General features: G+C 59.4%; 2 protein-coding genes across 2 annotated transcripts in view; one reads left to right on the top strand and one right to left on the bottom strand.

The window, feature by feature from the left end:
- Positions 1-17,764: 17,764 nt before the first annotated feature.
- BRI3BP (BRI3 binding protein) lies at positions 17,765-36,197 on the bottom strand. The gene is made up of 3 exons (XM_079151211.1): positions 35,882-36,197; positions 24,883-24,985; positions 17,765-18,573 (listed from the first exon to the last, which is right to left on the bottom strand). Exons 1-3 carry the CDS (start codon positions 36,092-36,094, stop codon positions 18,143-18,145), a joined length of 747 nt encoding a protein of 248 aa, XP_079007337.1. The 5' UTR covers positions 36,095-36,197; the 3' UTR covers positions 17,765-18,142.
- Positions 36,198-40,770: 4,573 nt separating this feature from the next.
- DHX37 (DEAH-box helicase 37) overlaps positions 40,771-62,915 on the top strand; it is a 23,247-nt gene continuing 1,102 nt past the window's right edge. Inside the window, exons 1-24 of the mRNA XM_079151207.1 lie at positions 40,771-40,938; positions 42,832-43,001; positions 45,949-46,061; positions 46,950-47,292; positions 47,565-47,713; positions 48,474-48,566; positions 49,576-49,672; positions 50,686-50,799; positions 52,716-52,817; positions 53,131-53,245; positions 53,687-53,782; positions 54,001-54,080; positions 54,467-54,611; positions 55,424-55,500; positions 55,721-55,953; positions 57,379-57,490; positions 59,554-59,660; positions 59,742-59,930; positions 60,565-60,689; positions 60,767-60,883; positions 61,680-61,852; positions 62,412-62,526; positions 62,630-62,767; positions 62,913-62,915. The exon at positions 62,913-62,915 is cut by the window's right edge and continues 92 nt beyond it. Coding sequence (XP_079007333.1) covers positions 40,833-40,938; positions 42,832-43,001; positions 45,949-46,061; positions 46,950-47,292; positions 47,565-47,713; positions 48,474-48,566; positions 49,576-49,672; positions 50,686-50,799; positions 52,716-52,817; positions 53,131-53,245; positions 53,687-53,782; positions 54,001-54,080; positions 54,467-54,611; positions 55,424-55,500; positions 55,721-55,953; positions 57,379-57,490; positions 59,554-59,660; positions 59,742-59,930; positions 60,565-60,689; positions 60,767-60,883; positions 61,680-61,852; positions 62,412-62,526; positions 62,630-62,767; positions 62,913-62,915 — 3,112 coding nt within the window. The 5' untranslated portion in view covers positions 40,771-40,832. The remainder of the gene's footprint in view (positions 40,939-42,831; positions 43,002-45,948; positions 46,062-46,949; positions 47,293-47,564; positions 47,714-48,473; positions 48,567-49,575; positions 49,673-50,685; positions 50,800-52,715; positions 52,818-53,130; positions 53,246-53,686; positions 53,783-54,000; positions 54,081-54,466; positions 54,612-55,423; positions 55,501-55,720; positions 55,954-57,378; positions 57,491-59,553; positions 59,661-59,741; positions 59,931-60,564; positions 60,690-60,766; positions 60,884-61,679; positions 61,853-62,411; positions 62,527-62,629; positions 62,768-62,912) is intronic.

Here is a 62,915-nt window from a genome sequence, read left to right as displayed (position 1 = left end):
TGTTGCAAAGCTCAGCCCCCCACCCCCACCCCCACCTGCGCAGCAACAGCCAGAAAGCAGAGATGTGGCCTCTGACCCCAGAAGGCCGGAAGGGAGGAGGCACTGAGGGGCCCCTGGAATACTCTGCAGCAGGGCGTGCATCAGTGAATCCCGGAACGTGGAGCCAAAGGAAAGCAAGGCTAGCCCTGCGCACCGTGTGAGCTTCCTTTTATAAGAAGCTCCACATCAAGCGAACCCCAAAAGGTCCTTGTTGGGAGCACACACGTGCAGAAAAACAAATGAAAGCAAAGAGAAGCTTCACCACCTCCAAGGCACTGAATTCTTCTAAGGGACCCGAAGCAGGTAGATTGAGAGAGAGATTTACAAAGATCCTGGTGTAGCCCATCCCGCTAGGCAGTCAGGACGCCAGGCGCATTTCGTTCCTGGAACTGTACAAGACACACTGAATTCAGTCTTTACGTATTTTGCACATCTCACAATTTACAAAAATAAACAAAGGCAGACCCCAAACGTCTGCTGTTCTTTTTTTTTTGTTTTTGTTTTTAAACTGGGGATTGAACCCAGGGACACTTAGCCTTTGAGCCACATCTCAGTCCTTTTTTGTACTTTACTTACAGACAAGGTCTGGATGAGTTGCCTAGGGCCTCCCTAAATTGCTGAGGCTGGCTTTGAACTCGCGATCCTGGGATTACAGGCTTACGCCACCACGCCTGCCAAGTCTGCTGATCCTAATAAGTTTTACTTCGAGCCTGGTTTGCAAACTTAGAAACGAATGAAAGTCCGGCCACGGGAAACTGGTCATCAAGCGGAGCATAGCCCACGCTGTCCGGTGCTGCGCACACCAGCCACACACCATTGGCTTGGCCTGTGAACTTTGACTTCCGAAGAGGCTGCTGCAGGGGATAAAGCAGACTGCAGAACGGTGTGCGTGGTTGTAGAAAAATGCGCATTAGACACCATGTGGTTAAAATCTTCTTCTGTCCCGCCTGGCACAGTGGCGGATGCCTGAAGTCACTGACTTGGGAGGCTGAGGTGGGAGGACCACCTGAGAACAGGAGCTCAAGCCTGGGCAACATGGCGAATCCAAAGGAAGGAAGAATTAAAACGCTTACAAATTCTCCTTTGGTAAATATGGTATGTGTTTCCTACACTTTAATATATACATGGAGAAGAAAAACTAGGATATTGGAGTAGGGGTGTGGCGGCCCCCTGAAAGATGCGTCATGTCACCGGGAACCTGTGACTGCGACCTTACTTGGAAAAAAAGCCTCAGGGCTGTGATCAAGGTCAAGCCCTGGAGAGGAGGAGATCGCCCTGGGTTACCTTAGAAGAGACCTGCAGTCAGGTGTCATGCTGTGCGTCTGGAGGCCCGGCTACTTGGGAGGCTGAGGCGGGAAGATGACTCGCTCGCAACTAGAGTTTGAGGCCAGCCTCGGCGACGGAGTGAGACCCTGGCTCAAAGAAAGGAAGGAAGAAACAGAGGGAACACCTGAGAGGCAGGAAGCATCCTCCCCAAAGCCTTCAAAGGGGCGTGACCCCGCCAACACCTGGCTTCTGCACTTCCGGCCTCTGGGATGGGGCCAGAACTCGATCCTGTGGCTGGAGGCCCTCCACTGGTGTGCTCTGGCATGGGCCCTAGGGACCCAGCAGCACTGTGGGCAGTGGCTTCCTCTAGGGAGGGAAGATGGGCTGAGGGCTGGGGCAGTGTCAAGGGTCACTGCCATCCTGTCTGCTGCGTTCTCGATTTTTTTGTAAGAAGAAAGAATTCAGCGATTCCTATCAGCGTCAGAATGGACTGCCTTTGGGCCTTGGGCTTGCTCAGCGGTGGAGCACATGCCCAGCATGTGCTTCAGCGTCCTGGGCTCAATCCCCAGCACCACACACGCACGCACACACGCACGCACGCAAATACACATGTGTGTGCATATATATATATATATATATACATGTGGCATATTCATGAAACATATATTCATAAAGTATGTTTGCTTATAATAAAGAAAGAAAATCAAAAGACTATTCTTTTTCACTAAATCGAAATCAAGAAGATCCAGCCATGAAACACGATCTGTTGATACATTGGTAAATTTGGACAATTCTGCGAATTCAGTGAATGGGTTTTCGGCAAATGGGTTTCCAACAAGGTTTTGATGAGTGCGCCCATTTCTGCTGGGGTCACCTGACACAGACATTTGTCATGATTTCAAATGCCACCCTCTCTAAGAGCCCTGGGTACGGCTAACACGTGTGTAAGTAAACACGCTGCTGCGCTCCCCAGCCCCCTGTCTGCGTGTCACCAGCTTCCCTCGGAGGGCAAAAGGTTAAATCCTCCTCCTCATGAGTCTGCCACGGTGTTCCTTCTGTTTCCGCATCATGGCGACGTTCTGTGAGGGCAGGACCTTTCTCCCTGCGTTGGCACGAGGTAGGCACACAGCAGGGTGTGCTACATGAATGCACTGTTCCCTACTGGCACCTGCCAGTGTGGACTCAGGGCAAATACCCAGAGGCCAGGGTTTACCTTGCCGCTGTTTTCCACCTGAGACCTGCTGTCCACACCCCCACAACTAGGTAACCGACCACAAATAGGGATTTTGGTAGCGCTGGCCCTGGTCACCTTTGCTGATAGTGAGGTGGAGGGATTCCACGTGCAGAGGCCTCATTTCATCCCCAAGGAGGAAGGCAAGCCCGCAAGCCCTCTCACGTCTGCTATGGGGCTGCTGGTTGGTAAGAAGCAGTTAGTAACACGGCAAGAAAAGGTGACCCGATGAGGTGACTGTCCACCCTCTGGCTTGAGTTGGCTCTTCCTCCCCTTATGTAAATTTAAAGTTCTTCCTTCAGAAGTCAAGTTCCCAGACAAAAGGGATTAATGCAAATACAAAGTCTCTAGTGTTCAGCAGGCAGACACCAGGAGACAGCCCGCGACAGGGCGCAAGGAGAGCTCATTCACACAAGGGAGCACACTGTTGCCCGTTCCTTTGTGGCACAGTTCTACCTGGTGCGCAGGAAGCCTGCTCCTTGTTTGGACCCCACACACACCTCACTGCATAGCATGGGGCTACCATCCTAGGTAGCGCCCAGAAACCCCTTTCTACCCACTGTTCTCTTCAAAGGCAATTCAGTTCCTTCTGTGCCTCCAGGCGCCAAGCGCGAGGTGGGGCGCTCCCGGACGTTAAAGGGAAGACTGCAGGTGCAGAAGGAGCAGGTCTGGATGACCTGTAGTGAGCTTCTTGGCACATTTAAGTTTTATTTTTATTAGCACCTCTATTTCCCTATTCGTTTCCATGATTCGGTTTGGTGTTTTGCACCGGGGATTGAACCCAGGGGCGCTTAACCACTGAGCGACATCCCCAGCCCTTTTTACATTTTATTTAGAGACCTTCTCTAAATAAAATATAAAAAGTTGCGAGGGCCTCGCTAAATTGCTGAGCCTGGCCTGGAACTTGCGATCCTCCTGTCTCAGCCTCCGGAGCCGCTGGGATCCCAGGCATGTGCCCCACGGCGCCCGGCAGGTGGTGGTCATTTTTTTCAGATCAACTGATGGACAAATTTGACTTGTTTCCTAAAGGAAGTCTGGACTTGGCACAGGGGAAGCCCCTTCGGGGCGAAGCTGCTCGCGGTCCTCCGCCCAGGCAAGCCCACTCTCGGCCGGCCGCTGCCTGTGCCTTCTGACGCCCGACGGGAGCCGCAGGCCCGCGGGCGCGGCGGCGCGGAGGGATCCCCGGCACTCGCACGCGCCACGCTCAGCTCACACTCTGATTGGCCGGCGGAGGGCTGGTCCCACATCAGCCCAGGCCTTCAGACCGCGGAAGGCCGGCCTGAGCGCCAACCAATCGCACGGCGCTCCGGCGCATGGGCTGCGCCCCTCAGCCAATCCGGAAGGGGATTCTGGAAAGGGCGTGCCCAATGGGAGCTGGGCAGTGGGGCGGAGTCACGCTCGGCCCGCGGAGACCGAGCGCCGTCACCTTGACAACTGGAACAGCGTGGCAAGTCGGCCCCGCCCCGCCGCGGTCCCGCGAATACGGAAACACTCACCTGGAGCGCTCCAGAGTCGACCCGGCTCCGCGGTAGCACCGCGCCTGCGGCGCCTGGAACACGTTTCTTCCTCCGTTTACGTGTTCGCATATTCACCAGCTCCTGGGATGAGCCAGACTCGGTGCGCCGGATCCGAGGGAGCTTCACCGCACAGCGCGGGGAAGGGAACGGATGCTGGGTCAGTGATGAGAACCTCACGGTCATCCGCGGGCCACGGAATGGACCGTGGCCCGGGTGGAGGTGAGGCAGGGGCTGCTTCAGACAGGACGGTTACCATCTGGGCTTGATGAACTGCTCACTGCGATAGGTGCCAGGAGACATTTTCTCACCCTGCCCTCTAAGGACCTGGCCACGTGGTGAGCAGAGGCAGGAACTCCCAGGCTGGATCCCTACAAAGAGGTGCCTCCAAGGGAGATTGTGGCAGGGCAAGGGCAGAAGCCAGCGCCTCCACCTCCCCTATCCCATCCCGAGTGGTCCAAACAGTGGGCCTGAACACAAAATGGATAGGAGGAGCTCTCATCCTGGCTCGCGAGGGCAGGGCCAGGACGTGTCCATTGTGGTTAGCCGCCTGCCTAGGTTGTGCTGCCCTGGGATGAGGTCTGGGAAAGGAAGCAGGGACCGGTCAGATCCTGGCGCGCCACCAAGTCCTGCGGGCACTGCCAGGCAGCACTGTATCTAGCTGGAAGTTGAGATCTTCACCTGGGCACTGCTGCGTGTCCCAACCCCCAGGACAAAAGCAGAGAAAAATGACCACTTTCCCTTGGAGGAGTTCAGTCTGACATTTCTGTAGCCTAAGTCACAAGTTAACGTTTATGGTATGGGTGCTGGGGTTGTGGCTCAGTGGTAGAGCACTTGCCTACCTCTGGGTTCGATCCTCAGCACCACATGAAAAATAAACAAATAAAATGAAGATATTGTGTCCATCTACAACTAAAAATAATTTTTTTAAATAAAGTTATGGCATGAGTGCTTGCCTCACATGCACAAGGTCCTAGGTTCAATCCCCGAACCACACACACACAAATATATATATATGCACACACACATACAAATATATATATATATACACACACACACAAATATATATATATATATACACACACACACATAATATATATGTGTTACATATATATAATATATATATAATATATATTACATATATATTATGTATACATACATATATTATGGTAGGTATATGTATGTACAGGAAAAAGCTAGTTTATATAAAGTTCAGTACTATCCAAAGTTTCAGGCACCTACTGGGGGTCTTGGAACTTGTCTCCTGCAGGTAAGAGGTGACTATTGACTCCTTACCCCCTCATTGCATCAACAATGGAAATGAACCGGGCATAGTGGTGCACACTTGTAATCCCAGCAACTCAGGAGGCTAAGGCCAGAGAATCACAAGTTTGAGGCCCATCAGGGGAAATCAGTGAGACCCTGTCTCAAAATATATAACATTTAAAATAGGAGGGCTGCAGAAGTAGCTCAGTGGTAGAGAGCCCCTAGGTTCAATTCCCAGTACAGGGAAGGGTTGGGAGCAGTTGTAATGGATGGGTTAAGTGAGCCCTATCCGTTAGGCAAGGACATAAGCGCACATCTTCGTTCAATTGCCACGAAACTGATCTCAAATGTGGAAAGATGGAGGAGACCAAATTGACAGTCTCATTCCTGGAAGACTAGAGACAAAACTGAACATCCAATTTTTTTTTACAGTCCACACCAAGTCCAAAAATTCACATGATAGAACCATAACGAGAATGAAAGTAAATCAGTCTGCGTAGGAAATGCAGTCGTTGACCACACCACGTTCACCAACATCTTCGACGTCCACCATAAGGGAATGGTCAAATAAATATGGCAAACCCCTAAAATGGGATACTATCTGGCCATTCAGAGAACAGCCTAGCTGGTTGAATTGTATGTAAAACAGTAATAATAACACACCGAGGTTCAGGAAAGTGTGTATAAGATGCTCCAGGTTAAAGCACGACGTATTTGCTCACACAGTCATTGGTGTTTCCCCAACAGGAATCCCAAGCACTGGTGACAGGGGTTGCTTTGTGATTGTGGGACAAGGCAGGAGACTCAGCGTCCACCGAACAATAGTTCGTAGCTTTGACTGTGCAGTAGTCCCTGCTCGCCCAGAAGCGACAGGTTCGAGACCCTGGTGGGTGCCTGAGCCTCGGAGCATCCAGAGCCCTGTGCATAATCTTTGCTCATGTGCCCTGCACAAGGCTCAGAGCCTCTGGAAAATCCCACCTCTGCTCCTGAGGGAATGAGAGAGCAATGCACAGCACTTACTCTGAACAGCATTTCCCGTGACCAGGGAAACTGGCGCACACCGAGAATTCCACGCCTAAGCCCACAAGTGAATGAGGGGATGGATGGATGAAGGAACCCAAGGCGGGCGTGGTCCAGGGGTGCAGTGCTTGCCTGGCCCGGGCACGGCCCTGCTTCAGTCGCCAATACCGCAAAAATACACTAATCAATGAGTAGCTGGGGGGGGGGGGGGGGGGGGGGCGGGCAATTTTAGCCTTTTGAAACCTAAATTAATGAGAACACGATCTGTACCCTTGTTTTGTCGAACTCCTGACAGTGACGAGCTACAATGCTTTTACCCAACCTGCTACAAGATCCTGAGTCCTGGTCAAACGGCCTCTTTGCCTGGGGCAACTTAAGACCCCTGAAGGCCAAAAAGTGTCTGGAAAGGATCGACCCAAATGAGGTCCCTCAGCATCTAATATCTTGTCAACGTACTTAAGATCCTGTGTTCCATCGGGGTGGTGGGGCTCACCTGTAATCCCAGTGACTCGGGAAACTGAGGCAGGTGGATGGGAAGTTCAAGTCCTGCCTAGGCAACTCAGGGAGACCCTGTCTCAAAACAAAATAAAAAGGACTGGGGATGAAGTTCAGCCCCCACACACGCACCCCTATTTTCCAAGCCCAGCTGGAGATTGGTTTTAGTGACTGAGAATGACAAGTAAAGGCATTTGAAAGTATCGAACTGCTGTCAGAAGAGATGGCTCTATGTAGATGTCGTTTTAAATACATGTGAGTCTCAACAGAGGGAAGCTCTGGACCTGGCCCCGCCTCAGCACGCGGCTGAAACCTGGGTTTGAAGCAGAGCTGGGGCGCCAGCCCGGCTGTGCCATTTTGAGCAGGTCACTCAACTGCTCTAGTCCCAGACAAAACAGGGATTTGCTGTTTGGCTTAATGGAAAATAATTTTTTTTTTTTTGTAAACCGCTAACCACAAATACTAACTCTCAACACCCCTAGTGGCCACCCTGCAGCATAGCAACGGTGTGGCTATTCCAGTTTCTTCAGGGCCCCAGTTAATGTCTCCATTTGTGCAAGTTTGAAAAGAACCTTTCCTCCAGGCAGCGAGGAAAGGGCAGAATTTGACACACCTAGGGGCTTGGCATGCAGGGTGGGATCAGGCCCAGCACCCTGAGGGCCAGCCACTTGACCTTGGGCCTGGGTCCCCTCTCCTGCGCTGCACAGCGAATCCCCTCTCAGCAGGGCGACTGTGATTTCGCAAGCAGGCTGGCAGAGCAGGCAGGCAGCACTCAGGGGCCCGAAGAGGGGCGTAGCCGCCCTGCCTTCCCGTCACCTCTCCAACCTGCCACTACTCCACGGGCTTCCTCTGCACCCTCATTTCCCAAATTCCAGCAAAAGCTGGAAGTTCTCCACCTGCACCTGACAATGGTCTGCAGGACAGCAGCGGAAGTCAAGCCAGAACTGGCTGACACTTCGGGAGAGTCTGACCCTCCCACCATCAGGTCATCCCAGACCGAGAACATTCCTTGGCGCAGACACAGGGCACCTTGGACTATGCAAACAAATGACTGTTCCAAGTTTTGAGACTCGGACTTCAAGGGTCATTTGGTTCCTGAAAAGTGTGCATCAAGCACCTATGACCTACCCATAATCCCTCCCTCCTCAAGGACCATTCAGGTGGCAGAGGAACAAACAGCCATGACCCTGCTCCAACTCATAAACCCAAGGGACTGCAGTCAAAGCGATGACATGTGGCCCTGTCCTCCTGGTGTTCATCTAGCCCACTGCCATCTGACAGAAATACAATGCAAGCCACTTGTGCATGTTAAAATTTTCCAATGGCTACATTGTAAACCATTAAAAAGAAACAGATGAGCTGGGCACAGTGGCACATAACTGTAATCTCAGGGATTGGGAGGCTGAGGCAGGAGGATTGCAAGCTTGAGGCCAGCCTCTGCAACTCAGTGAGGTCCACAGCAACTTAGTGAGATCCTATCTCAAATGAAAAAATAAAAAGGGCTGAGGATGTGGTTTTGTGGTAAAGCACCTGTGGGCTCAATCCCTGGTACCAAAAAAAAAAAAAAAATTATATATATATATATATATTTATATATTGCCTTCTGAATATTTTTTGTACCATGTCTTCAGTCTTTGAACCTCCCTGTGTGTTTCACTTACAGCACATTTCCATTTGTGCGAGACACACCCCAGAAGCTACCACGCTGGACAGCACAGGTCCAGGTGGGGTCATCGACATTTGTTGTGAAGGGTCACAGAGAAGCAGGGTAGGCTGGGCAGCCCTGTTGGCATCAGTCAACTCCTTGCACCAGGAAGGCACCCAGATGGTACTTAGTGAGTGAGTGAGTGAGCCCAGGTGCCAATGAAACTTCCCAGAACGGGCAGCTGGCGACGGTTTACTGGCCCTGCTATCAGCCACAGTTAGGTGGTTCTATCCAGAACACAGGAGACCCGGGTTCACAGGTGCCCTAGGCCAGTTCATGGTTGCTCGTCACCGCTGGCCAAGGCAGGCCATTCAAGCACAGTACCACGGAAGTGGCCCAGACTTTCTAAAGCACAAGAAAAGGGACAGCGGCCCTTGGCCGGTGTTTGGGGAAGGGCCTCGCTCCCTGCAACGAAGTTTCCTGCTCCTCCGCTCAGCACGCCGTGGCTCCTCCCCGTGGGCCTCTGCCCACGCGCCCGGCCTGGGGCTGGTCCAGAAGCTGAAGCACTGGGTGGACCCTGAGGGCCTCGCCTTTGAATCTCAACAGTCACGACCATTGCCTCCTTTGGTGGCCACTGACGTGGCGTCCACGCCAAGGAGGGGACAAGGGAAGGACACCCAGAAGTGAATGAGGACCACGGTGGCCTGGAGCAGGCAGCATGGTGGAGACTGGATGGCCACCCCAGCTGCACCGCAGGAAGCCACCGAGGTGGGCCGAGCGACTGCCCGCCCTAACCCTCCTACCCTCCGGAGGCTGACCGGCAGGTCCTGAGGACCCTAAACCCGGGCGGGCACTCGAGGAAACGGCTTGGCTGTCCCCGTCTGCCTGAGACCTGAGCGTGCCCAGCAGTGTCCGCGGCCACACCAGCAAAACCAGTCCCGGAGCTGGACTTCGCCTGTGCATATCCTGAACTCGGCAACGCGGAGGCTGCACGTCCTCGGTTTCCGAGGTGTCGGGAGCCTTTGTTTCATGTTGCTTCTTTACATGGGGCGCTGGGGACCGAGCCCGGGGCCTCACACTCGCCAGGCAGGCGCGGCCCCGGAGCCACGGCCAGCCCACACCTCAGCGGCAGCGCAGGGCTCGTGGCTTTTCATACAGTCCACGCGCCGTCCACGCCGAGGTGGACTTCAGCGCGTGTCAGCCGCCGCTCCAGGACGCGCGGGGAGGCTGCGCTGCCTTCCCTGCTGCGCGGTGGGATCTGGGCTCCTCCAGCTAAGACCCCGAGGCCGCAGGCCAGCATCGGGAAGCTGCAGTCAGCCAGGCCACATGGCACACGCGTGTGCACACGAGCACACCAGCTCCGTCCACTCAGAGACCGCCCCCGCCACCCCATCCTCAGGCCACCCCCTCCTCAGGCCACCACCTCCTCCTGCCACCTCCCTCCTCCTGCCACCACCTCCTCAGGCCACCCCCTCCTCAGGGCCACCACCTCCTGAGGCCACCACCTCCTCCTGCCACCTCCTCCTCCGGCCACCACCTCCTCCCGCCACCTCCTCCTCCCGCCACCACCACCTCCTCAGGCCACCACCTCCTCCGGCCACCACCTCCTCCCGCCACCTCCTCCTCCCGCCACCACCACCTCCTCAGGCCACCACCTCCTCCGGCCACCACCTCCTCCTGCCACCACCTCCTCAGGCCACCACCTCCTCAGGCCACCACCACCTCCCGCCACCTCTTCCTCAGGCCACCACCTCCTCAGGCCACCCCCTCCTCAGGCCACCACCTCCTGAGGCCACCACCTCCTCAGGCCACCACCTCCTCAGGCCACCACCACCTCCGCCACCTCCTCCTCAGGCCACCACCTCCTCAGGCCACCCCCTCCTCAGGCCACCACCTCCTGAGGCCACCACCTCCTCCTGCCACCTCCCTCCTCCGGCCACCACCTCCTCAGGCCACCACCTCCTCAGGCCACCACCCTCCTCCTGCCACCACCACCTCCCGCCACCACCTCCTCAGGCCACCACCACCTCCTGCCACCTCCTCCTCCTGCCACCACCACCTCCCGCCACCTCCTCCTCAGGCCACCACCTCCTCAGGCCACCTCCTCCTCCTGCCACCACCACCTCCCGCCACCTCCTCCTCCCGCCACCACCACCTCCTCAGGCCACCACCTCCTCCGGCCACCACCTCCTCCGCCACCTCCTCCTCAGGCCACCACCTCCTCAGGCCACCACCTCCTCCTGCCACCACCTCCTCCCGCCACCTCCTTCTCAGGCCACCCACCTCCTCAGGCCACCACCACCTCCCGCCACCACCTCCTCCCGCCACCACCTCCTCCCGCCACCACCACCTCCTCAGGCCACCACCTCCTCCTGCCACCACCTCCTCAGGCCACCACCCTCCTCAGGCCACCACCTCCCTCCGCCACCTCTTCCTCAGGCCACCACCTCCTCAGGCCACCCCCTCCTCAGGCCACCACCTCCTGAGGCCACCACCTCCTCAGGCCACCACCTCCTCAGGCCACCACCACCTCCCGCCACCTCCTCCTCAGGCCACCACCTCCTCAGGCCACCACCTCCTCAGGCCACCCCCTCCTGAGGCCACCACCTCCTTCCTGCACCTCCTCCCTCGGCCACCACCGTCCTCGAGGCCACCACCTCCCTCAGGCCACCACCTCCTCCTGCCACCCACCACCTCCCGCCCACCCACCATCCTCAGGCCACCACCACCTCCTGCCACCTCCTCCTCCTGCCACCACCACCTCCCGCCACCTCCTCCTCAGGCCACCACCTCCTCAGGCCACCTCCTCCTCCTGCCACCACCACCTCCCGCCACCTCCTCCTCCCGCCACCACCACCTCCCGCCACCACCTCCTCCGGCCACCACCTCCTCCCGCCCCTCCTCCTCAGGCCACCACCTCCTCAGGCCACCACCTCCTCCTGCCCACCACCTCCTCCCGCCACCTCCTTCTCAGGCCACCACCTCCTCAGGCCACCACCACCTCCCGCCACCACCTCCTCCTGCCACCACCACCTCCCGCCACCTCCTCCTCAGGCCACCACCTCCTCCTGCCACCACCTCCTCCGGCCACCTCCTCCTCAGGCCACCTCCTCCTCAGGCCACCACCTCCTCCCGCCACCTCCTCCTCAGGCCACCACCTCCTCAGGCCACCACCACCTCCCGCCACCACCTCCTCCTGCCACCACCACCTCCCGCCACCTCCTCCTCAGGCCACCACCTCCTCCAGCAACCTCCTCCTCCGGCCACCTCCTCCTCAGGCCACCCCCTCCTCCGGCCACCACCTCCTCCTACCACCACCACCTCCCGCCACCACCTCCTCCTGCCACCACCACCTCCCGCCACCTCCTCCTCAGGCCACCACCTCCTCCTGCCACCACCTCCTCCGGCCACCTCCTCCTCAGGCCACCTCCTCCTCAGGCCACCACCTCCTCCCGCCACCTCCTCCTCAGGCCACCACCTCCTCAGGCCACCACCACCTCCCGCCACCACCTCCTCCTGCCACCACCACCTCCCGCCACCTCCTCCTCAGGCCACCACCTCCTCCAGCAACCTCCTCCTCCGGCCACCTCCTCCTCAGGCCACCTCCTCCTCAGGCCACCTCCTCCTCAGGCCACCACCTCCTCCGGCCACCTCCTCCGGCCACCTCCTCCTCAGGCCACCCCCTCCTCCGGCCACCACCTCCTCCTACCACCACCCCCTCCCGCCACCACCTCCGCTCCCTGGGTTCAATCCCTGGTACCAGTAAATGAATAAAAAATGCTGTGTGACTTATACCTCATCCAAACCCAGTCCCTTCTCCAAGTCCCCGTCTCCACACACCACTGCACGGGGACAGGACTCCGACCTGTGAAGGCAGGGTCCACCCACAGCACCACCTGAGCTCCGGTGCCTGCAGATTACTCTGCGTGTGACTTACACCACGATGTACACTAACCCTCCCCGCGGGTTCTGGACCAACCATGGCCCTGTCCACATCGACCCCCTCAGTGCTACGAGTGACGTGCAGATTCAAAATAAATGGATAGATTTTTTCTGGCATGATGCCACATCCCTGTAGTCCCAGCAACTCGGAGGCTGAGGCACGAGGATCACATTCGAGGCCAGTCTGAGCCACTTAGTGAGGCCCTCAGCAATTTTTGAGGCCCTCTCAAAATAAAAAATAAAAAGGTCAGGATGTGGCTCTGCGGTTAAGCACCCAAGTCCCATCCCCGGTACTGAAGACTGAAAATTAAATGCGCCCGCCAGCGGCGTAGACTGCTTGCCTAGCACGCGCGAGGTTCCACCTGCAGCAACACACACGTACACGCACGGACTGCTCCACGGAAGGCAGGAGGGGCTTTTTGGGGAGACACTCAAGTCCCCCAACCTGACCGTGGTGCATTCTACAAAGTGCAGATGCGCATCGGTTTTGAGGGGTGCTGGGCAGTGAACCCAGGAGTGCTCCACCACTGAGCTACTTCCACAGCCCTTTTTATCTTTATTTGTTTAACATGTATATCTCTAAATATTTTTTTAGTCGTCAGTGGACCTTTCTTTTTTACCTATATGCGGTGCCGAGAATAGAACCCAGTGCCTCACACATGCTAGGCAAGCGTTTGACCACTGAGCCCCTAAATTTCCTGAGACAGGGTTTCACTAAGTTGCTGAGGCGGACCTTGACCTCCTGCCTCAGCCTCCGGGGTTCCGGGGGCCATCGGAGGTTGACAAGCTGAGCGCTCAGGACGTGGCCAATCACAGCTCCATGAAGCTGTTAAAACACACAAAAAAAGGACCCTGCTTGTCCCCCAAACCACCGGCAGCCCAGGCTGCCTGCAAACAGCACCACCATGACCACCCCAAACTGCCCCTTACAGGAACGTGGGAGGTTCTCTCCGATGTTTGCTAAGGAAAGGAGTTTCAGTGCCCAGGAAAGCCCAGGCTCAGGCTGGGTGGAGGGCTGGACCTCACAGGGGACACAGGACACCGGCTGAAGGGTGCGTCGGACAAACCAACCTTTTTCAGTGCAAGCTCTAAGTACGACTCACTCAACACTTGAGATGTGCAGTCCTACTAAAAGGGCACCAGCGGCTTTTCTGAAATCCAAATTTAACTCTTCTGTTTTATCTGGCGACACATTTCCAACCGAACACTTGAATACAAGGCTTAGTGACCCTCCTCAGACTGGAAAATAAGATCACAGAATCAACATAACACGTTTAAATTGGAAGAACCCCACGCGTGTTTGGATAACGTGCTGAAATGTATTCAAGAAGTTCAAGCCAGGCGTGGTGGCACAGGCCTGTCACCCCTGTGACCCGGGAGGCTGAGGCAGGAGGATCACAAGTTCGAGGCCAGCCTCAGCAACTGAGCGAGGCCCTAAGCAACTCAGTGAGACCCTGTCTCCAGAAAAAAATAAAATGGGATGGGGATGTGGCTCAGTGATCAGTCACCCCCAGGTTCCATCCCCAGTAATCCAAAAAATGTAAGAGTCCATACAAGGAATTACAATAAACATTTATTAAGCTGTAATTCTCACAATATTTTAATTCTGTTCTGAAATCAATCTACAAATATCTCTACATAACACCGAAGCCAGTGATTTAATAAATAAGAGGAATGTACAGATTCACTTTGCAAAAAATAAAAAAGGAAAGAAATCATAAGCCAGATGACATTTACACCTAGATCTGCAGAATCCACTCCCCAAGGCCCAGGGCGCTGGGTGCCGGCGCCCCTCCGGCTGCCATCAAGGGGACGCTTCCCACCGTGCCAGCTGGGCGCCCCGTGAGACCGACCAGGCTCGCGGGACACCAACCGCCCCTCGAGGGCCGCGCGGGGCCGCTCAGGGGAGACGAGGGAAGGACCTCCCTGGCGGTGTCACCATCACCGGAACCCTCGTGGTCACAGGGACACGGGGAACATCGGACCTCAGGACGGGCGGTCGGTAACACCGCTAGCTGCCACAGGTTTTCAGTCAACGGTGCGAGTGACAGATTTTTGTGCCACAAGAGAAGCGGTGCGTGTCGCACCCACGGAGGAAGGCCGCACGCTGCCCGGCCCCGGGCACCAGGTCCCACCTCACGCTGACCACCTTGAGGGACTGTGTTCGGTCCCGTGAAGAGCACAGAACTACGGTTCACAGGCGAAGAACACGGCGTCCGAGTAGAAATTCTGCGGGTGACAACGTGGCTTTTACAAACCCGAGGCCGCGGGCTGGCGCGCGGCTCTGTGGGGCAGCATGTGCTTACTGGCCCCGGGTCCCAGCTTGGCACCGCGCAGGTGAATGAAGAGGCTGGGGGGGAGGGGCGGGGGCGACACTCAGGAGCCCGAGGAAGTCCCTCTGGTGCCAAGATGGAGGGCAAGATTTGGCTCTGTGACCAGCAGGCTCAGAACCCGCCAGAGGCTATCAGGGTCCACCCGGAAGCCAGATCTCACTCATCCGGCCGTCTTAAAAACTACCACGAAGTGGGGCAGTGGGGCACAATCCCAGCAGCTCGGGAGGCTGGGGCAGGAGGATGGCAAGTTCAAGGTCAGCCTCAGCCAACTTAGCGAAACTATCTTGAAATAAAAACTAAAAAGGGCTGGGATGTGGCTCAGCCATCAGTCGCCCTGGGTCGAATCCCCAGCACCCAAAAGACAGAAAAACTGGCAAGGATTGCGGAAATGCAGCGTTTGGGGCTTCCCGCCGGCCACGAGGTCCAGCCCCCGTGACTTGGGGCTCTGCGCTGGCGCTCCAGAACGCCATTTGTGACCCCTCTGCCGGCCTGCTAATCCCAGTGCCCAAGAGAGACCACAGCAGGCTGATCAGGATTCTCCCGGCCTCTGACCCAACCTGTGTGTTCTCAGTTCCCACCTGGTCACTTCTCGCCAGGCGCGGAGGCCTGTCCCAGTTCCCGCTCCCTCTGCTCGTGACCCACGTGGCCTCATGGGGACCTGCGTGGAGACCTTGCAGAGGCAGCCCCTGTGTGAAGGAAGGCCCGGCACCATTCACGAGGCCAGTTCTCAGAACAGCCCAGGGCTGCTCTGTCACCAGGAGCCATGAGGGGCCAAGCACCAAGCAGAAGAGACGGGAAGAGACCCAGGGGTGTGGGCCACGCACGGAGCAGGGCTTCCGGTGCACGCGGCCACCCGCCTGAGGAGAGACCACCGCACATGCAGCCAGCACGGCCACCCGGCCCAGCCCCTCAGAGCTGCTGGTCACCTTTTCTCTCTAGACCCCTTCCTGTGCTTGGTAAAGGGAACATTTACTGTGATCTGAGGCATCAGGAAGTGAACACTGATTAACTTGGAGATATTAAAAAAACTGACCCTTAATTATGACAGATCCATAGTTGTCATCAAAACTTTTGTTTTAATGTCACACTCGGTGACGTGTTGCCCTAATAGATTCTACAGGCCTGAAGATATAAAAAAGGTTTCTCTTCAAGGTTATGAGTCATGGTACAAAAATACATTTTCCCACATACAAAAGAGAGAAGAAAGAAAGAGATGTTGGGGGCAGGAGATACCCTACAAGCTTCCGTGAAATGGAGAGAAGGGGAAAGAAGGCCTTCGGGGTTTGGGGTTAAGAATATGCCCAAATAGCCAGGCGCCATGGAACACGCCCATAATCTCAGCCACTCAGGAGGCTGAGGCAGGAGGGTCGGAAGTGGGAGGCCAGCCTCAGCAACTTAGCGAGGCCCTGTCTCAAAAGAAAAAAGAAAAAGGGCTGGGGCCGGGGCTGAGTGGCGGAGCACCCCTGGGTTGAATCCTCCGCACCAAACAAACAAGAAAAGACTGGACCCAAAAAAGTAAACCTTACGCACTTAAAACCATTCAGAAACGTTCAAACCTGGGCTGGGCTGGGCTGGGGCTCAGTGGTAGAGCACTCACCCAGCCAGATGCCAGGCCCTGGTTCCACCCCAGCACCAAAACCCAAACCCAAACCTCAAACCTACCGTCTCGGGTTTCTATCAGAATTCCAAATAACGCTGGACCCTGAAGTGACGCTGATGGGTAGTTTTCCATTAAAAAGGAAGGTGCCCTCTGCGTGAGTGACCAAACTATAAAACTGGCTTCCAAGCTACAGGGGCCAGGTAGGAAAAATGGTGTGTTTTCCATAGCGATTTTCAGCTGAGGTTTGCAGCCTGATCTGCCGGCACCGGGTGCCGATCTCTCCACGCTTGCCAGGAGGGCAGGCGGAGGTCGGAGTGGGTGTTACCCCAGGACAGGGGCAGCCCGGGCATCTCACGATGACTTAGGGTCAGTGGAGCCCCAGCAGGGCAGGAACCGTCAGCTTGGTGCACAGAACACCAAATCCCCACTGGCCGGCGCTGGCAAAGCCATCTTTTGGTATCATCCTGGCGCGGCCAGAGGCCGACTGTGGCCTCCAGGACCGTATTTGTACCGTGGGCTAAAACCAGGCTCACCGACAGCACCTGAGTGACAAGCCTGGGATGGCGTCCACTCAGGTTGTGTTCACATGCCCACGAGTGCAGATGTGCCCAAGCAAACCCCGGAGAACAGGGAAGGGTCCAGGAAAGCTGGGGAGTCCGGGTCTGGAGACGCGCACGCTTAGGATACACCCCTCAACACCTGCGCCCGGTCCCGGGCACCTGCAGGAGTCGGCAGGAGCTAGTGTGCTCCCAGCAGGCACCTGCAGGCCCGGGCCCTGTGCAGTCAGATGGGGGCTCCTCCACCAAGCCCTGCGCAGGGCCGACTGGGCGCTGGGGACGCGGTTGCAGTGGTGACCCCACAGCCTTCAGAGCCTCGTCCTGTGAAGGTCGTACGGCCTGGCCCAGGACTCCACTGGCATCCACCTGCGGCATCCATTCGGCTCTGCCCCCAGAGACCACCCAAGACGAGGACGCGGCGAATTCTGCACAACAAGCACCTGACACGGGGGTCGAGAAGGTTTCAGGAGAATCGGTGCCGATCCCACCACGGCTCTTTCTTCCCGAGAACGTGGACAAGCGGAGTGGACCCCAAGGAGGGACAGCCATGTCCACCTTCCACCAAGGACCCGAGTCAGTGAGCGAGACGCCCTCTGCCGACAGCCTTCCACACGGGCCTGGCCGGGCAGCCATGCTCCTGAACAGCCCGTGGCTCGGCCAGAATCCCAGGGACGCTCCTCAGCTGGGCCCTCCCTCCAGAGCTGCTGAGGCCAAAATCCTCAAAGTCAAGGGAGGGAGACCCGGGACTCCTCTTTCGGAAATGCAACGGACACGGGCACCAGGGCCCCCGCGGGTCCGAGAGGCTGAGCCCTGGCCTGGGCACGGCAGTGCAGCTCAGGGCTCGGCCTACGAGGACGGCCACTGGGCACGCTCCCCTCCCTGTCGAGTCCCGCGGAACCTGACCAGGCTCTCCTCCCTATGCCCTACGAAAGATGTATTTAAATGCTTGGAAAATTAACTTTGCGGTCTATGCACAGAGACCGCGTACTGTACAGCTAGTGTGGTTACACCTGGGTTTAAAAAATATCTCCTCTACGAACGACACAGGCGTGTGGCTCTACACGCCACCTGGGGTCCTTCTGGAACGGGTCCGGGTCGGCGCGGGTAGAAAGGCCTCGCCACGCGCCGCTGTCCTGCCGGGTGCTGTTTATTGAGGTGGCTTGGGGGCTGGTGTGCGTGGTCTCCTCCTTCCTCTCTGTTTCCTGACCGGTGGACCCAGCCGGCCAGCGGACCTTCATTTGTCCTTGGAGCGGTCCAGGCTCTCCAGGACCCTGTTCAGGCGGACGTTGAGCAGTCTGACCTGGCTCTCCAGGTGCTCCAGCTTCTCCTCCACGCCGGGGCCGCCCGGGCCGCCCGGGCCGCTGCGCCAGTGGAAGCCCATGGGCCCGGTCATGAAGTAGACGGCCACCACGAAGCAGAGCGGCAGGACGGCGCCCTCGGGCTCGCCTTCGTGCCTGTGCAGCACGTAGACGCAGGACATGGCGAAGAGCACCACCCGCACGACCCAGAAGCAGCGGCCGAAGACCAGGTGCAGGACGCTGAAGGTGAAGCCCAAGGTCAGCGACAGGAACCAGTAGGCCAGGAGGACGACACCCACCAGCAGCAGGGCTCGGGCCGGGCTGCTGGCCACCGCGGCCGGGCTGAAGTACTGCGACAGGTTGGAGACTGCGGGACAGAGCAGAGGACAGGCTGGTCACTCCCGGGCCGGGGGCCACGCGGGCTGGGGCAGCTCAGCTCGGGGACCGGGCTTCACAGGCCTCTGCGGCCAGCCAGACTAAGTCAGGTCGCACCCCGGCCTTCACACCGAGCCCGGCGAGGGGACACGGCAGCCCTGAGACAGCCTGCGTGGTACGAGCTTAAAGCCCCCTCCAGGCTGGCAGAGTCGCTCGGTGGTAGAGCGTCTGCCTAGCGCGGATGAGGCCCTGGGTTCCATCCCCAGCACTGAAAAAAAGAAAAAAATAAGGGAAACAGTATTAAAATGCCTCTGAACAGTGGGGCAGACTCCCCGAACCATCCTCCAATTTCCACGGCAAATAATGCTCAATTTCAGGCTGGGTGCATAGTTGCCTATCATAAAGAAATTTCCCAGCCTTCCTCACACTTACATAACTTAAATTTTTTGCTAAAGAGAGGTAAGTGGAAACGTTTGGCAGTAGCTTCAAGGAGTTATCTACAAAAGGAGCGGGAATGTGCCCGTTACCACCTCCTCTTTCTACCTGCTGGAATGTGGACGCAATGACTAGAGCTGCAGCAGCCATCTTGGTCCAGGAAGAAAGGGGCGTTGCCTATGGAAGGGACAAAAAAATAGGTGTGTTGGGCCTGAGGTGGAGCAGAGCCATCACACCAGCCTAACCACCTCGCTGAACGTCACACACAAGATGGCAATCAGCCCCGTCTTGACTAAGCCACTGTTATTCAAGCCTCTGTTGCTCTGGATCTATTATTCTCACATGGAGTTTCATGGTAGGAATGGAGAGGAGGGCTGGGGAGGGGCTCAGTGGCTGAGTACTGGTCTAGGTGTGTCTAGCACGTGGGAGACCCTGGGTTCCATCCCCAGGGTAGGGGTGGGGAGTGAAATGGAGGAGTGGTGTCTCTTGTGTGCCCAACTCAAACAAAGTTGAGGCTGGGGATGTAGCTCAGTTGGTAAAGTGTTTGCCTCGCAAGCACGAGGCCCTGGGTTCAGTCCCCAGCTCTGCAAAACAAAAACAAAAAAACCCCAGAAAGTTGAAAGAAAAGCAAAATAAATATTGCTACCGAGACCACCTGGTTAAACAGTCATTAAAATCGGATGCATCTGGCTTTCCACACGCACACACCTTCTTCCAGGTTGAAGCACCCGCAAGATGCAGACCCCAAGTCCCACCACGCACCTTTCAAGAATAAAGACACCGGACCCCACAGGCCACCAAGCCCAGGTAACCCCGAGTATGGTTCCAAGTTCCCCGTCACCCAGGAAAACATCTACAGCTGCGTCCTCCTGGCAGCCGGACCCACGCAGCCCTGCGCTAGCCCCCTCTGCCCAGGTGTCCCCTGCCCGGGACACTCGGCTGGTCTCTCTGGGTCAGTCTTCCCACCGAGCCCTGACGCATCTGCAGGACCAGCGTCTCCCAGCCCGGAACTCGGCGCCCAGGACCCCCCCCCCCCCGCAAGCAGCAGCCCGACTCAACATGGGGGCTGCCAGGACCCCCGAAAACCACAGGGCCGCCTCTGCGGCTTCCTGGGTGACACGGGACGGGCTTGCACACCTAGGCCCGCAGGAGAGGCCACTGTGCTCCAGGGCGCCCGCCCGCCCGGGAGCCTCTGCTCAGGGGGCACCGCCCACCGACCTACGGCAGCGTTTGAGCTTCGCTGCGATCCGCTCATTCTCCAGGAACCAGGAGCCGTTGCGGGGACTGGGGTCTGGGTGTCCACGTCCCCTCCAAGTTCCACGCTGAAGTCCTGACCCCAGCGTGATGGCGACAGGGGGCTCAGCAGGTGACCAGCACGACGGGGCTGGTGTCCCACGGGAGAGGCCCAGGGAGCTGCCCATCCCCAGGCGAAGACAGAGGGGCCTCGCCGGACACCACCTGCCCAGCCTCCAGATCCACAGGCAAGAAGCGGTAAGCCCCCCGCCAAGGGGAGCTCACGTCACCCCCGGGACTAAGACTCCAGGTGAAGGCAGCCGTTTCCACGCACAAGCCACAGAGAGAAGGGCAGCCGCCCTCTGCACCCTGCAGATCTGTGTCACCGCGGCGAGAAGAGCCCGGGCCTCCACCCGCCCCGAGTGTGAGGCCAGGAAAAGGCCGGGGCCAGGTGGAGCCCATGTTCACAGGACGGTCAGGCCAAACGCCCGGAGTATCATGTGAACGTGTCGCCGATGCAAAAAATGACGGAAGTACGTGTGAAACCCAGCGATGCTGCTGGGAAAGGGAGCGAGTCTTTGGGAGGGGCTCAGGGACCCTCCCAGAGCCCCTCAGGGTGGCCACTGGCCCAAACAGGTCCCTAGCCAGGTCACCTGCCTTCATGCTACCAAGGGCTCCGGCAGGTGACCAGTGGGATCGACACCCACAGAGGTCAGGGTGTGGCTCGGTGGCAGAGGCCTGCCCAGCACCCCCCACGGGACCTGCGGCCACCCCGTCCTCCACACCCCCAAGCTTCAGCAGGAACAGTCATTTCAACCAAGGGACACCTCACACTGGGCACGGTGGCTATGCCTGTGATCCCAGCTGCTCGGGAGGCTGGGGCAGGAGGATCAAGAGTTCAAAGCCAGCCTCAGCAACTTAGCGAGGCCCTAAGCAGCTCAGGGAGACCCTGTCCCTAAATAGAATATTAAAAAGGGCTGAGGAGGTGGCTCAGTGGTTAAGCACCCCTGAGTTCAATCCTTGGTACCAAAACATAAAAAAAAGAGGCCACCTCACTCCCAGGTCCTCCAAACCACAAACAGAACAGGAAGACATCCGGCCCAGCCTCAGAGCACACGGGTACTGGACTGGATTCCCAGGGCTGCCATAACCAAGGCAACGGAGGCCGGCTCTCCACAGTGTGCACAGTGTGGAGGACGGAGGTCTGAGCTGATGCTATCGGCAGGAGGGTCCCTCTGGGGCAGGGCGGACCCGTTGCTGGTCTCTCCAGTGTCTGTGCTTGCTGGCCATCCTGGGCAGCACCACCAGAGCTGCCCGGCCTGCACCTTCCCGTGGCTCCCCCGCCCCAGTGTGTGCCCGTCCACGCCCCCTTCCCTGAGCTGTGCCTCCAATCCAGACCAGACTTCCAAGGCCTGGCAGGGGCTGGGCACCCCGTCCTAGGTGCCTGGGGCCAGAGTGGGTTAGACTTCAGGGTTTTCAGGTTTTAGAACGGGTGCGTGGATTTTACCCAGCTGCGCATCCCTTGTCCCCCCATTCTAAACCTACAACGTCCCACAATCTGAGACGTTTCCAGAGTCCGACTGGTGATCAGCACGTTTCTGATGGGGCCGGGGTGCAGCTCGGTAGTGGAGCGTGTGCTTCGCAGGCGAGGGGCCTGGGTCCCACCCCCGAGGCTTCAAAGGAAGGAGAAAAGGCGGCCCAATTCCAGAACACGTGCCTTTGAGCGCTCAGTGCAGGGACGCTCAGCCTACCCCTGAAGACCGCGGGTGCCGCACCAGCAGCCTCCACGCCGACTACAAGCTCAGGAGACAATGTTTTGGTTCCATCAACGAAAACACCTTCTCAAAGTCAATTTCACTCCTTTTCTCTTTTATTCTTTACTAATCAGAACGTTCTGGATGGAACCCACTACGCAGCAGCCCTTTCTATTTTTTAATTTGAGACAGGGTCTTGCTAAGTTGTTGAGGCCAGCCTGGAACTTGTGATCCTCCTGCCTCAGCCTCCAGCGTCGCGAGGATCACAGACACGCCACCGACTGGGAAAGCGGATGCCATGTGTGGACTTCTGGGCTGCCCGGCCTCTATTTGAACCACCGCCCTGACGAACGAGGAGGGGATTGGCAGCCTTGCCCAGAGGCCCTTGGTCCAGCACATCCACCTTCAGCCCGCAGCCTCCAGCGAAGCTCTTTGCACACGGGACTCCAAGCCTGGGACACGCTGTCAGGGCCTCCAGATGCTGAGGTTCTTGTCTAGCAGGAAGGGCGAGTCCGACCCCAAAGCCAGCCTCCTCCCGCTGGGCGTGCCGGCTGCTCACGGGGAACAAGTGGCTTGCAGTGCCATCGACGACTATTTTGTCCCTCCCGCGTGGCCAGGGGCGCGCTCCTGTGCTGCAGTTTTGCGACCAAGCCACATGCAATGTCTTGCAATCGGGTTTGTCTCCAGGGCTCCCGGCCAGGGAAGGGAGACTGAGCGTCTAACCTCCAGGCAGGGTCGCCGAGTTGCACGGGATTGCGCGTCCGGGGACCGTGTGGGCCCAGCCAGGTCCCGGGAGGGCTGCACGGCGTCCTCAGGGGCCCTGCTGCTGCTGAGTCGCTGCTCAGCGAGGCAGCTTCCTGGCTTCCTCTGAGGCCTTTCAGAGACGGCCTTCCATGATTCCATGAGGCTGGGAACGGGCTCCCGGCCACGGACTGGCGACAGAGTGTGACCGGCCCTGAGCCGCTCCGGACGAGGCTCCGCTCAGGCCGCGGCCTGTGACCTGTAGGGAGGTGTCCGGGCTGCCTGAGGACTTGGAGGACCGTGCGTACCGGGCTCTGCGAGCTCCCCGGGTCTCAGGGGGCCTCCCTGCCTCCCCGCTCTTCTTCCCTGGATATCTGCGCCTAAACTTCCCGCTTCTTCGAAGGCCGACAGTCACAACGGCGAGGGCCGCGCACATCCTGGTGAATTCCCTGAGCTGGATCCATCTGCACAGACCTGTTCCCACGGGAGGCCGGCTCCTCAGGACACAGGCAACCCCGCGACGGGCAAGGCCACAAGCCCAGTCTTCCTGCCCTCGGCATAAAAAGGAGGCCTCTCTGTGCCAGGCACGGAGCCAGCGGGGTGCAGCGGAAGAAAGGCCGGCTGCGGGCACGCCAGCGCAGCCACAGCCAACACCGTGTGGTGGGGTGCGTGTGCGGTGCCCCAAAAGCTCCTGCCATCGCGGGAGGCGAGACAGACCGAGTGCGAGAGCTGTAACTGACCCGCCTAGTCCGAACGGGCTAAGTGGGCGGTGATCACAGGCAAGCGGGGCGAGGCTGGGCAGTGGGCCACTGGGGTCCCTCGAAGGGGGCAGCTTCCCCGCCGCCGGTCCACCATGGTGTGCGGCCCCACCAGCGCCCAGAGCAAAGGACGCGGCCCACCACCCACTGCACTTCCAAAACCCCAAGCCCCAAACAGGCCTTTCCCCCTATAAGCCGCTCGTCGGGTGTCCGGTCCCAGCGACGAAAGCCAACCAGCCTGCCTGCCCTGGGACTGGCCTTGGGGTCCGTGTCAGGCAGCTGGTGTCCACGCGACCAGCCCCCGGTGCAGACTCCAGCTCCACAGGCCACAGGCTGCACATCTCCTGACGGTTCGAGGCGTGTCCCGCGTGAGTCCATGGGCTCCAGAAGCTGGCGTCTGGGCCGGGCTGGGCCTCCCGGCCCCTCTCCCTCTGTGGATTCTGCCTGCCGTCCTGCCATCCTCGCACTCAGCCATCCTGCAGGCGTCTGGGAGACCCTGACACCAGGGCACCTGTGGACTTCCTGGGGACAGTGAGAGGCCACAGCAGGACCCTGGGGGCAGAGGTGGGGACAGCGCCCACACCGGGCCTCACTCCGGACAGGCCAAGGGCAGGGGCCTCGACCCCGCGAGCGGCAGCAGAGTCTGGCACACCGCAGGCCCGCCGGCCACGGCTGGACAGTGGCTTCATGCTGAAGCAGGGGGCGCCACGGAAGAACCCCGACAGGACAGGGGTCATAAAAGCCGGCTCGCGGTGGACCGTGCCCAGGTCAGTTCCTGAAGCCCCCAGGTGAACACTGAAGGCTTTGCCACCCACCGCACCCTGGGGACAGGTGGACAGTCACCCAGGAAGGAGGACACAGGGCGGGATGGCCAGACATGGAGAGGCCCCTCACCACCTGCCAAGCCTAGTCCTGAAACCCCTGCCACAGGGCAGCCAGGGCGGGAGGCGCCCGACCTCTGCCTGGCTCAGGGCGACTGACAGGCACCTGCCCTGTCCCGCCGACGCGGCAGCAGGGCCCTGGCTGCCCGGCCCCTTCCGCAGCGAGCACACCTAGGAGCTGTGGGGTGTGGTGGCCTCCTGGTCCCCAACGCCCGCCACGGCTTCGCCCCTGGGGTCCCGCACGACCCCGCAGGCCTCCCCAGATCCTCGAGCACCTGATTCTCCATGGAAGCCCCTCCCCAAATGACTAGCTTCTTATTTTCATTGGGTCCTAATAAACCAGGACCCGTGATTTGCCCAGGAACTCCCAGGACAGCACGGCCCCTGCTCCCCGGCCCACAGGTGCCTGGAGGACGGCCCCCGCCACTCAACGCGGTGCTCCACCCTCGGCCTCCCCAGGCACCACGCCCACCAGCACCCGCCGGTGTCCCACACCTACCGTCAAGTCCCAGGACGTCCAGGAGCTCCGTCCAGACTTTCCACAAGGTCTCCACGAACATGTCCACCCCCAGCACGAACCTCTCGGTCAGCCTGGTCAGAAACTGCAGAAACAAGGAAAGGGTCACCATGAAGCTGGCCACAGCGCCACCGCCCTCCTGACCTGCTCGCGCAGTGAGCCCTGAGCTCCGGAGGTGACACAGGATGAGCTCGCAGGAGCGGGCAGGTCAACCCTGAGCACAATCTGGCAGCACGCGGCTCCTGTCAGGGGCAGCGGGCAGCGGGGTGAGGGCCAAGGGCTCAAGAGGGTCTTGTTCTTTTGGTCCTGGGCCGCCACCCAGGCGTGCTGCCACTGAGCCATACCAGAGCCCTTTTATTCTGAGACGGTCTCTCCAAGCCTCAGCGTGGCGTCCTCCTGCCTCAGCCTCCAAGAGACTGGGGTGGCAGGGGTGCGCCGCCACACTGGCTAAGGTCTCTTCGGAAATGACTGTGTCCTAAAATCGGTGAAGACATTTGTGCTCCACTGAGTCAACCAAAAGGCGCCAAACGGCACAGGCGTGAGTCCTCTGGCGTGCGAACCGGGTATCAGGAGACACCGCCCCTGGAGCAACAGAAGGGGCCACCACACACACACTTGCCCCAACACAAACACGACCCTGAGATCACGGGAGCGCGCCAGAGGGGTGCCGCCCCCGAGACCGCCAGCCCAGCACCTGCCTGAGCCAGAACCAGGAGCGGGACGAGGGGCCTGCCAGACACCCCATGTGGTCCTCAGGGCCAGCGCAGGGACAGCAGCATCAGGGCCTCCCGGAAGCCGGCTGCACCCACTGATCCCCACACCCTCGGCACGGATGCTCCAGGGCAGGGCCCAGGGAGCCAGGCTGCCCCACGACAGCCGCTGGCCCCTACCAAGCGCATATGCTTTCGGTTGCTGCCCATGGACATGGGCCTCCAGGTTCTTCAGGTTTTGAACCTAGACTGGCACCTGCCACTCCCGGGAGCTCCCAGGCCTCCCCTCAGCCTGGGGCTGCACCATAGGCCCCTCCTGCCCCAAGGCGTCCAGCTTCCAGGACTGGGCAGCTGCTGGTCTTCCAGGCTCTCCTGCCACCAGATGGCCCTTGTGAGTCTACCGGGCCTCTGACTGGGGCAGCTGACCTAAGAAATCCACTGGCAGGTCCCCTACCACTGGGTGCCTCTGGAGAACGCTGAGGAACACAAACCCCAGCTCACGGGGACGGCGGAGCGGGCCCAGGGCGAGGGAGCCCACTCAGCCGCGGAACTCTGCTGCCCGCAGCCACGACGAGGAGCCGTCCCCCCTCGGCAGAGCCAGGCCACGGGGACCCAGGCTGGGCGCACACAGGCCCCGAACTGGTGCTCAGGAACAGACACCACGCAGAGCAGGGAGAGCCAGGCCTGGGGAGAGGGACACGCACCCTGCCCAGGGAGATGACTGGCACTGGGCTCCTCACGATCCTTTTCAAAGAGCTGAGTGGATGTACCGCACACACCACCGCCATGTCCGTAAAGGGCACCACCCTGCAGCTGAGGAAGGCACCAGGCGGCACAGCCACCGCGCGCGTAGCCTGAGGACTCGGCAGCAACCCGCCGCTGCCGAACCCAGATGGCCTCTACTCTGCGGCCCCTGGGCGGGACTGCCCTGCCCTGCCCATTCCAGGGAGTGGACCCTACAGCCCTGCCTCCGCGCTGACCTCCGTCGCCGAGATGGCGTCGCAGGCTCCCCAGCAGCAGCACCACCCAGGGCCCTGTCCTTCCGCCGAGGGGCCGAGCAGTCCACTCTGCAGACAGGGCGCGGTCACCTGCCCTAAGGCTCCAGTGCATGGCCCCCGCTTGTCCTCGGGGCAACGTTCAGACTCGTTCAAATGCAGGGGGACGAGGCTGTCGTGCGGCAGGGAGGCAGAGCTCCCGCGGGACCCACTGCCCAGCAGCAGGCACTTCAGGGGCAAAGGCTTCGCCACTCACACCATCAGCCTTGCTGGGCCTCAGTTTTCCCAGCTGGAAAACGGGGCCGGAAGGACGCAACACAGATCCTGCAAAGGCCCAGCCTGGGTGGTCCCCAACAGATCCACGCGGCCGCATGACAGGCAGGACCCGCCTGGCGCCCACGACCCAGGGACCCACCTCCTGAGTAACACGAGCCAGCGCCCAGGGGTTCTGAAACCTGACACACCTGAGGAGCAGGTGTGTCCAAGGAGCACCTGGCAGCACCGGGAAGGTGGATGCAGGCCAGAGGTTCTTTCCCAGGGGCGAGAAGCACCCCATGCTCTCCCGCGGCGGGGCAGGGGCAGGGCAGGGCAGGGCAGGGGAGGACAGAGTGGGCGGAGAACGCCCATCTGGTGGCGTTCAGGACTCAATGTCCCTCCCGCAGGGCACAGACGCTTGGGCCCACCTGGTCTGGATGAACTCGGGTGTGCCGTGGGGAACGGAAAGCCCTCGCCTGTGCCCCCCAACTCAGATGTTGAATCCCTGACCCCAGCACCCCAGGTGACCACTGGGAGACGGGACTTTACAGAGAGGACCGAGGTAAGCTGAGCACTGGAGTGGCCGCATCTAGAAGGACTGGTGTCCTCACGCAGAGATGAGGACAGAGGGGCTCCCAGGCAGATGCGAGAAGACGCCCTCTGCAGGAGCCCACGAGGGGCTGGGGGAAGCGAGCCTGCCACACCTGGACCTGGGTTCCAGCTTCCGAGCCCGAGAAGTGTGGTTCTGCTTCCCAGCCACCCGTCCATCATCCCTGGCACCGTGCCAGCAGACTGACCCAAGGGCCCGGGGCCACAGGGACGCCTGGAGTCTGGAGACTGAAAGGGCTGGACTCAGGTCAGCCTCTGATCTGCTGGCCCAGGGTATGGGGCTAAGGACAGGAAGGCCCCGGGAGCGTGTGACCAGCCAAGGAGCCGGGCGCACACCTGCGATCCCAGCTGCCAGCTGAGGAGGAGGATGCCACACTCAAGGCCAGTGTGGGCAACTTGGTGAGAAACCGTCTCAAAGGACAAAGGACCGGAGGGGCAGCTCCAGGGCAGAGCTCTTGCCAGGCCCCAGCACCACAGATGAAATTCCAAAAGACTTAAAAAAAATCACATCGGCTAAACATCGATTTCTCTTGGCTCCTAATTCAGAGACTTTGTAAAAACCCTCGTAAGTCAGGGAAGTCAGACACAGATCTGGGTTAGGCAAAGTGAACCGTCCTGAGTCCCGATGGAATCTCGGTGACAGATCTAACAAAAGTTAGTGGAAGACACAATGGAAACGCTTAAGGTGATCTAGTTAGTGTGTGCTGGACTATTTAAAATACTATCAGGACAAAAAAAAACCCCACAGGGGCTCTAACAGTGACCGAGCACTTGCCCACCCTGGGGTGCGAGGCCTTGGGTTCAATCCACTGCACTGAAAAAAAAAAAAAAAAAAATTGCAACCAGAGGCTTGATGTCCCCAGAGAGGCAGGGAGGGCAGGGGACGGTGCCCAGGCGCTCGCTGCTCTCCTCCCTACCTTTGCCTGAGCTGGACAATTTTCAGAACAGGAAGTTAAAACAAGGGGTCAGGGGAGTAAACTCTGGAGGTCCAAGGTCTCAGAAAAGGAGGCCCAGTCACTGTCAAGGGAGGAGACAAGGCCGCACACGCCCAGGTTCCTCAGCCTCCTCCGGCAGCAGGGAGACCAGGACCACGCTGGGGGCTGGGGGACAGCCGCCATCCCCCTCCTCATCTCCCTCCACCCCGGGCACACGCGCACACGCAAACTGGCCCTGGGGAAAATCAGGTCAAAGCGTCCCGTCGAGCAGGCCAGAGAGGGGTGGGACTCCGATTCAGAGGTTTCCAGGCATCTAAGGACTCGGAAACAGGCTGGCCAGGGGCAGCGGCGCACGCCGGGGATTCCAGCCCCGCAGGAGGCCAGAAGGAGAGCAAGTTCAAGGCCAGTCTTGGCAACTGTGTAAAGTGCCCCTGGTCATTATCCTGTACTGTGGGGGGAAAGAGAGAGAAAGAAAACCACAAAGGCGGAGATCTACCCAGCCTCAACCCAGTGACCAAGACCAACACCAGCAGGCAGAGCAGTGGCACAGACGGACACTGTGCCTGAGAGGCCAAGGACACAGACCGCTGCAGAACTCTTGCCATGAACGCTGGCCCCAAGCCTGACCCCAAGGAGGCAATACAGTCTTTTTTTTTTTTTTTTTTTTTTGTACTGGTGACTGAGACCACGGGCGCTCACCACTGACCCCTGAGATTACAGGTGTGCACCCCTGTGCCCAGCCCGGTGGACCTTTGAAAAGGCAGCCTGCCTGTCCAAACCACAGGCAACCCTCCCTATACGAGGAGGACTAGAATCAAAAAGGCAGACAGTAGCAAGTGTTGGCGAGAACGGGGACAGCAGAGCCTCCCATGTAGCTGATGGGACACAAAGTAAACTGCAGGTTACTGTGGAACTTGGCAACCACACTCCTAGGCAAACACCCCAGAATCCTGGAAACATGCCACATGGAAAGGTGCTGCATCCCTGTAACCCCAGCAGCACCGGAGGCTGAGGCAGGAGGATCATGAGGTCAAAGCCAGCCTCAGCAAAAGCAAGGCACTAAGCAGCTCAGTGAGACCCTGCCTCTAATAAAATACAAAACAGGGCTGGGGGTGAGGCCCAGCGGCCGAGTGCCCCGGAGTTCAATCCCAGTAGACCCCCCCAAAATTGTACATGAACGTTCAGAGCATCGTTTGTAACACAATAAATGAAAGCCCCGTAAGTCCACAGTGGGGGGACAGTGCCACAAGCAGAAGTGAGGTCCTGATGGGGCTAAACTGGAAGGAGCGAAAGACGCTGTCCGAAGGACCACAGACCCCATCCTGCCTGCATGGGATGGCCAGAATCCACCAACGGACGGCAGGTTAGGGGGTGCCAGGTGGGGCAGAGGGGACGTAAGGAGCGACTGCTCCGGGCACGGGGGTCTTCGGGGGTGATGTTTGTTGGTTTTATTTTTGGCGGGTGCTGGGGATCGAACCCAGGGCCTTGCGCTTGACAGGCAAGCACTCTACCAGCTGAGCTATCTCCCCAGCCCCTTCGGGAGCGATGTTTGCATCATGCTGTGAACACACTATCGACCGCCAGGCTTCCGGTGAATTAAATTAGCTGCTCAGTGAAGCCACAGTCCCCAGTCCGGACAACTGCTCTGTGCTCTTCAAAAACACCAATGCCCCACAGACCCTCCCGCAGAGCAGGCGCTCAGACTCCAGAGGCCTGACAGCCAAATGCAAGGCGACACTCGAGTGGACTGAGCCCAGGGGCCTGTCACCACAGAGCCACGTCCCCAGCACTTTTTATTCAGAGACAGGCTCGGGCTAAGTTGCTCAAGGCCTGGCTGAATTGCGGAGGCTGGCTTTGAACCCACGATCCTCCTGCCTCAGCCTCCCTATTGCTGGGATCACAGGCGTGTGCCTCCGCCTGGGCCTCCAGCTCACTTTTTTCATTTATTTGTTTTTTAAAGCTACAAAGGAACTGGAGCATGGGCCGCACTTCACCAAGCATTACTATACCAAACCGAAGCTTCCAGGTGGTGCGGCAGCACTGGGGCTCTGCAGGAGAAAGCACGGACGTCTCCAGGTGCCTTCCTAATGGCTTGGCCAGAACTAAAATCAGTGTTTATGGGGGAAAGAGAAACAGGACAGAGGGAGATAAGAACAGCTGGTGATCCTGGAGAGGCCTTCCCGGCTGCGCCTGGCTCTGTTCTTTACACTTTTCAGTAGTTTTAAATTTTCCCCTAGAGGCAGCATGTCCTTGACTGTGGTGTCTTCACAGGTGGCACAACTGGCAGCGTGCGCCCTCCAGTCCGTGGGGCCCTGCGGGCATGGCGTCAATCAACCTCGACAGACGCCTTGCCCTGCTGGAAAAGGACTGTGAAGGGTCAAGTCACTTTGCTCAAAAGGCTTTCTTGCAAAGAGCAAAGAAATACCGGCCTCTTTACAAACAAAGACCAGTGCTCAACAGAGGAGGGGAAGAAAACAGGCAATCCCGGGAAAAGCAAGCACACAGGGACTCTGAAGCCAGACCGGCTCTCCCGTGCATTACAAAACTCAAGTTTAAGGGCACAGCTCACTGGAGGAGGTCTGGAAGGAGTCCTCGCTGTTCAGAGGACAACGTAAGTCACCTCTCTCAAGGTTAAAGACAAAAGCAGGTTGGGACTGTGTGTGAAGGACCACAGCAGATCAAACGAACCTGCTGGACAGTGGGACAGTGGTGACCTTGGGTGCGTGGTGACCTTGGAGGAGCTCCAAGGGACTTCTAGGGGCTGGAACAACCCATTAGATTTTAATGCAAAGCTTTAAAAAACACACAGAACCTTTAACTCGACAAGCCCACTTCTGACTTACAGATGAACTTGTCTTTGTGCACGCAGACCAGCGGGTAAGAAAGACCCTCGCTGGGTCCGCCCACAGCGACCCACAGGAGGGGGCTCAGCCGCGGCACACCTTTAAAACACTTTGCTGTCTACAGTCCTTCAAGAGAACAGAGCCACACCCTCTGCCCTGATGGGATCTGGTCTTCAAAACTTAGGTCAGACAAAAGATGGAAAACAGCAGGCACATCGCCACGCACAAACTCACGACAGGCAGCGGGATCCGGACATACCCAGCCCCTGGGAAAGAAGGGAGATGGGGCAAGAGCAAGCTTTTTAGATTCCCAATTATTTGAAGTTATACTCCATGCGACTGTGGCCAAGGGGCCAGGGGGAGAAAGCAGTTTCTCAGGTTGGCATTCAAAACGCCCCCTCCGGATCAGCTGGGGTATCTTCCCCCAGTGCACCAGGGGTCCGGACATTCTGCGAGCCTCCCCACTGTCCCAGCCCTGCCTGCCAAGGCATCGACCCAGGCAGAACTTGTGCTCCTTCCTCCAGACCTGCAAGCAGGACACCTAGACCCCTGCCTCTTCTTCCTCAGGTTCACTCCCGAGGGCCCTTGCATGGCCTTTCTGGTGCCAGGGAGCCTCATTCGTCACACCCGGGACCTGTGTGACCCGGCGGACTCCTCGCTCACCCTGCCTGGCCCTCGCCAAGCCCGTTCCACAGCAGGGCCTGGGCTCTGCTGTCCCTTTGCCCGGGACGCTCTCCCCCAACCTGCTCCTTCTCATTCAGGGCCAGCTCTCTCCAGGGGCTGCCCCGTTTCGGTCACTTTCCATCCTGTAGAGGTCACGAGCATGGGCACTGCCAGGGCTCTGTCACAGCTCTGCCCAACTGTGGCCCTTCCCAGGCCTCCATCTCATCTGGCAGAAAGGACAGCCCCTCTCTTGGGACAGCGTCGGGCGCGCTCCGCCCAAGCGAAGGCCACCCCACTGACCTCCTCAGTGGCTGCCACTCTGAAATCCCTGTTTTCAAGTCACTTACTGCCACCCAGGAAACCCCCCAGGCTGATCGTCCGGTCTGGCCCGGGCTCCGCACACAGATGCTCTGCGTTGTCACACTGCAGTAAAAGAGACCTAACCAGAGTAGCAGACCAACTGCAAAGTAACACACCCAACCAGAAACTCACCATTCCCAGCCTCTTCCTTTCTGCTACTAGGGGTGGAAACCAGGGTGCGCTGCCACGGGGCTCCATGTCCCGCACCTCCCCTTTTACTTACGTTTTTAGTTGTAGATGGACACCATACCTTTATTTTTTATTTTCTTTTATGCAGTGCTGAGGATCGAGCCCAGCGCCTCACACGTGCCAGGCAAGTGCTCTACCACTGAGCCACAACCGCAGCCCGCTTTTCATTTATGATTTTATTTTGAGACAGGGTCTGGCCAAGTTGCGCGGGCTGGCCTCACGCCTGCGCTCCATGGCAGCTGGGGTCACCGGCCTGCACCACCACACCGCACAGCTCACTTTAACATGTACGATTCAATGACTCCAAGAAACCCAGCATGTGGCCCGGCAGCCACTCTTATCTGTTCCCCAGTCCCCGGCAGGGAATGGCCCCTTCTGCCCCAGGGGAGTTTCCCATTCTGGGTGGTTCATGTGAACGGAATCACGGGCTCCGGAGCCCTGCCTGTCCCCTCTGGCTTCTCCGACAGCTCTTGAGGCTCTTCCATCGCTTCTTAAGGCTGAGCCACATTTAGCTGGGTGGACAGGCCATGTTCTGTCCACCCCCGCTCAGCAGAGAGCTACCTGGGACATTTCCGCTTTCTGGAAGGTGGAAATGCCAGGTGTTGATAACCGTCATTCACTGACTTACTTGGGTGCTGGGGACTGAACCCTGTGACGAAGGTATTTGCTCTAACACCGAGTTCCACCCCAGCCCTTGACCCTTTTCGAAAAAAAAATGGAGGAACACACGTCTACTGGGCCTTCCACTGACTGAAGCATGCGCCACCTCCTGCCAGACAAACCTTTTCCATGTGCAAACCCTCCTGTTGGTCCAGCAGTCACGCAGTGCCCGGCACCAGGACCACCCAACCCATGGCCCTCGATGCTTCGGTTTACAGCCTTTGCACAGAGACACAGAGCAGCTGGCCCAAGGTCACAGAGCTGGGACGAGGCAGAGGCTGGCAACCAAACCCAGGTCTGTCGAACAGCAAGGCCCATGCTCCCAACAGGGTGGGTTTACTTTACACGAGTCCTCGATCAGAATGTGGGGTGTTTTTCGAAACAGCCTCAAACTTCACAACCCACAAAGCAGGTCTGGCTGTAAATAGTACACCCAGGCGCGCTGAAAACTATGGTCGCCAGCGGACCCAGCGTCCCTTTCATTAAAATTAACAAAACAACCTCTCCCATGCCTGGTGGGTCTGGGCTCCACTCACTGGCAGAAAATAAGTCAGGTCAGCCACCTGCTGAGGCTGCCCAGACTGGGGACAGGGAAGGATCAGGACAGACAGGAGTGGGGAGGGTACCCCAGCTTCACGCCCACTTTCCCTGGGTCCAAGTCCTGTCTCTGCCAGCCATCCTGACCCAAAGTCGGTCCCCCACTGCCCTGTGCCCGTTTCCCCATCTGTAAAGTGGAAAGAGTACCTACCTACCTCACAGGGCTGTTCTAAGAATTCAGTGAGGGCCAGGGGTGCAGCTCAGTCGTGGAGCATGTGCTAAGCAAGGGCCTGGCTTCAATCTCCAGCACCAAAGATAAGGACTTAAATGAGGTCCTCTGCAAAAGCATCGGCAACTGTCAGATAGGGTAGTGCACACCTGTAACCCCAGCAGCAACTTGAGGCTGAGGCGTGAGGATCACAAGTTCAAGGCCAGCCTCAGCAACTTAGTGAGACCCTGCCCTCAAAATAAAAAGGGCTGGGGACGTAGCTCAGTGGTTAAGTGCCCCTGAGTTTAATTTCTGGTACAATAAAAAAAAAAAAAAAAAAAAAAAAAAGGCACCTGGCAACTTTTAAGCAGATTTTAAAGCTTTTAACAGACTTCGTTAGTATTATCATCTCTATCAAATAAAAACCCAGGTTACCCCAGAAGCTCCAACCACCAGGCCCTCAATAGTTGTTTTATTGATACTCCACAAGCAGAAATTCCTAAATATTCTGAATTTCAGCCTGACCTTAGATCCTCACGTGTAGTGTCAGCTGAGCCACAGGGTTCCCTGGGCCTAGCCTGCACAAAGGGCAAACTTCTTTCTGACCTCATACAAATGGCTGCTGCTTTCAAAATGGCTGGGCCACACTGGGGCCCAGGTTTGCTCTGGGTGTTCAGCCACACCTCTTCCCCCTCCCTGGCACCTACAGAGTTCTCCCCCCAGAATGGCCCGCCCTCCGGTAGGGAGTCACCGCCCCACAACCTCTGTGAAAGGCTTCCACACACCCAGAGGACAGGACAGGAAGAAGTTAAGTCTGAGTCACAAATGAACCTTTCGTTTCACCGAATAAGAAGGTTGAGCCCGATTTGCGTTTTGAATGTTCTTTAACTGCTCCATCTCAAGGACCAATATATATATACATATTTTTTGAACTGTTAAATTTCTCCAGGAGGGCTAAGAAAACGTTGATTTGCATCCTGGCGAGGAAATGCCAAGAGCTGATACCAACTTAGCTATAATTCTGGGCCAGGAAGGTACCAACTATTCATAATTACAACCTCTTCATGAAGGGGCATCATTACTCTCCCCATTAAACAGATTAAGAAGCTGAGTCACAGCAGGGTTCCCTGCTGCTCAGGAGCATCCCAAGTCTAAGGCCATCCTGGGCAACTTAGACCCTGCCTAAAAGTTTTTTAAATGATGCGGGGTTCCGGATGTACCCAACTCAGTGATAGAGCACCCCTTGGTTCCATCTCCAGTACCAAAAAGAAAGGTGAAGCCACTTGCCTAATACCATCCTGTAAGAGTAATGCCACCAACTTGAACCCAAACTTCTCTCTACTCCTAAACTCAGGGTCAGCTGCGAGCAAAGGAATCCGCCACACGCAACTGTCTCCAGTAACTTCTCCTTTCTCGGTATTTGGTTGGCGGCCTCAGGCCTAGAATGGGGGCACCTCTCCCATCCAGTTCCGGGGACGCGCGGGGCGTAGGAAGGGTGGCCCCTGGGGACCCCAGGCCCCGGACAGCTCCAAGCAAACACGGGGTTCCAGCGGGAAGGCCCCGCGCACGGTAGGTGCTCGGCTTGCGGGAGCAACAGAGGCCGCATGGACCCCTTTCCCCGCCTCTTCGGCCGGGTGTCGTCGCAGCGCCCGGGAGGCCCCGGGTGCCGCGGAGGCCGGGGCGCGGCGGGCAGGGCGCCTGGCTCACAGGGGCCCATTCAAACGCGGCGAATGAATGAGCCGGCGCGCGGCGGCGTCAGCGCAGCCGGCGAGGCCCCGCCGCGCGCCCTCGGGCAAGGTCCAAGGAGACGCGCGGCGCGGAGGGGGCGCCCGGGGAGGCCCGCGCCCGGCCCCGGCCCCCGCCCCGCGCGCTGCGACCGCAGGCCGGCGCCGCCGGCCCTCCGCGCTCCGGGCCCGGCCCGCAGGCCACCGGAGGCCGCGCTCGGCCCAGGCCGGCCCTGGGCGCCAGGTGCGCGGCAGCCGGGCAAGGTGACCGCGGGCGCGGACCCGGCGCCCACCTTCTGAGCGGCGCGCACGTTGTCCTCGCCGAACAGGCTGCTGACGCTCTGCGAGAAGGTGTTGACCGTGCGGCGGTAGCTGTTCTTCTCGGTGCCGCCGCGGCCCCGCGCCCCCTGCGCGCCCGGGGCCAGCAGCCCGAGCAGCAGCAGGAGCAGCAGCAGCAGCAGAAGCCCGGCCCGGGCCCGGGGCCCGCCCGAGGCGCACGAACCCATGCTCGGCCGGCGAGTGGGGTCGCGGAGCGCGGCGAGGCGGGCACGGGCTCCGGCCGGGACCGCGTTGGGGCGCGCGCCGTGCCTCTGCCCGCCTCTGCCGCCGCCGCGCACCTGCCCCGCCCCGCGCAGGCCCGGCCCCGCCCACGCCGCGCCCGCCCCGCCCACCTGGCCGCCCCGCCCACGGCCTCCCGGGCCGGCTCGCGCCTGCAGGGCCCTTCCTCGTTGTGGTTTTTTTTTTTTTTCAAAAAAAACGTGTTTTTCACTTTACTGCAGAAAGCAACCCATGTCTGCAAAACTTGCAACAGCCCCAATAAGGATGATGGCCGCAAGTCATTGGAACACGTGAGCAGCATATGTATGTATCCCAGGTTTTCATCATGGTAGCCAAGCACTGGGCACTGGGAACATCACTCGTTCGACCCTCTTGCCCTTATCGGATGACATGCATCCCGAGTCACGAACTAGTCGGGAAGGAAAAGTTCTCTATAGAAAAGTGCAACTAATCCACGAGGAGGAAGTTTAGGAGAAAGTGCGAGAACTGGGAAATGACGCAGCACCCCTTCATTTGAAATACGGGGTTCAGGTGAGAAGCATCAGAGGAGACTAAAGCCAAGAGGTGAAGGTTGGAGAGGCCTGGAAATGCAGGGTGCAGGTCACGACCTGGTTCGGTGGGCCTTGGGGTCAGGAAGCACCATCACCACCTAGGATCGCTGAACCTGAATCTAGAGGCTTCCTTCTAGGGACTGAGTTTACAGGAACTGTGGGGATGGGGGGAAAGCAGAGCGCACAGAGGGGCGCATCTTACAGGCTAACGACCCAGCTTCCTCTCTGTACAAATGGCATGAAGGGGCGGGGGAGCAGTGGGATTATTGGTTTTAAAGATTTAAGAGCCGGGCTAGGGGTGTGGCTAGGTAGAGGCTTGCCTGGCATTGGTGAGGCACTGGGTTAGATTCTCAGCACCACATAAAAATGAATGAATAAAATAAAGGTCTATCAACATCTAAAAAGTTTTTTGAAAAGCCTTAAGAGCCACGATAAAGAAATACAACGGGAGGATTTCTGTGTGCATCTGAAGAAGTCCAGGAAATACCCACAGCAAAATACGCCACTTGGCTCTGTGGATCAAGAAATCCTGGCCAGGACCGGGGTTGTGGCTCAGTGGTGCAAGATAAATAAAAAATAAAAGATAAATGAAAGCATCCACAACTAAAAAATATAAATAAAGAAATAAAACCTGGAAAAACGCAAAGGCAGGCAGGCAGGCAGGGAGGGGCTGCTTCGGAGCGCTGGGGAGGGAACTCGCTCCTTCAATCCCAGGAGTCCTCCTGATGGACTTTGCCACAGACTAGCCATTTTCCGCCTCTTCCTCCTGAGACAACTTTCTCGACTGGGCAAGATGGCCTTTGCTCACAGCTTTCCCTCCCTCCTCCTCCTGTAGCTTGTCACCACCCCCACCCCCAGGCCCTGTTCCCTTGCTATATAATCTTAGTCAGTCTGAGCTGCTCTGGTGCCTGTAATCCCAGGGACTCCAGAGGTCAAGGCAGGAGAAATGCAAGTCAGAGGCCAACCTCAGCAACCTAGCGAGGCCCCGTCTAAAAACGAAACTTGACAAAGTTGGGGTAGCTGTGGGGGGTGGGGGGATTGGGGATTTCGCTCAGTGAAGGAGCATAGTTTCGGTCAATACGGGGTCTGATCCCCAGTAAAAAAGAAAAAAATAGGGCTGGGGTTGTGGCTCAGTGGCAGAGCGCTTGCCTGGCATGTGTGAGGCACTGGGTTTGATCCTCAGCACCACATAAAAATCAGTGAATAAAATAAAGGGATTGTGTCCATCTGCAACTAAAAATATTTTAATAAATAGATAAATAAATAAACAAAACAGCCTGGCGCAGTGGCACACACCTGTAATCCCAGTCTCCCTGGAGGCTGAGGCAGGAGGATCGAGAGTTCAAAGTCAGCCTCGGCAAAAGCGAAGCACTAAGCAACTCGGTGAGAACCTGGCTCTAATAAAATACAAAACAGGACTGGGGATGTGGCTCAGTGATTGGGTGTCCCTGAGTTCAATCCCCAATACCAAATAAATAAAGAAATAAATAAATAACATGAACATTAGTGGCTCCCCAGAAAGATTCCCTTTGTCCCCGCCCCTTCATTATGTCCCTGTTCAAATTCAGGGGAGCCACCTTGCCCGCGTTTGAACTTTGCGGTAAATGGATCACACAGTATGACCTTTGGGTGGCTGGCCTCCGTAGTTCAACTTTAGGAGATCTGTCCATGTTGTGATGTTTGTCTTTTTCTTCTTGAGTTCTAGGATGTTCTTGATACCTTCTGGAAGCTAATCCTTTACATATCATTACGAAGGTGGAGTGTGCAGCTCAGTGGGTAGAGAGCTGGCCTAGCATGTGCCAGACCCTGGATTCAGTTCCCAGCACTGCGAAAGATAATTAAGCTTATACACTATGATGGAAGAAAATAAAACAGAATGTACTGCTACCGGCTTTTTTTCTGCCTGTGCTGGGAATAGAACCCAGGGCCTCACATATACTGGGCAAGTATTAGAGCACAAAGAAACTGTAAACCATATCGTCCCAAGGAAAAGTCCATGAAAACACAGCTTTGATGTGCAAAAGTCCTGTGAAATTCATATACAACTTTCTTGGGTTTTTTGTTTTGTTTTTTTTTTTTTTTGGTGCTGGGGATGGAACAGGGTCCTGCCTCAGCTAATGAGTATGCAGATCTACCACTGTGCTTTAGCCCCAGCACCTTCTGTTCTAACTCCTGGTTTCAGTCCCCAGTACCACACACAGACAAAATTGTACATATTAATGAGGTGCAACGTGATATTTCAGCACAGTATAAACGATGCGTGATCATCAATGTGGGCCATCGGCACATCTAGCGCCTCAAACGTCTATCCCATCCTGTTCTGGGAACATTCCTCTTTCCTAGCTATTTTGAAATATACAGTTAAACCATGGTTGCCAACCACCAGTGCCTTACTGCGCTGCAGCTCACTAGAAGCTACTACTCCTACCTAATGCCCTTCTGTACCCAGTGACCACCCTCTCTCTACCCGTCCCAGCCCCTGCCAGCTCTTGGAGAAGTGTTTTTGTTTGCTTTGGCATTTTAGGGTGCTGGGGATGGAACCTAGGACCTTGTGTGGGCTGGACACCTATTCTACCACTCAGCTATCACCCTCAGCCCAGGGGGCAATTTTCAAAAATAATTTTTTTTTTAATTTTAAAATGCTTCCAAACCACCTTTTTGTGATGAAACTTAGCTTCATCTATTTTTGTGCTATGATTTAAATGTTTGCTTTAACAAATTAAGACTTTTAAAAAATATTTTTTTTAGTTGTCAGTGGACCTTTATTTTCTAAATTTATTTATTTACACGTGGTACTGAGAATCAAACCCACAGCCTTACACATGCTCGGCAAGTGCCCTACCACTGAGCTACAACCCAATTTCCCAAGTTAAAACTTTTAAGAGACAAATGTGGTACGATGTAACCATTCACTTGCAAGATTGTCATAGGGCTCAGAAAATGTGGCAGTGATGAAGTAAGGAGAATTTTATTATTTATTGGTTTATTTTTATTTATTTTTTATTGTAAACAAATAGGGTACAACTTGTTTCTCTGTTTGTACATGAAGTAGAGGCATACCATTTGTGTGATCATACATTTACATTGGGTAATGGTGTTTGATTCATTCTGTTATTTTTTTTCCTTCCCCCATTTGTTTATTTTTTGATACTGTGGATTGAACCCAGGGGGTTCTGCTACTGAGCTACCTCCCCAGCCCTTTTTCTTTTTTTATTTTGAGACAGAGTCTACACTAAATTGTGGAGGCTGGTCTCCAATTTACAATCCTCCCACCTCAGCCTCCCAAATTGCGGTGTTACAGATGTGCACCACCACCTGGCAATAATGAGAATTTTAGTAGATGGTTTCTTTTTAGAGTTGTCCCTGTGATGGAAATATTTGGTGCCTTCTTCTTTGCAATTAATACACAATACTTATAGGAATATCAGAAAATGCAGATGAGCAAAACGGGGGACGTCTGTCTGGGGACAAGGTTGTATTTTCAAAGTAAAGCAGGGCTGGGGAGGTAGGTTTGCGGTAGTGGGCTTGCCTAGCACGCACGTAAACCCTGGGTTCAATCTCCAACACCGCAAGAACAAACACACACACACACAAAGTTTGTGTAAAATATTGAAGACTCCCACTCCAGTGGGGCACATTGGCGCACACCCGGAAATGCCAACGACTTTGCAAGTACCAGGGCAGCCTCAGCCGTTTAACAAGGCCCTAAGCCATTTAGCGAGACCCTGCCTCGAAAAAAGAAAAAAAAAGTTGAGGGGCGCTGGGAATGTAGTTCAGAAGTAAAGCAAAGCTGGGTTCAGAGCTCCCAGTGCCAGAAAAACTGGCTCCCACTCCAACAGCCCAATGAGTAAACAATTCAGACCCCCAGACAGCCAACAGCCGCGGTTCTCCCGGCCTCAAATTCTGGCCTCCAGCCTTGCTGAGGCTCCAGGCCCCGCCCCTTCCTACGACGGCCCCGCCCCGCCCGCGCGCCCCGCCTCTCCGTGGATCCCGCCTCCAGCCCCGCCCCCCGCGACTCCCTCTGTCCCAGATCTCGCGACAGAGAAACCCGGAAGTCTCGCGGCTGACGGAAGCCCGGGCACCCACGTGGGCTGGGCTGCGGGTCGCGCAGCTGGTGCGGCGGGAGAGGGGCGCCATGGGCAAGCTGCGCCGGCGGTACAACCTCAAGGGGCGCCTGCAGGCGGGCCCCGACCCCGGCAAGGGGCCCCCTGCCCCGCCCGCGGTGCGGCTGGAGCTGGAGGGTAAGGCGCCCGGGACCGGCTCTGGGTGTCGGGGAGCCCGAGGGGGGCCCCGTTCCACAGCATGCGCAGGAGTGGCAGTGACAGCCTGGTGTTGACGTGAATAGGGGCAGTTCCTGGGCTTCTCTTTCTCTAATATGGTAACGTGGGGCAGTTGGCAAGAAAACAGGAGCTGTTGGCAACCATTCCCGTGACTTCCGTTATGATCTTGCCAGGAACCTCCATATTGTTGTTTTCAGCCCCGGCTTGTCTACTCAGCGCCAGTCTGACTGGCATTTCGGACTCTGTTAGTGGGAGCCTGTTACCTGGCGTGACACTATTCGGGGCACTGGAGACATAGCAGAAAAGGAGATGAAAATCCCCTCTGCCCTGGGCTTGCAGGCTTGTGGGTGGAGGCAGGCAGAGATGAACGTAAGGAACATGGGGTTTTATGTGCATATAGTACTAAGGAGATGAAGCAGAAGTGATTGAGGGCTGCTGGGGGGGCCTGCTGAGAAAGCGTTACAGGAGTCGGGATCCAAGAGGGTCCCAGAGCCTAAGTGGAGATAGGAGAAAATATTGAGCGTTACAGGAGTCGGGATCCAAGAGGGTCCCAGAGCCTAAGTGGAGATAGGAGAAAATATTGAGGGCCAGGTGATAAAGGCACCAAATGGAACTGTTGAGAGGGGAGCCGCAGAAGGTTTGGCGCAGAGGAGGCACAGGACCTGGGCTCATGTGTGGACACCCTCACTTCAGCTGCTGTGTTGAGGAAAAGCAGTAGAGGTGAAGGCAAGACCAGAGGGATTTGCAGGTGGAGTTGATGCTGGACCAGGGAGGTGGCAGCGGAGGAAGCGGGTGGGCTTGGGGGAGCTCCAGGAGCCCAGCTTTGGATATGAGTGAGTACTTTGGGGGCCTGGGAGATGTCCGAGCAGGAAAGCTAGGTAGCTGTTGACTGGACATCTGTATATAAATGAATTTGCTTAAAGTGATAAGAGAGAATGAGTCACCGAGGGACCAAGTCCAGCCCTGGCGGAGAACTGGGAGAGTGGATGTCCTGGAGCTGCCAGGACTGGGTGGGTGTCCTGCACCCACAGCAGGTGCTGCTTGGGGCCAGGGAGGGAGAGAAGGACATTGGATTTAGCACTGGGAGTGCATCATCAGTTGGAGGCAGCTGGTTTCAGGGCAGAGCTGGGCTGGAACAATTGGTGTCTTCCAGGCCCCTGAAATTAAGTACTTTTCAAGATTGAACTAATCCAGCCACTTGTGCATGCCTCCCAAGGCCAGGTCAAGTTAAGCCTCAGGAAAGACCCCAGAAATGGGGTTGGGGAAGGCCAATGGAGAGGTCGTCTTCCCTAAACCTGCCAGTGTGTTCACTGTGTGATGGTCCCGTAGGCAGTGAGGGTGTGGGGAAGTACGCAGGGTGGGACTCCGGAAGTCTAAATCCACCCTCAGAGTCGCACAGATAGGCCTAGGCCGTGGTCGAGGCTCGTTGCCTTGCAGCCTGGGATGCTTTACCACTGAGCTACATCCCCAGCCCATTTATTCTGGGACAGTGCCCCACTGTTGCTCAGGCTGGCCTGGAACTTAACGACCCTTCTTCCTCAGCCTCCCCAGCAGCTGGGGTTACAGGCATGTGCCGCCACCACCACCCCACTGGTTTGTATTTTCCAATGATTATGTTTAAAAGTAGATTCGCCACAAACTCGGGCACAACTTGTTTCTCTGCACACTTGGAACCTCACAGTACCATGGGATTGGTTCTGACCCGCAGACCCCCGAGCTGTGTGTGCCGGACAGCTCCCAATAGCCCTGGGCCTGCGGGAGGTGGGGGCTGAGCACCCGCAGGAGGATTTGGCATGAATGAATTCCTGCACTCCGGCTTCCCGGACTGTGGGTCAGGCACGTGTGTCTTTTCAGACAAGGACACGCTGAAAGGAGTGGACGCAAGCAACGCCCTTGTGCTGCCCGGGAGGAAGAAGAAGAAGGCCAAGGCCCCTCCCCTGTCTAAGAAGGAGAAGAAGCCTCTGACCAGGAAGGAGAGGAAAGCGCTGCAGAAAATCTTGGAGCAGAAGGAGAAGAAGAGCCAGGTATGCCAGGCCGCTGGGGTGCGCACACAGCTTTCCAAGGAGTGGCGGGGGTCTGTGTCCCTCAGCATGGTCTCAGTAGCAGGACTATCCCGTCACACTTTCCAGAATGAGGCAGATGTTTTTTTAATGTCTGCACTGTCAGATGCAATAGCCATTAGTCACATATGGCAGTTGAGCCCCTGAGATGTGGCAGCTGTGGTGGAAGAACTGAACTTGTAGTCAGTCTCTCTCTCTCTCTCTCTCTCTCTCTCTCTCTCTCTCTCTCTCTCTCTCTTTCTCTTTCTCTTTCTCTTTTTCTCTCTTTTTTGCATCTCTAAGTTGCTTATGGCCTCACTAAATTGGTGAGGCTGGCTTTAAACTCAAGATCCTCCTGCCTCAGCCTCCTGAGTTTCTGGGATTACAGGTGTGCACCACAGTGCCCTGCTTGTGTTATTCTTAACTGTAGAGAATTTCAACCATTTTTCCTTAACATATACATATTTGGGGGATTGCTGGGGATTGAACTCAGGGGTACTTGACCACTGAGCCACCTCCCCAGCCCTATTTTGCATCTTATTTAGAGACAAGGTCTCGCTGAGTTGCTTAGCGCCTTGCTGTTGCTGAGGCTGGCTTTGGACTCGTAATCCTCCTGTCTCAACCTGCCAAGCTGCTGGGATTATAGGCATGCACCACGACACCCAGCTCCTTAGTATTTTTAAAGGAAAACATTTGTAATGGGAAATTCAAAGATCCACAAAAATAGAATAGCACAGTGAAATCCCTTGTCCCATCACCAGCTCCCAGTCAGCACTTGTTGGTCAGTCTTGGGGTCATCCCAGCTGCTGGTCCCTCTCCCAACCACTGAGGGATTCTGAATAGATCCCAGCAGCGTGAATCTGAACTCCTTTTCTGTGACTGCCTTAACACATGACCGCAAGCTGTGTGGCCTAAAGCAAGAGAAATGAATTCTCTTGGTTCTAGAGGCCAGAAGTCCCCGATCCTGCTGTCAGCAGGGCCACACTCCCTCCCTGGACTCCCAGGGAGATTCTTCCTGACCCTCCAGCTCCTGGAGGCCCCGGGCTTCCTTGATGTGTGACTGTGTTCTCCAGAGTCTGCCTCTTTCTTATCACCTCTGCATGTCTCTTTTTGGGTACCAGGGGTTAACTCGGGCACTCAGCCTCTGAGTTTATTTATTTAGAGAGGGTCTCACTGAGTTGCTTAGGGCCTTGCTAAATTGCTGAGGCTGGCTTTGAACTTGAGATCCTCCTGCCTCAGCCTCCCCAGCCTCTGGGATTACAGGTGTGCGCCACCACGCCTGGCCCTGTGTGTCTCTTGTGGGGACATTTGCCTGTGGACTTGGGACCACCTGGGTGGTCCCAGTTGGTCTTGAGCCTTCCTCACGTCTACAGACCCTTTTTCCAGATAAAAGCATGCTCCCTGGCTCCGGGAGGGAGCATCTCTTGGGAGTTTTCAGCTTTTTCAACACAGGATCTCATCCGTAGGCATTTTAATTTGTATCTCTAAAATAATAACCTTTTAAATAACCACAACACAACACCGTCAGCATGCCTACTTTTTTATCATTTTTTTTTTGTGCTTGAGATTAAATCCAGGGTTGCTCAGCCACAGAGCTTCACCCCTATCCCCAGCCCTTTTATCTTTCATTTAGAGACAGGGTCTCGCTGAGTTGCTTAAGGCCTCCCTAAGTTGCAGTGACTGATCTCGAACTCCTGATCCTCCTGCCTCAGCCTCCAGATCTGCTGGAATTACAGGCCTGGGCCACCGTGCCTGGCCTAAATTTTTTTCTAAGTTTGTAAAGTACCATCCCACGTCCAGCCAGTGACCATCTCCACTTCCCCCATGGGCGCTTCCTCCTGCCAAGCCCCTGCAGCAGCTGTTGAAGAGATGATGCCCTCCCAGCGTTTCCTGTGGACTAGGTTAAAATTCTGTTACGTACTTTCCCATGCCTTCCAGAGTTCCTGAGCATTGGTATTTGGATCTAGAATAATGGTTCTCCACCAAGACTGATTTGTCCTAGTTTCGTGGATGGCAGTGATGGTGGGGCTGTTGAAACCTGTGGGGAGGCCTGGGGTGCTGCTGAGGAGCCTGCCGTGCTCGGAACACCAAGAACCACCCAGCCCAGAATGTCGAAGAGGACGCTTCCTGAGCGCAGCGTGACCTGGACATGCCATTGCACCCAGGAGCCGAGGGCGCCCCGGGGGACATGCGTGTCCCCTTAGCACCTGGGGTGTGGTCCCGGAGCTGTGGTCGGAAGGGCTGCTCTTCCAGGGTGTCCTTAAAAACTCGTTTCGTGTTTTTTCCTGCTGTTTTTTCTCCCGTTCTGGAAAAGAACCCGGGACCTCGCCCACACTGGCAGGTGCTCTGCCACTGAGCTGCGTTAGGCTGTTCTGCTTTACTTGAGTCGCAGTCGCACCGACCTGCCCAGGATGGGCTCAGACTTGCCTTCCCGCTCAGCCTGCTGAGTAGCTGGGGTCACAGGCGTGTGCCTCCGCGCCGGGCTTCCTTTTCAGTCCTGAAATGTCCGTAAGGAGCAGGTCAGGCACCGAATGCCTCCGAGAGCAAAGGGAGAGACGCCGGCAGCTCTCACCGGTGGAAGGCCCTGTGCTCTGCATGGCGCAGGCAGTGTGGGGGCTCCAGTGGGCACAGCCCTCGTACCCTGGACGGCAGTGCAGCATCCCATTAGGTGACAGGCACGTTGGTTCAGTGTCCTGTCGGTGGACATGTGGACACTGAGGGCCCTGTCTGGACTCATGCCGCGGGGAGCCTCCTCCTGCGCCCCCAGCGCCAAGCACACGCGAGCCTGCCTGCGGGTGTTGGGCACCGTGCGCCAGCTGCATGGCGGCTGGCGGCCAGGCGTCAGGCCTGCTGAGATTCCCCCTGCTGTCCTCCTTCTCTTCTGAGGAGGTGGACGCTGCCGCCTGTCTGATGTCCTCCTTCCCTTTCTCAGCGAGCAGAGATGCTCCAGAAATTGAGTGAAGTCCAGGTGTCGGAGGCCGAGATGAAACTCTTGTACACCACGTCCAGGCTGGGCACTGGCAACCGCATGTACCACAGCAGAGAGTGAGTCCGCTCCCCTTGCCAAGCCCCCTCCCTGCCTGCAGCCCTGCAGGGCTGACAGTGTGGCATCTTCCGGGGTGGAGCGTCATGGGAAGGTGCGGGTGGTGGCCTGAACGTCCATGGGCCAAGGCCACCGTGCCGCTGAGCCTCCTGAGAGGCCAGGACAGCAGTGCTTGTTCTCGTGGTGTCCATCTGTCCTCACGTGAACTCGTCATAGGTGCAATGGCCTTGGTCGCCAATAAGGTCATCTTCTGAGGTCCCAGCGGGCATGAATTGTGGGGAGACATTATTTGGGCCAGTGCGGTCAACGTTCAAACACTGGAGATCTCTGGCTAATATCCAGGTTTCCTCTGGTCTTGACCAGCTGGAGAGGCTGGCGTCCCTGCAGCCACCCTAGAGCAGTCCCTGTGCCCTCCCACCTCCACCGCATGCTGGGGGTTCTCACACTTGCCTGCCGTGTTCACCTGGGCCTTGCTGGTCCCTGAGAGCCCTGCAGGGCGTGAGCTGTCCAGGACCTGTTTACCTAGGGCCAGCGATGTCCCAGGCTCTCCTCTGGGCTCCGGGGAGACAGAGGTGCACAAGAGTGAATTCCTTTCCCGTTAGGAGCTGGCACCCCAGTGGGGGCAGCGGACAGCAGTCAGCGCCCCTGTCCGTCTGCTGCTGGTAGTAGGAAGTGGGGTCCTGTAGGCGGTGGGGAGAGGCCCCTGCGCTCTGGCCAGGCAGCGTCCCTGATGGGGAGGTTCAGGCAGAGGCGCGAGTGAGGGGAAGCGTCTGCAGGAATGTGTTTCTGGGAGGGGAGCAGCTGGGGACTGGCCCTGGGGGGAGGAGACGTGGCCTGTGGGTCCCGCCCCGGTGTGGGCCCCGCACCTGAGGTGTCCGCTTTCCTGGCAGGAAGCCCGATGCCCAGGCAGTGCAGGGCCAGCAGAAGATCAGCAGCCTGGGGGGGGCCCACCGGAAGCGCGGCCACTGGCTGGAAGAGGGGGAGTCCGCGTCCTCCGAGGAGTCGGAGCCTGACGAGGCGCCTGCGGCTGACGGGCCTGGGGCCCACACAGGGCCCCCCAGCGCACCTCTGCCGCCAGCCCCCGCTGGCGTTGGGCACGAGAGCCCTGCACCCAGCAGGCCACCCCCTGCAGCCCGGGCATCTTCTCCCTCGCAGGGGACAGCCTCCCACCCGCCGAGGCCCCTGGCCAAGCCTGCAGTGTTTGTCCCCGTCAACCGCTTGCCCGAGATGCAGGTTTGTGATCGGGAGGTGACTTGCTGTGGAGGGGAGGGGATTCTGGGGAAGCAGGGTGGTGGCGGCCCTGGAGTCCTGGTATCCTCCCTGGGAAGGTGGGCAGTGACCATGCCTGGCGAGGCCAGACTGACGGCACGTCCCGGTGCCCCGTTCTGTCACTGTGCATGTGCCACTGTGGACACGCCCCGTCCTGGTGGTCCCGTGTCCAGTGGTGCCCACCCCCCACTGCTGCTCTGCTGCCCTGGTCCCGCGCTGACTCCCTCTCTCCCCAGGAAGAGCGGCTCAAGCTCCCGATCCTGTCTGAAGAGCAGGTGATCATGGAGGCGGTGGCCGAGCACCCCATCGTCATCGTGTGTGGCGAGACTGGCAGCGGGAAGACCACTCAGGTGCCCCAGTTTCTCTACGAAGCCGGCTACAGCAGGTAGAGGCTGCACACGGTGCCTTTGGGTCCCTTGGGGACAGCGGCAATGTGGTCCAGAAGCTGGTTAAGAAGCTGAGCTCCTGGCTCTGCGTGTGCGTGCTGCGACTTCAGACAAGCTCTCAGCCTCTCTGGCTCTGTCTCCTCAGCTGCGAGCTGGGGTGGTGGCACTGCAGGCCGCACTGTAGCTCTGGATGCAGCCAGTGGAATTGCACGAGGCGCCTAGGTCAGCTTTGGAACGTGCGGCGCTGTTCCGTAGGGTCATCCTGTGGCCTCCCGTGGGCCCTGTGGTCCCGGCTCTGTGTGGAGTGGTTGGAGTGAGAGTAGGCGGAGCAGGACGTGGGTGGCCAGGGCCCACAGCGGGCCAGGCTTGCTTCCTACTGCAGCTGGTGGTGGGCTCCTGTGAGGGGCACCTGCCTGGGAAGCTTGTTGGTGGCTCAGGACACACAGGTTTTCCTGGGGTCACCGAAGCCTGCTCTGCCTGGCGGGAACCGAGGGCCGCTGCCCCAGAAGGGACCCGGGAGCTCAGCACCACTGCTCACAGGGACGCGGAGCGCAGAGAGCTTGCCTGCCCCCCGGGCCCTGCACTGTCAGTCCAGGCAGCGCCTTTGCTGACCTGGCTGTCCCTTCCTGCCTCGGCCATCAGCTTCCTGTCTCGTGCCCTGGGAGGGCTGTGTCCTGCATCCACTTGTCAGGTGGGCCCGCAGGTGGCTCTCAGACAGACAAGGGCCATGCTTCTGATCCTCCGTGTCTCCCTTCCCAGCAGCGACAGCATCATTGGTGTCACAGAACCCCGCCGAGTGGCTGCTGTGGCCATGTCCCAGCGAGTGGCCCAGGAGATGAATCTGTCACAGAGGTGAGGCCCTGGGGCCCAGCCCCAGGGGCTTCCAGGCTTGCTGAGGGGCTGGGCAGAATGGCTCCCATGCTGGCTCATCCTGTGGGACCTCGGGACCCTCCCAGGCAGGGGGCCACAGGCAGGGGTGAGTCCACCTGCTGTCCAGCTCCCGTCAAATGGGCCGGTACAGGAGCTCAGGGACAGAGCAGCAGCCAGGTGCCCGGCTGTCACCTGTGACTTAGCGTTGCCAAGTCGATTTAAAACTCAAGCTTCCAAAGCACAAACCCCTCCTGGCAGCGGCTCCTCAGCCCTGGGACCTGGGTTCTGCCTCTGAGCCACGTGGCTTTTTGGGGGACTGATTGAGCCCGGGGGTGCTTAACCGCCAAGCTGCACCTCGGCCCTTTTTTCTTATTATTGAGACGGGATCTCACTAAGTTGCGTAGGGCTTCACCAGGTGCTGAGGCTGGCCTTGAACTTGATCCTCCTGTTGGCCTCCCGGTCACTGTGATCACAGGTGCGCTCTACCACGCCCGGCCGCCTTTCAGCTTTTTCTCGTAGATTTTCAGTCATACGCATAAGTACAAAGAACAGCACGGAGAATCGCATCCCGGCTCCTCACCTCGTAACCAGACCTGTGGCCTCCAGCATCCCTGCCTCAGAGGCCCAGCCCAGTTCTCTGTTTGGGTCTGGAAGACGGGCACTTGCTTGGGTCCAAGGGCGTACCACCCCGGAGCCACTGCTTTGTAGTGGTCTTGCTGAGCTACCCGGGCTGGCCTCGCATGCGGCCTCCTGAGGTGGGCACTGTGGGTTGCCCCAGGGGGCTCTCACTGACACCCCGGCTCGGGCCAGCGTCTCATCTGGGTGACGTGGCCGCTCAGTCACCTGGATCCCTCCCTCCTCCACAGACCTCCCCCTTTGTCCTGGACACCAGGCTTTGGAGTGGAGGGTGGGTGGAGGGGGGCCTGGGCCTGGGCCTGGATTCTGCTGGGCCCTGCCCGAGCCAGTGCTGAGCTGAAGCCTGTCCCTGCAGGGTGGTCTCCTACCAGATCCGTTATGAAGGGAATGTGACCGAAGAGACCAGGATCAAGTTCATGACGGATGGGGTGCTGCTCAAAGAAATCCAGAAGGTTGGTGCAGGGACAGTGGGTCTGGGGAGGATCGGCGTCACTAATGACGTGATGCCCTGGAGTGCCGCCTGTTGGCAGAGGGTCACGTATCGCGGTGCCCGTGCTGTGCAGTCTTGAGCCAGGTACTTGACCTCTCTGAGCCTTGGTTTCTTAGACACCTAGTGCCTTCCTCAGGGTTTGAGGCAGGAGCTGGACAGTGTCCATGGCAGCACAGCTGGGGCTCCTCAGCACAGTCCCGTGTTTTCACTACAGTGTGGTGTGCATGGTCTGTGTTCTGTGAGTGCGAAACACGGGGTGTGTGGTCACTGCCCTGTGTCCCAGACTGAGGTGTAGGCCCAGACCCGGTCCCCTCCAGGGGACTGCCAGGTCCAGGTGTGCTGCAGGGCAGCACTAGATTGTGAGTGGGGCCCAGCCTCGTGCTGAGGAGTGGGGAGGGCCGCAGGTTCCTGTCCCCAGCTGCAGAAGCCTGTGTCCGAGGACGCTGCAGAGGTGAGTCAGGACGCTCACCACAGCCTCCCAGCCAGCCACTCCGCCTCCGGGTGCATCCGAGGGAGTCAGGACGTTCTGGGACTGGGCCGGTGATCATGCGGGGTACTCACGTGTCCCTAGAGAGGCCTGGGGAGGACACACTGCTCCCAAGAGGGTCTGTGTTGTCCCCAGGCAGGGTGGCCTCGCAGGGACAGAGGTGACTCCGGCCTTGGCCTCAAGCCCACCAGGGGACTGAGGTCCGGGCAGCCTCTGATGGCAGTGCCCGGCCCCGACAGGCAGAAGCAGCCGCCCTGCTGGGCACTGTCCCGCAGCACCCTCCCCTGTGCAGTGCGCGCCACAGCGGCTGCCTGCAGATGCCCTCCACCTCCGCAGGCAGGCCCTGGGCCCCCTTTGACAGACGAGGCACCGAGGCACAGGGAGGCCAGGCAGCGCCAGGGCTGGGAGCTGGGGAGCCGAGGCAGGCAGCACGGGCTCTGTGCCCGCAGGCCTGGCTCGCGCCCAGCCAGCCTCTTGCCTGCCCCCAGGACTTCCTGCTGTCCAGGTACAAGGTGGTGGTCCTGGACGAGGCCCATGAGCGCAGTGTGTACACAGACGTCCTCCTCGGCCTCCTCTCCCGCATTGTGGCTCTGCGGGCAAAGGTAGTGGTGTGGGGGGGACTGGGCATCTCCTCTCCTGGGGGGAACTGGGGGCTGATGGCTCTTGTCCCCAGTGGGCACTGAGGAATGGATGCTCCTCTCCTGGGGCCTCCATCTGGGCCCTGCTGAATGATCCACTGGGCACTGGCAGGATGGGGCAGGCACCATATCGGCCAGGATACCATCAGGCCCACTGGCTGTCAGGGTCCTTGGGTCCCTGTGCACAGGCCAGGCCTGAGTCCTGCCATCACCAGGACCGTGAGTCAGTGTGACCTGCCCGTGTGACACTGCGCACTGCCCTCCTCACTGTGGGGGCCCGGGTCCAGCCTCATGACCTCTGACCTTCCCCTGCATCCACAAAGGCTGGCCTGGAGCTCGCTCGAGGTGCCCTGGTGTTCAGGGTCCTGCCGAGGGCAGGGCTGGCCGCTCCCTCTGCCAGGCGCCCCTGGGGATCTGAGGCTGCCCCTGCCTTTCCCTGCCCCAGCCCTCTGTGCCCTCGCTGCAGAGAGGTGGCATCTGGGGGTCCTGGGTACCCGGCCACATGCAGGGCCCTGGGGGACAGACAGCTGTGTTCTAGCTGTTCCTTCCCTTCTGGGGTTTCCGTTTTGGTGAGGGCAACAGGTGGTAAGAAGAGTGTCTGAGGGCTGATGTGGGCAAGGGGGCAGGGAGTGCCAGGGAGGGGCTGGAGGGTCAGTGAGCAGCTCACTGGAAAGGCGGCCTGTGAGTGGAGGTGAGGGAGCGAGCAGTGCGGGTGGCAGGTGCCAAGGCCCCGCGGCAGGCATCTGCAGGTGGGTTGGCTTTGTGTGTCGTTTACTCGCGTGCCACGTGATTGGCCCCTTTAAAGCACGTCGCTGTTTGGGTCTGAGTACACCCTGCTGTACAGCCGTCTCCACTGCCACCTTTAGGACATTTTCTTCACCCCAAAAATACCTGGACCCCTTAGTGTCACCCTATCCCCTCACCCCGCCCCCATTGCTAGGTGACTCGAGTCCACGTTCTGACTCTAGTTTTGTCTGTCCGGGACATTTCACGAGGAGAATCTGTGCCCCCGTCTGGCTGGCCGCTGGCCTGCGGTGCTGCCAGCTTCATCCAGCCGGCTGCAGCTCGGGACTTGGCTGCTGTTGTGTCTGAATCTTTCCCATCTGTTCCTCACTTTCTGGCGGTGAGCGTGTCTGTACCGCTCAGTGAGACGTGTCCCGCTTCTCCAGGGGGTAGCCGGGGTGGGGCCGCTGGGTCGCTGGTAGTCCTGCCTTTAGCCACGGTCGAGTGCGGCTCTCAGCACCGTGGTGTGAACCCCGTGCTCCCTACGGTGTGGGGCCGCTGTCTCCTTGTCCTGCCGTCTGCCTTACGCCAGGTGTGCCGGGGTCTCATTGTGATCTGGTTCTGTCCGGTGGCCGCGCGGTGAGCGAGGTGGGGCCAGCTAGGAGGGTGGGGGCCTGTGTCCTCCAGGCGACTGCCAAGCTCACGGGTGGGGCTTCCTGGCAGCAGAGGACAGCCAGGACCGCAGCCCAAGGTGGACGGCTCAGATCTCTAGATAGCCTTGCGTTCAGAGAGGTCTTCAGAGAACCAGGATCCTGGGGAGCACGTTTAAAAACACCGGCGGAGGCTCATGGGCAGAGCGCCGGGCACAGCGGGGGCTGCCGAGGTGCGGCTCCAGTCAGGCCTCTCCCCCTGAACCTCGGGGACAGACAGTCCCGGGTCAGGTGGGAGGTGACGGCAGCTGTGTCCCAGTGCCTCCTGTCCCGCCCCACCTTCCACCGTCAGAGCCTGCCCTCGGGGTGCAGAGTCCTCTAACCAGCCTGCCGGGGAAGGCAGGCCCTCCACTGGTCACACTGTCTGTGGGATCTTGGTCAACCAGGAGGCCTGGGGTTGGGGGTGAGTCCTGGGCTGCAGGGGTCACCCAGCCTGTCCTGCTGCAGAGGCACCTGCCGCTGAAGCTGCTCATCATGTCGGCCACACTGCGAGTCGAGGACTTCACCCAGAACCAGCGGCTCTTCCCCAAGCCACCGCCCGTTATCAAGGTACAGCCCGGCAGTCCTCTCCTGGGCCTCGAGGGCCGCACGCTGTGGTCTGGGGTGGCTCCTGAGGGGCCTTTCTGCCACACAGGACTTGACGCTGTCGGGGACCCTGATCCATGCTGGGCACGGTGGCCAGCCCGAGGCCACACTGGCAGGGCGTGTCTCGCCTTGGAACGTGGGGAGGAGGGTGGCTGCGGGTGCGGCTCAGTGTGAGGTGCGGGGCTCAGTCCCAGTGCCATCTGCAGAGAGACCTGGAGCCAGGAGGGGCGGAGGCCGGCCCCACACAGGCTACCCCAAGCTTCCCCGTGCTCCGCAGGTCGAGTCCCGGCAGTTTCCCGTGACCGTGCACTTCAACAAGCGCACTCCGCTGGAAGACTACGCTGGCGAGTGCTTCCGGAAGGTCTGCAAGATCCACCGGATGCTGCCCGCAGGTGAGGCTGCGGGGAAGGCGCACCTTCCTGTCAGTCCACAGGGCTGGCAGGACGCAGGCCCCAGGCGGCACGGCTGCCTGCACCCAGCGCCCAGGGCGCGGCTCCCCGCTTCTGTCCCTGTGCAGGAGGCACCTCAGTGTTGGGCAGTCACGGGGTTCAGTCGTTCTGGGAGGCTGAGCCGGTGGGGGAGACGGCAGGGCGGAGATGGGAGTCGGGCTGGTGGGCATTCCCCTGCCTCCGGCCCAGAGCTGAGACCACCAGTGTCTGTCTGAGACCATTTCTGTCCTCGGGTCTGTGCCCAGGGGACACCTGCACTGGTGCAATCTGCTGAGGCCCGGGGTGTCTGCTCCTGCTCGCCACCCATGTCTGTGCCCCTGGCCTCTGGCGCGCTGGGCGGGTGTGTGTTGTGGAGTGTCGGGTCACAGGCTGGCTCTTCCACAGGTGGTATCCTGGTGTTCCTGACGGGCCAGGCCGAGGTGCACGCGCTGTGCCGCAGGCTCAGGAGGGCCTTCCCAGCCTCCAGGGCCCGGGCACCAGGTAACCAGGTCCCTGCTCCCCGACCGTGTGCTCACTGTCCGCTGAGCCTGCGACGGGCCCCCTGGCCGGGGCTTGGCTTCCACTGCCAGGCTCTCCAGCCCTCTGCCCCAGGGAGACCCTGCCATGCAGTGTCTTGCTCTGCTCTGTGGGCTCAGGTACTGGTCACTGCACCGGCCCCAGGTGTCTTTCTCCACACACCCCCTCGCTCACCCCTCCAGAAAAAGACCAGGAAGACTCAGTGGAAGAAATGCGGAAGTTCAAGAGGTCCCGGGCCAGAGCCAAGAGGGCTCGGACTGCGGTACGTGGGGCTCACGGGAACCCAGGCCGGTCTGGACAGCGACCACTAGCCCCGTGTGGCTGCTTGGATTTCAGTTTAATTGGAAAGAGATCAAATTATAAATGCAGTTCCTGTTGCACCAGACCCGTCTGGGGTCTTGGTAGCACATGGCTGCTGGTGACCCCAGGGCTGGCACTGGCCCAGCCTCCCCACGCTGGAGGGGCTGCAGAGCAGCCCAGCCCTGGAGGCTGTAGGTCGGGTGGGTCTTGAAGGCAGTGCATCAGGAGGAAGGGCCCTGGGGCAGGGGGACCTCGACGCGCTGGGGAGCGGGGCGGGAGCGGCCTCTGCTCACCACGGTCCACACCAGGCTGCCCACGGCCACCGTGTTCATGTCCTCTTGACTGCAGACGTTGCCCCAGATCAACCTGGATAATTACTCAGTGTTGCCAGTGGGCGAAGGTGACGAGGACAGGGAGGCCGAGATGGACGAGGAGGAGGAGGCCCTGGGCTCCGACCTTGATTTGGACCTGGGGGACGAAGGGCCAGACGGAGGTGTGGCCTGGTAGAGCATCTTGCCCGCAAGTTCCCTGGCTGCTTCTGCAGCGTGTCCTGAACCCCGGCTGCGTGCCGGCTCCGTCGTGGGCCTGGGGTGGCCGTAGAGCATAGGAAGGCCTGTCCCGCCTGTGGCCGCGCACACCTGCCCCTGTCCAGCGTGAGCCAGGGGAGCTGGACCTGCTGGCCGTCTGTCCACATCTCTGTGCCGCCTGGTGCAGAGGGGACCCCAGCATTTGTCATGTGGATAAAAATGGGATCCCTCCCCAGGGCTCACGTTTGTCAGGTGGACTTGGGTCACAGGGCCAGCTGGGGAAGGGGCCCAACTCCTGGGGCCCTGTGTGTGCAGGCAGACCAGCATCTTGCCGGGGGCAGGTCAGGCCAGGTGTGCTGACGTACTATGGTCCCAGCTCCTCAGGAGCTGAGGCAGAAGGATCTCCTGAGTCCAGGCATTCAACGCCAGCCTGGGCAACGTCACAAGACCCTGTCCCTTTAGGAAAAAAAAAAGGGAGGAAGGGAAAAGCCTGTGACTTTTGTGTCCAATTGAGACCTACGGGGCAGCCAAGAGTTCCCCCTGGGCACGTTCGCTGGCCCGAACATCATGCTGCCAGGGCAGGGCAGGGGCGGGCACTGGAGACGGCAGCTGGGCAGCTCACGGGAGGCAGCCTGGCGGGGCGGGCATCGACGTCCTGGGTTGGGCAGAAGTGAAGGCAGAGCCTCCAGGAGCTTCCCCAGGCTCTGCCTGCCTCCGCTGCGGGGCTGGGCGCGCAGCTGGGCAAGGCGGAGGTGCCAGCAGCCTCTGCCCCCTGCAGGTGAGCATCCGGACGCCTCCCTGCCCCTCCACGTGCTCCCGCTCTACTCCCTGCTGGCCCCCGAGAGGCAAGCACAGGTACTGCTGGGCGTGTGGCCGGGCCTCTCTGCCTCCGGTATGCTGCCCGTCCTCCCTGCCTGCCCTCTGACCACCCTGGGGTACTTGGGTCTGGGAGAGTAGAAGCCTACCCTGGGCTGGCAGCTGGGGACTGGTGGCCAGGCTGGGCGAGCCTGGCTTTGCCGGGGCCTCCGTCCCGCAGACCCCCTCCTGACTGGCGTTTTCTCTGCGCCAACCCCAGGTCTTCAGACCCCCCCCAGAGGGGGCGAGGCTGTGTGTGGTGGCCACCAACGTGGCCGAGACGTCCCTCACCATCCCAGGCATCAAGTACGTGGTGGACTGCGGGAAGGTCAAGAGGCGCTTCTACGACCGCGTCACCGGTGTGTCTTCTTTCCGTGTCACCTGGGTCTCCCAGGCGTCAGCTGACCAGCGCGCGGGCCGCGCAGGCCGCACGGAGCCAGGCCATTGCTACAGGTGGGCCACCTGGTTCCCCGGCAGTGGACACTAGGGACAAGGAGAGGCAGCACCCCCCTCCATGTCGCCGTGTCCCAGGGAACAGCAGCCTCGTGGACACGCGGCGTTGCCTGTCCTGCTGCTGAGCAAGGTCTCATCGCCAGCTGTCTGTCAATGGCCTGAGCAATGGCGAGCACTTGGAAGTGCCCGGTCTCTGGCTTTGGGGTGCTTGCTGCCGTGGCAATGCCACCATGACCAGCACAGGACCACGTGTCGCCCCACAGAAGCCCCCGCCCAAGATCTCCCAGGCCCCGCAGTCAGGAGGCTCCCGCCTCCGAGGTTCCGCCTGAGGAGTGGATCCTAGGATGTGGGGCCTTTGGCGTCCAGCTTCTGTCCCAGCATGAGGACTTGGGGTCTGCTCCTTCCACGTGCTGGCCGGGTCATTGCAACCCGCCCCTCATCAGATGGACACCCGGGTGTGGCCCCTCTGTTTCCGGCTGAGGCAGGGTCTTGCCGAGTCGCTCAACCTCCCCCTCTGTTTCTGGCTGAGGCAGGGTCTTGCCGGGTCGCTCGGCCTCCCCCTCTGTTTCCGGCTGAGGCAGGGTCTTGCCGAGTCGCTCGGCCTCGCTTAGTGGCTCTGGTGTCACAGGCCTGCACCATTCGCCCTGCTGCGGCCCCTTTTCTGCACCGGTGACAGGGCTGCTTGAACGTTGCATCTGTTTCCCTTTCTCGTGGGTGTAGCCCCGGGGTGAAGTCCCTGGTCCTGTGGCAGCTCTGGGCCTAATGAACGGAGTACCTCTCGGGCACGGGGCTCAGCTGGTTCCGTGGTGGCCGCCCCCTTCCCCACGGGGTCTGTCTCTCCACGCCCTCCCCGACATGCTGCCTTCAGCGTGGTCTACTCTGTCCCAAGTGTGTGAAGGTGTCCGACTGGTCTGGACTTACTCGTCCCCCGTGGCTGGCATGGTGCCAGTCCCTGCACATCCTGGGCAAGGCTCCAGCCTGTGTGGCCCGTCCACCCCCCGAGCGGCCTCGCGTGCCCCATCTGTGCTCCTGGGCCCTCCTCGTGACGTGTAAGCGTCCTTGGCAAACGTGTTCCCCTCCTGCTGTTCTTGGTAGATTGACAGCTGTTTTCTCAGCACTGTTCTGAGTGACGACATGGGGAAACAAGGATGTGGTGAGAGGCTTCCCCAGGGTGCGGGCAGCAGGCTGCTCGCTGCAGGGGCTGCCGCCCTCCCTGTGCCCGCCGGCCGCCACCTCGGATGAGAAGGCAGTTTAGTGACTGGCCCAGTAGGTGGCCGGGCAGGCCTTGTCCAGTGTCTGGCTGAGCACCTTCCTCACGGCCCTGCCCTCTGCTGGACTTCGGTCCCCTGTGGCCGACTCGGGCCCCGCCTGCACGGGCTCAGGTTCTGCCCGCGGTCTCCACACGGCCCTGCCCTCTCCCTGCAGGCTGTACTCGTCGGCCGTCTTCGGTGACTTTGAGCAGTTCCCTCCTCCTGAGATCACCCGCAGGCCCGTGGAGGACGTGGTCCTGCAGATGAAAGCTCTCAACGTCGAGAAGGTCGGTGTTGTCCACTGCCCCCAGGTCCTGCCAGGCCCCTCCCGCTCAGGAGCCCGGAGCTGCGCCTGCTGGTGGCCTGCCAGGTGGGCTCTTGCAGGACGTTGCCCCAGCAGGTGCCCAGAGACCTCCGGCCCGCTGTGACTGACGCTGCCCCAGGATGCTCCCCCTTGGGCTTCCAGGGGACAGTCACCTGGGCAGCGAGACCCACAAGCAGCCTGTGGTCAAGGTTCTGTGGATTCCTGGCTGCAGCCTCCCTGGCCCAGTCCCCGTGGGGAGAGGACTGAGTCAGGACAGGGGCCAGCAGTGTGCCGTCCAGGCTGTGCCATGCCCCTGGCTCCTCAGGCCCCCTGCTGTGTCACAGACGTCCAGGCCCCTCTTAGCTGTGGAGAAACAGGCCAGGAAGTGAAGGTCTCTGTCCAGAGACACGTCTCGCAGGAGCCAGGACCCAGGTGGCCTGTTGCTCTCTAAAACCACGTCCTCGCTGGGCCCAGTGGCGCCTGCTGCGCTCCCAGCTCCTGGGAGGCTGAGGCAGGAGGGTGGCCTGAGCCAGGTCTGGGCAGTGTGAACCCGTCCCTGTGGAGGAGAAAGTCCAGCATTGTCTGGTTGCAAACGTAAGGTATTGGGAGTGGCCGAGTCCCCGAGCTTGAGACCCTTGGGCAGCATGAAGCCCGCCCTGCCGTCCAGCTTGGCTGCGGCTGTTTCAGAGGTAGCACCTTGCCTTCCTGTGGTCTTCTAGATGTGACCAGTTAGGCCACCACTGTCCTGGGCTTGACCCTTTTCCAAGGGAGAACAGCGGGTCTGGATGCGGCTCAGGTAGCTGCTCGCTGGCGTGAGTGCACTGGGTTCTGTCCCCGCTCCACACACACATGGAGACGAGCCCACAGCACAGGGCTGGGGGAGCCCAGTCTGCTGGGCACTCTCCTCTGGCCCCTGAGGGCTGCCCCGTTCTGGAGATAAGGTGGCCTGCGTGGGCCCTGGGGCTGGACAGTGCTGGGCGGGTGTGGAGCGGTCCTGGCTCTAGGGCACCACTGGAATGCCTTTGTTTAAGCCGGATGGATCAGGCCACTTCTGTGGAAGTTTTCCCGCTGCTGCTTGCTCTGGAGGAACTCCAAGGGCCTTGTTGGGCCTGCCTGCCCTCCCCCAGACCTTGCTGCCCAGCACTCCCTGCTCATCCTGGCCCACTGCTGTCGGCTCCTTGTTGCCCTTCAGCGGGCCACACGCCTCCCACCCCGGGGCTTTTGCACATGCTGTCCCCATTGCCTCCTGCTCAGGAGTCGGTCACCCCAGGGTCCTTCCCTGGTCACACTTGTTTTGACAGCTGTATTGAGATAAGAGTCTGCAGCGCGTCTATTAAAGTGGTTTTACGTGCTCACAGAGCTGTGCAGGTGGCGGCCATTTTCATTACCCCAGAAAGACATCTGTCCATCGCGCTCTTACCCCGGCCCCCGCAGCCACTGGCAGTCACTGGCTACTGTCTGTGGCCCCTGCTGACCTTTCCTGGGTAGAGTCGCACACTGCGGGCTTTGGCGCCTGGCCGCTGGGCAGCATGTTCTCGCGGTCTTGGGGTGGCGTGTGTGCCACACGCTTCTCTGGCTGCACCTGCCGTTAGGCTGCTGGGGTTGCCTGCCGTCCATGGTCTCGTCAGCCGGCAGGCAGGGGCTGTTGAGTCTACCTGTTTGTGACCCTTTCATGTGGCCACTCGGGAAGGGCAGCGTTCGTGTGTCTAGGGCACTGTTCTGTGGTGCCGCTCGTTCACGTGAAGCTGCTGACCCCGGGCAGGCAGTGCCCAGCGAAGGCCGAGCCTCGTCCCGTGGACCTCCACCTCCACAGCTGGCGCACAGTAGGAGCTCAGGATGTGCTCTTGGTGCATGGAGGGCTGGGCACCTCGCCGGGGCCTGGAGCGCCCTCTGGCTGCTTCCGCACACCCAGGCTCCAGGTCCCGGGAGGCTGAGGGTGCTCAGGACAGGTGGAGGGTCGCCGAGGCTGCCGGGCCTGGGAGCCCGCTGCACCTCAGTGCTCACACATGGACGTCCACGCTGTCCCCTCCCCGCCTGTCTCCCCAGGTCATCAACTTCCCCTTCCCAACGCCTCCCTCCACGGAGGCCCTTGTGGCTGCGGAGGAGCTGCTGATCGCGCTGGGGGCCCTGCAGGCTCCGCAGCAGGCAAGAAGGTGGGTGAGCAGGTGGATGTGGGGCGGGCCTGGCCCGGGCACCCCTCCTGGCGGCCTACCCACCACAGCCTTGGTCTGCAGGATGAAGCAGCTGGAGGTGTCCCGGCTGAGCTGCCCCATCACAGAGCTGGGCAGGACCATGGCCACCTTCCCTGTGGCTCCCCGCTATGCCAAGATGCTGGCGCTGAGCCGGCAACATGGCTGCTTGCCCTACGCCATCGCCATCGTGGCTGCCATGACTGTGCGGGAGCTGTTCGAGGAGCTGGACAGGTGCGTCCACGCCCTGGAGCCCTGGGCTTGCTGGCCCAGGGGAGGCCTGTCCCCCTGGGCACTTCAGTGGTGGCTGCAGCGCCAGCCGCTGCCCCTGAGAGATGTCAGATTGGGGGCTGAGTGGGGGCCCTGGGGTGGAGGGCATGATGCATGAAGGGCACTCGGCCCCGGCTCCACTCCTGCCCCGCTGGCTCTAGCAGGCCCAGGCGCACACCAGGCCAACAGAGGCCGGAAGTGACGCGATGGCAGCCGTGGCCCGCACCTGCAGCTCTGAGCCGTCTCCTCGGGGGGCATCCGGGGGCCATGGGAGTTACAGCTGGATCGTCGTTGGAGCGAGTGGGCCGATGCGACCGGAGCGCTCTGAACCGGCCCTGCAGCTAATGGCAGCCACCCTTTCGGGCTTGAGGAGCGTCCCCCTCGCCCGGGCGCCTGCTCTGCAGCTCAGGGTGCTGGCAGTGTGCCCAGCCAGCAGCCTTGCCACCCGCCTCCCTGGTGGGGGTGTGCAGTTCCATCTTGGCAACCGCTGGCTGCACATTCTGACCTGGGGTCGAACGCCCCGATGTTCACGGTGACCCCTGCATCTCTGAGGGTGGCCGGGCAGCTGTGTGGGCAGTGAGCATGTGTGTGTTTGCAGGCCAGCGGCCAGTGAGGAGGAACTCGCCTCCCTGAAGGGCAGGCGGGCCCGGGTGGCCCAGGTGAAGCGGGCCTGGGCGGGGCAGGGAGCCTCCCTGAAGCTCGGAGACCTCATGGTGCTTCTGGGTGGGTATCCGCCTCGGGGGCATGATGGGGGGTCGCCCAGGAGTGGGGTCCGGCTAGTGACACTCGGTGGTCCCCAGGCGCCGTTGGAGCTTGCGAGTACGCCGGCTGCTCGCCCCAGTTCTGCGAGGCCAACGGGCTTCGGTACAAGGCCATGCTGGAGGTCCGGCGCCTGCGGGGCCAGCTGACCACTGCAGGTACAGCCCACCCCCAGCGCACCTGCCGGCCCTGCCTGGCTCTTCTAGTGTCTGAACTAAAGAGAAGGTGGCGTTGTGCCCGTTCACCCACCACAGCTCACTGTGCACGGCGCTCCTGCAGCCGGGGGTGTGCGTGCCACCCAGCAGCTGTCCCGTGGCGGTGCCCCGTCCCTGCCCTCTGCCTCGCCTGGACCCCTCTTCCCTCCCTTTGCCCCCCGGGCTCCAGGCCCTCGCATTCAGGACTTCACAGCTGCACCAGCCACACAGGTGACTCCTACCAACAGCACCCAGGGGCCTAGCAAGGAGGGAGTGTCCTCTTCCCCTCACACACACTCAAGGGACACAGTGTAGATACGGGCAGCCCCTGCCCTTCCCCGAGGTGGACAGGGAACCCAAGTTCAGTTGAGGCGGGTTGCAAGGTATGGTACCGGAATCTGGCTCCGCCAGCTGGCGCTTCTCCCGCGCCAGAACCCTCTGGGCACTGTCACCGCTCTGGGTCACCCTTATCTAGCCCTGTCCCCAGAACTGCTCGCAGCTGCCCTGCACGCTGGTGGCAGTTTGGCCATCCGGGGTGGTGTCCACAGGCTTCCCTCCAGGATGAAGAGGGGAAGATCTGCGTGGGCTCACGGCCAGTCCAGGCCCCCGGGGGATGGCGGGGTCTCAGCAGGTCACTGCCACTCACAGGAGCCGTCCTAGCCTGGGAAGGAGGGCACGGTGGGCCTGAGAGCGGGCTGGTGCCTTCCCGGAGGTCCGGGCAGGACCACCCAGGCCCACTGCCCCCTCTGCTCTTTGTCAGTCAACGCTGTGTGCCCCGAGGCCGGCCTCTTCCTGGATCCCAAGATGCAGCCGCCCACCGAGAGCCAGGTGACTGCCCTGCGGCAGCTGGTGACAGCCGGCCTGGGCGACCACGTGGCCCGCAGGGTGCAGAGTGAGGATCTGCTGGATGAGAAGTGGAGGAACGCCTACAGGGTGGGCCCCGGGCCTCGGGTGGGCGCTTGGTGGGCAGTGGGCCTCAGGTGGCAGCAGGCCTCGGGTGGGCACTCGGGTGGGGCCGAGACGTCACAGAAGCCCCCCGAGGACAGGTGGCTCTCCGCTTCTCGGTCAGGGCCTCCCCAGCATGCCTAGCAGCAGCCATGTGGAGACGTGATCCCCAGGCCACGCTACACTGCCGTGTCCATTGCTCCCTCCTCGTGCCTCCACGGCCCGCCTCAGACCTTCCCGCCACCCTGGAAGGCCCGGCCCCGGTCGGCTCCTGCTGGGTCTGCCTCTACCAAACGTTCCGCGTCGCGGAGTGCGGCCGTGTGCCCTTGGTGCCTGACCCTGTCACCGCACTCCGTTTCCAGGTCCATCCTCCTGGCCTGTGTGGACACCCGTTCCACCTGTCCTGGGAGCAGCGCTGGCCTGGGTGCACCTGGCCACCCTCGTGGGCACTCCTGCTCTCCGGGAGCTTGTGGCCAGGGGCTGCACGTCAGGCAGCAGGTCTCTGGTGCTCGGGTCTGCGCACCTTGAACGCCATTCCCCTCTGCAGACGCCTCTCCTGGACGACCCGGTCTTCGTCCACCCCAGCTCCGTCCTCTTCAGAGAGCTCCCCGAGTTCGTGGTCTACCAGGAGATCGTGGAGACCACCAAGATGTACATGAAAGGTGCCGTGTTGGTGGCCAGCCCTCTCCTGCCGCCAGGTGCTGCCAGTGTGGCCTGAGGGCTCGTGAGCCTCGGCCTGCCGTGACCCGCCCCCTTCTTGGCCAGGTGTCTCCGCCGTGGAGATCCAGTGGATCCCAGCTCTGCTGCCCTCCTACTGCCAGTTCAACCCGCCCCTGGAGGAGCCGGGCCCCGTCTACTGCCCCGAGCGGGGGCGGGTGCTCTGTCACCGGACCAGTGTGTTCTGTGAGTCCTGCGGCTTCCTGGGTACAGGTTCCGAGGGTGTCCGCCAGGCCCCGGGCCTCCTGTCCTGACGGGCAGGTCCAAGGACACAGCTGGGTCTCGGGAGGGCAGATCGGGAGGGTCCCTGCTCACCCGCCCTGCCCTCCAGATC

The sequence above is a fragment of the Sciurus vulgaris genome (genome assembly GCF_902686455.1).
Source record: "Sciurus vulgaris genome assembly, chromosome: 8".
NCBI classification, from domain to species: Eukaryota; Metazoa; Chordata; class Mammalia; order Rodentia; family Sciuridae; genus Sciurus; species Sciurus vulgaris.
This window is presented reverse-complemented; position numbering and strand designations above follow the sequence as displayed.

Coding starts and splice junctions, on each gene's coding strand:
- BRI3BP (XM_079151211.1), bottom strand. CDS start 36,094: ATGGGTTCGTGCGCCTCGGGCGGGCCCCGGGCCCGGGCCGGGCTTCTG. Junction 24,986..35,881: donor ACGTGCGCGCCGCTCAGAAG/GTGGGCGCCGGG, acceptor TTGTTTCTGCAG/TTTCTGACCAGGCTGACCGA. Junction 18,574..24,882: donor GGACGTCCTGGGACTTGACG/GTAGGTGTGGGA, acceptor TCTGTCCCGCAG/TCTCCAACCTGTCGCAGTAC.